The sequence below is a fragment of the Balearica regulorum genome, chromosome 18 (assembly GCF_011004875.1).
Source record: "Balearica regulorum gibbericeps isolate bBalReg1 chromosome 18, bBalReg1.pri, whole genome shotgun sequence".
In the NCBI taxonomy this organism is placed as follows: Eukaryota; Metazoa; Chordata; class Aves; order Gruiformes; family Gruidae; genus Balearica; species Balearica regulorum.
Window position 1 is genome coordinate 10692337 of NC_046201.1, and position 60377 is coordinate 10752713.

The 60377-nt window shown below is 49.1% G+C and overlaps 1 long non-coding RNA gene across 1 annotated transcript; it reads left to right on the forward strand.

Annotated features, from left to right (window-relative positions):
* The first annotated feature begins 492 nt into the window (after positions 1–492).
* On the forward strand, positions 493–49660 carry LOC142604397 (uncharacterized). Its single transcript, XR_012838261.1, has 3 exons — positions 493–767; positions 47169–47271; positions 47903–49660. It is a non-coding gene; the product is annotated as an uncharacterized LOC142604397 (long non-coding RNA).
* Positions 49661–60377: the final 10717 nt, after the last annotated feature.

The window sequence follows — 60377 nt, forward strand, 5'->3', positions numbered from 1 at the left end:
CGTCCAGCTAGAAAACATTGCAGCAGTCACCCAGAATCCCCAGGACGTTTTCTGCTGTTTGTAAAAGTCAGCATTTGCCTCCCAAGGCAAACAACTGCTCTTCAATGAGATGCTTTGTTTTAACCCAAGTCCACGAGGTGGGGGGATTCTGCCTTCTCCCTGCCTCTCGTGTTAAAATAGATCCAGGAGGGATTTACAGCCAGGTCAGGAGAAGAGGAGCCAGAAGTAAAGCCCACCTGAGCAAACGCTGCTGTTGCTGCTTTCACTCACTTAGTTGGTATCTAATGGCTCTGGCTGAGCACTGGTGCAATTGGGGTGAGACATGGAAAACACATAGAAGGCAGCAGCTCTGTCCTCTTGTGAAGCTGAAAATCTGCACTAAAGCAAGGTGAAGACCAGAGTTGACCAGTTTCCCAAAGGTGTGTGACACATGAGGCCAGCTGTGCACCCTCGCCACCACCCCTTTCCCCTTCCTTTCCGTGTGACGTGTTGTTCTGGGTATTTTCTTACACCATTTCTGCTGTCAGCAGTGAGTAGACACATCCCAACGTGGGGAGATTTCCAGGTGAGGAGGCACAGGAAGCACGAGGCAAACGGGCTTGGAGAGATCTCTGGGAGCTGAGAGAGGTGTAAATTAACATCATTGCTAATTTGCCTTTCTCTCAACAGAGACAGCAAAATCCATGGGTGTCAGTCACTGGTACGACGGAAGACAGATCCAGTCAGAAACATGTCCATGTGGTCTGGTTGGCCAAGACACTTACAGGGTAATTTTTTTAATTCATTAGTGCCTAATCTCTTGATTAAAACATTTACATGGTTTGTTACAAAAAAAGGTCCTAAAGGATCAGATCAAAAACCTGTTGAAGTGTACCTAAGTCTTGAATTGACTGCAGTAGGCTTTGAATCAAGCCTTGAAGTAGCTGTTAATTTGGAGGGATGGTGTAAGTGCTGTGCTGGTGAAATACAGGTTGGACAAGGGTGACGGGGTGGTAAATCCCCAAGGAGAAGAGGCTAGGTTGCAGTGATCTGCTTTGCCTAGTTAAATGGATTCAAGACAGCAAAATTGTCTTAATCCAGACAACTGCTTTTGTGTAATCCTGTAAGTGGGTTAAACTTGTAGGATGGCAAAGATTCATCCCATTAAACTTGGGGACTTAACTGTGGCGTCTGAGGTAGAGTGTCATCGCCCTCAGCAGTGGAGAGAGAGAGAGGAATGACCAGAGGATGGTCTGGATTTTGGTGGTCTCACTGCTTTGGTAGCTCCCTTTCCTCTCTCTGGATGAAGAAAGAGCTGAGGCAAGTGCCTGCTGTTTGGAGGGGACAATCTGGATCTCAGCTTGGAGGCATGGAAATGGGAAAGAAGCTGAGAAATACTGTGGACGTCCTTGTCAGCAGGAATTCTAGTGAATTGCTGTGATTAAAAGGGCCGAGGTACCCTTGGGTTTGTTTGGGGGATTGTTTTAAGATGAAGTCTGATAAATTTATGGAAGGAATTGTGTGACAAAGCAGCAGAATTCCTAGGGCTTGAAAAGCGAACCTTATCTGTTGGTATCTCCAATGGGTTTGAAAAGAGATCAGATCACTCTTTATTTGTACCATATTTATATAAGTTCATTGTTCCCTGGCTGCTTCCGTTCACTTTTAAGATCAGGAAGGAATGGTTTTCTCCTTTGATGTGTAATTTGGTTTCTGGTGGGTTGGGGGAGCTCTTCCAGGTCTCTGTAGCCCTGCAGCCTGCAGCATGGTAGGGGGTAAGCAGCTCACTGCAGACCTTCTGGTGGCATCACGTTCTCTTCGGTGGCCGACTGTTGCACTCAGTCTCCAAACCTGGGATCAAGGGGAAATTTTCCATTCCAGTTCATTTGTTCAGGGCTGCAGGGAATTGCTTGATAGCTATGGCTTTCTTTTTTTTTTCCCTTTTTTCTGCTCATGTTTGTTTTGCCCACCTAAACAACAAGACCTGCTTCCCACGTTCCCCTAGGAGTTATATTTAACAAATTCCCTGCTAATGCCCGCCGTGTGTTTCCTCGGTCTGAGGAGGAGCCCTCAGGGGAGAGAGCCTCTGCCACACCGTTTCTGCCAGACTTCACGTGAAAGATAGGAAAAGAGACGTAAGGGGGTGATGGTAACTAAGGCCTATTTTGAAGGGGAAATGGAGTGCAGGCCTGGGAGAGACAGACACAACTCATACTACTGGAATGCAATTGCTGATGGACCAGTTAAATTTAAAAGGCAACGGCCTGGGCCCAGATGTTTAAGAACTTCAGCATGGCTTGAAACTGGCATAGCAATAAAAGGGCTCTTGTTTGGAATTAGTTTCTTTGAGGTTAAGAGAGAGCCCTTTAAAATGAGCTGCACCATCTGGCACTGAAATCTACGGTCCTGGGCATGGAGATCCGGTGATGTGGCTGTGGAGTGCCACCATCCTTCATGCGTGACGGATCTCCTTCACTCTGCCACTGTCCCCATCCAGTGCCAAGGGGGATGCAAATCCTCCGTGACTGGTTGAGCATAGCCGTGCTGCTATGGCTGTAGCACAGCGTCTCCGATGGTGCAGAAGGTGATGAAGGGAGAGCAGGAGAAGGGATGTAGTTAATGGAGAGGATGAAGCCACTACGTGTGTCAAAAGGTCTGGTACCCCCTAACTCCAGGCAACCTGTACGTTAAGTACAGGAGAGCCTGTAGCCATCCCATTTATGTCCCTTGCCCATCGCTAGGTCCAAACCAGACCCAGGACCACCTGACAAAGTGGAACTATTAATACAGAAGACTCAAAACATGAAAAATTACAGTCAGCTGCCAGCTGAGAGCTGGGGCTTCTTTTTGGTGCCTCCAGATGAAAATGTCCTAATGGTCCTGGGAACTTGGTAACACCTGCTGCTGTTCCATATTTTTTGAGGTAAGCAAGCTGAAGCAGTTGCAGTAACAAACTGAAAGCTACAAGTACAAAGGAACAGACAAATATCGTTATTTACTATGGAGTAATTCTTCATAAATGGTCTCCTAGATGCCAGGGGAGCAGCTCTTTTGATGATACTGCAGTAGAATTGCAAGGTCAGGCTCAGGAATTCGGTTGCAGATAAATGAGACCACAGCAGAAGAGACCGAGCATGTCAGACCCACCTACTGCCGTTGATCTACTGACTTAGCATGGCAGAGCTGCTTCTGCAGCCAGCAGGCTCCATGTTGAAATCGCAGCCTCGCCGATGTGAGTGGCAATATCCCCATCGTCTTTCGGGGACAGCACATTGCCCCCACGCTTTCTAATGTGTAGCTGGATCTTTCCCAGTGATCCCATTAAGGCTCTTCAGGGAACTGCAGGGAAATTATGTTAAGAAGATAATTACAGGGTAGCCCAGATGAAAAGGCAGGTCAAGAACAATTTGAAGAGTTGGGGAATGAGTTCAGCCAGCTGAAGAGGTGTCATAAGGTCCCCATTCTCTCCAAGATGTTTTCTCATTGCCTCGGATGAAACTTTAGCTGCAGTTTTGTATATGCTCTTCTGGTTTTCAGTATTTCCCTGGCACAGAAAACTCTCCTTGCTGTATGTACACCAGGTACTGGCAGAGCTGGAGTTAGCTGAGAACAGTTGGATTATAGGATTTAGAGACAGATGGGACCTTTTTCATTATAGTTTTTTATGATTAGCTCACAACATAACATGTGAGGCAGTCACGTATTTCATATTCACACAACAAATTATGCATCTAGTATGAAATAGCTCTCGTTTCCTTCTCTGAAAAAGAGTATGAATTTCCATCTGGAATATATAATGTGGTTTCCATATGTACAAACAGAGACTTGTTACAAGTATCAAAGCAGAAAGAACGTTTTGGATGATAACGTGCTGTGGAAGCGTCTGTCCAGTGAATGCACGAGAGCTGTCAGTTGATTCACAGATCCTGAAACGGAGACCCGGCTCAAGGGTGGGGTTTAAGCCCAGCAGGATCTATGAGCCCTGAATTTAGGACATCCAGTGCTGGAGCGGGCTGTAATGCCTAAGTCCGGTCTACCTAGACCGCATGAACAAAAGGTCAAACCCACGTTTAGGTCTGGAAAATACTTGGTTCCTCAGTTTCCAGAGCTCAGCTTAGGTGGGTGCCGAGTGCCTGCTTGTGAGTAGATGGTTAAGCGTGTCCTGGAGAGTGGGCTCAGGTTCACGCTCTCACCGTTAACCTCCTGCGTGGTGCATCATTCCTGGGGCCAGTCCGCCACGACTGCCTGGAACTAGCTGCTGCGAATTGTTGCTGTAGGCCTGTTTTGGGCACTTCTTCTGATGGTGGGCTCACAGTCCTGAGATTTGGTGTCTTTCAGTGTAACCGGTGTCTTTCGGTGCTATGCTGAGGCTGTGGAGGATTTCTACTCTCGTTACCTCCAAGTCAGACAGACAGTCTGGCCCCGCTACAAGCCAAAGGTGCCCCACTACCAATTTAATGTCTTAGTTTCTGCTTAGTTTCCATTACACATAGAACATGTCACAGTTTTCACTTTTTTAAAAAAAACCCCTTATCGTATCCTCAAAGCCTGTTTCTGAAGGGTGAATGGATTATTTATTGCACAGCGCAGTTTTGTGAGTATCTATGGAAATGGCATCTGGTCTCCAAATGGAGACCTTCTCCCCACTCCAGGTCCTTAAGAGAACATGACAGTAATTGAGCAATAATGAAATGTTTCAGGAGGAGTGTCGGAAAGTTCAGAGTGGTATGGGGGAGTTATAAATCTGGGCTGAATTTGGCTTGAGGAAGAAACCCCGTTATAAACTTATTAGCTGCTGACACTATGCTTCTCTCACCTTGCACAAGATGTAAAGCTCACCTCAACACCGTCACGCTGCCTTTCACTTGCACCTGACTCAAGGTGCTGCCGTCTCAGGCACCACTCCTTGCCTCCCAGGAGATCAGTAGCAGAGAGCTCAAGCGCACGCTCCGATGCATGCGATATGCTCTGGCCAGACCTCTGTGTACTGCTCTACAAACCTCCTTCCCATCGAGCCGGAGTTTGGGATGCTAATTCCTGCAGTAAGAACCCGGGCCAAACCTTTATAAGCACAATCAGTACATCTCCCTTTTGAAGTCATTTTCCAACAAAATATTGATGCATTGGCTTCAGTTTTGTTCTAATTAGCTTTTGGGTACCTAAATGGAGACTTTTATCCAGCTCCATAGTCCTCTGTTAATTATTCGTATTGTTTCTAATTTGCGTATCTCAAAAAAGATCGCTCTTTTCCTTCCCGTGTCAGAACGATTGATGATTTTAGAAATAAATCTGGAGTTTCAAATTCCAAGCTGGGAATCTTTTAGCACTGGAAAGTTATTTCTGACATGTCAAATTCTACTTTTAGCTTAGGAAGAAGTTGCCTCCAGCTTTCAATCTAAAATTTGCTAACGTACCTAAGGAAATCCTATAGGCTGTTGGTACTTCCAAGTGGTGCTTCATCGCACCTATTTTACATCCCTCTCTTAGGACTGGATGAAGGTCCGTGTTTCCATGGTCGACAGAGGTGTCTAGGGGTGGGTTTGTGTTAGACACCCAGTTGGAGACTGTGAGGACAGACTTCACCCGAACAGTTACCGTGATTTTCAGTGTAGACATCCATATCTGAGAAGATATCAAGGTCTCTATCACCCATGCAGATAAATAGGTGTGATTTATCTGGGCTGTCTGGCTCAGATGGAGAGGGGCATGCAAATATTGAATACTGTTGTTTAAAAATTATTTCTGCCATTGTCTAGGAACATCATTAGCCAAGGTTTGTGTCTTGATTAATTTTTGACATGTATTGTGCAGTCATTTCTTGATCCATATCATGTACAGTGTGCAGCTAGTGGCAGACCCGTATCAGAGTATTTTTGTTAGTACATAACACGGCTGATAAAAGCCTACGTACTTGACAGCTTTGCAGTTGATCAAACCCGGGGTCCTATCAAGGAATGAAATCAGGTCTTCTTGACAACCGAAGGAAAATATTATGGTGCATCGCTTCCAAACTGGTACTTAGGTATCCTGCCTTCAGCCAAAATAACTCAGAAACATGTAAGGAGACTAAAAATATTGGTCTGACTGGAAAATATTTTCTTCATCTGGCTTTGTGAATCTTGTGAACTCTTGTTTCTACAACCAGTGGTTACAAAATACTGCTAAGCGTCTTTTGGAGAGTTGTGAAGGGACCTCACATTTAATTAATGGTGGTTGCATATGTCTAAATAAATTCCTGCAAAAAGTGACATTTTTAAGGAGATCTCATGATAAAATTGCTCTGGAGGCAAAGTTAGGGTTTCCCAGTTTCACATTTAATTAACTTAGGCTGACTTTTATAGGGCTTTGTGTTATGCATTTCGTTCTTTGGTAAACAAATGGCGGAAAATTAAAGCAGAGCAACTGCCAATGAACAGTAAATTTAATTGAAAAATAATGAGTTGCCATGGGGTGCCGTAGGGTTCTGTAAAGATAACGTTATTTATCTTGGAAAAGTTCCACTTGCATTTGTCAAAATGTGATATATAAAAGAAACAAAAGGGAAAAAATACGACGTTAGATAGGAGAGGGCTAAGGCCTTATTCCTCATCCTGGATTTGGGACTGGAGTTTGGTGGAGTGAAAAACTGATTTCCTGCGCTCGGTGGCAGCTCAGTGCAATTTCCATCTGATGCATCGCTAAGTGAAATGTTGTGTCAGGAAGAGAAGTGACTGGAATTTGTAAGGTCCAGATGAGCAGGAAGGAAGATGAGCATCGATATCACAGGAGGGGAGAAACATGTGAAATGATCTCGGTTCTTTCATGGTGAAACAAAAGGCTAGATCTGAATGCGCTCTCTGCTTTTCACATCTATTTCAAGGGAAATTAAGTGTCTGGAAAACAGAAGAGTGAGCCCTTGAATAAAGGTGCTGAATAAAGACAGCAACAAGATGTCTTAATCTTGGGTTAAAAAGATACGTTTGTATCACCAGGTTTGGTCCTCTTTGTGAAATACTTGAAATTCAATCTGATTGAATAACTCCCTGGGCAGCGAGCAGCAAGAGCAAATTAAAGTTGTTGACTGACACTGAACTGTTCATCCAGTTGACAGAATAAGCAGAGTTACTCTGGATTTTCAACCGAGCGATAGATCCAAAGCCCAAGGTGCCTGCCTGTGGGTGAAGACGATGTCCTGGGCATCCCGAACCCGTCCTGCTGAGCTGTGGTCCGCGGGTGAGTTCTCTCTCACCCTGCACACGTTTCTTTGATTGCAAATGTATGAAATGCGATGTGTGGCAGCTCCTTTTTGCAACATCTGTTTTCCAAGCCCATCGTTTCCCAGCAGCTCCCACTATGCAGCAAAACCCACCTTATTTACAGCCTTCACATTTGGAGGGCTCACCAGCGCCCAAATTTGGCTGACATTTGCAAGGTTCCTGCTTTTCATTTTGACCCATTCTTGCTTTATTTTTAGCTGTTTTAAAATGACACATGTTTCCGTCTTTTAGGTAATGAGATGCTTTCCACTTAATTCAATCACTAGTTAATTTGATCTTCTATTTAATTTGTTCCAAACGTCTGGAAGCAAAGTTCTGTATCTTAAGTATATATATACATTACATATATAGCTTCCACCCTTTGCTCTGATCATTCTGCTTGCTCTAAACAAGCCTTATAATTCAATCTTAGGCTATTGAAACTTGCCATTTAATTAATAAGAAAAGCCAAAATCGAAGCAAGATAGAAGGAAAAGAAAATGCTTAAGGAATGAGTCCTGGTCATAAAAGATGACTATGACTGAAAGTTGCATCATGGAGTACCTGCTGTTGGCTAATAACTCTGATATGGGCTATCAAATCTGTGAGGGTGGGGGTGAATTGATGGGTAGGAAAATCTTTTAGGAAAAGGTTAAGAATCAATGTGAACAGCCCCACGCGTGGAACATGAGTCGAGGCTCGTTGTGATATAACGGAACATAAAACCAAAACCATTGTGTAGCAAAGTTTCATCAGTCACCCAAAGGCCTTTGGAGCTTGGAAATCTGATGGCGAGGGAAGAACGCTGCTGCAGCCCGTGCCAAATCCGTGTCGTCTCCAGCGCTGTCAGGAGCACCCGCCAGCACTCCATAAAGCTTTCACTTCCATCCCCAACAGATCCCTGAAAAAACCCTCGCCAACCCCCTTTAATCACTCACCTCAGCGCTCAACCTCTCTGCTGACCTTTCTGGCTTCAGTATCAACAGATCGGCCCATCCGAGCGTCACGGCCAGCTGGCGTTTGGGGCGTGGATCCGCTTTCGGCTTGCAGAGCCGTGCGCGTGTGCAGGAGGAGCGTGCACAGCCAGGCCCGTCGGCTGCGGTGGCCGTAAGACGAGCAGTTTTGCGTAACGCTTCCCAGTACGTTGCACTTGTGATCATCCGATGGGGTCTGCAAAGACAAGGGAGAGCAGATGTGAGGGAACGTGGGGCTTTTCAGCCTTCGGGCCATGTGGACTGTTGGCATGGGGTGGATTTTTGCACGTCTTGGTGGGAGCAGCATGGCTGTGGGGCAGCAGAAGTCCTCCTCAATGAATCTCTGCGTTATTCTGCCAGGAAGCTGCCAAAAATCTCACCGTGCAACTTGCTTATTGTCATGGTGCTTTGCTTGCTGGAGACACCGAGCGTGTGCCTGGGTGTGAGCTCGGCTTGCGTTTCCCATGTCTGAGCCAGCGTGGGGACGGCCCTGCAAGGTGCCAGCTAGCAGAACGCCAGGGAAAGGAGGTGGCGATGCCTGTGGGAGACACTTTATGCCTCGAAACCCAGCTTTCACTTATTTTCTATTGAGAGGGGAAGGCAAACGAAAGCCAAGTCAGCCGGCAGCTCCACGAGCACCAGGAGCCGTGCTGCTTCCCCTGCACACGTGCCCTGTCCCTGCTGTAAAAGCGCTGAGCGTGCTCCTCGCCGAAGAGGTGCAGAGGTTGTGTGAGGTCTGTTGGGGGTTTTCAGGGCTGGCAGAGAGCCGTGAGTACAGCTGTAGTAGGGCTCCGTGTGCGGATGCTGCTGTGGAAGCTTTGGGTGGCTTCCCCCTGCCCGCGGTCTTGCCCTGCCGCGGGTGGCCGTCCCCGCAGCAGAGGAGCAGGAAGGTGTGGGATGATTGCAGGGATGATTGCAACGCCAGGGCAGGAGGAAATTGGACGTCGCAAGCCACTGAGACACAAACCACCCAGAAGCCAAGGGAAGAAGTGGGGAGGTAGCGAAACCGCAGATCAGCGTAGCGAGCAGTGACGCAGTGTTGGCTGGGTTTCAGTTCCCCCACGAGATGGAGACAGCGCTGCTGGTTTCGGTTACTTTCCAACTGTGGTGCAGGAACAATTTGTCTTAATAAATTGCGAGGAATAATGCAATAGGGCAGAGCTCTTGAGAGGGCATGAGGGCTTTTATGGTGTGTTGGTTTTGCGTGGCAAGGTTTTGGTAGCGGGGGGGCTACAGGGGTGGCTTCTGTGAGAAGCTGCTAGAAGCTTCCCCTGTGTCTGATAGAGCCAATGCCAGCCGGCTCCAAGACGGACCCACCGCTGGCCAAGGCCAAGCCAATCAGCGCCTCTGTGATAACATATTTAAGAAAGACAAAAACAGTTAGAGAGAGCTTTTGCAGCCAGAGAGAGGAGTGAGAAGATGTAAGAACATCTGCAGACACCAAGGTCAGTGAAGAAGGAGGGGGAGGAGGTGCTCCAGGCGCCGGAGCAAGATTCCCCTGCAGCCCGTGGTGAAGACCCTGGTGAAGCAGGCTGTCCCCCTGCAGCCCATGGAGGGAGGATGAGGGGGTGTAGCGATTCCACCTGCAGCCCGTGGAGGACCCCACGCCGGAGCAGGTGGAGGCACCTGAAGGAGGCTGTGGCCCCGTGGGAAGCCCGCGCTGGAGCAAGCTCCTGGCAGGACCTGTGGATCCGTGGAGAGAGGAGCCCATGCTGGAGCAGGTTTGCTGACAGGACTTGTGACCCCGTGGGGGACCCACGCTGGAGCAGTTTGCTCCTGAAGGTCTGCACCCCGTGGAGGAGACTCACGTTGGAGAAGGCCGTGAAGGACTGTCTCCCGTGAGAGGGACCCCACGCTGGAGCGGGGGAACAATGAGTCCTCCCCCTGAGGATGAAGAAGCGGCAGAAACACCGCGTGATGAACTGACCGTAACCCCCACTCCCCGTCCCCCTGTGCCGCTGGGGGGGGCGGAGGTTGAAGCCGGGAGTGAAGTTGAGCCCGGGAAGATGGGAGGGGTGGGGGGAGGTGTTTTAAGAGTTGATTTTATTTCTCATTCCTCTGCTCTGTTTTGCTTAGTAATAAATAAGATGAATTCCCTCTCTAAGTTCGGTCTGGTTTGCTCGTGATGATAATTAGAGAATGATCTCTCCCTGTCCTTATCTCGACCCGTAAGTTTTACCTTTTCTCCCCTGTCTAATGAAAGAGGGGAGTGATAGAGCAGCTCTGGTGGGCACCTGGCCCTCAGCCAGGGTCAACCCACCACATATGGGAACCATGGAATGAATATTAACAGACAGACCGCGTCGTTATTCCTTACTCTTGGTCCGTGACCTGGGCTCCACAGCCCTTCATGGCCGCTGTGCCCCAAGCTCTAAGTTGATGCCTTCTGACCTCCACGGATGAGTTTCTTTTATGGTGTCTGGTTTACGTGACAGGGATCCATTGCTGTGCCGCAGCGTGGAGGTGAACTGTTCCCTCCATCTCACCAAGCAGCCACCCAGGGAAGCATGTCGTTAGTGTGAGCATCCGTGTAACGAAACTCCTAACAGAGGGAAGAGGCTTTTTTTTCTCCTTCACAGAAATAAAAGCATCATCTATTCTGCTTTCAGCTCTGTTGCTGCTTTTCTGAAGCAAAACGCTTCAGCCTTCCTCCTGTGCCACCGTCCCTACGGACTGGGACGATAGCTTCAGGACATCCCAGGGAGTGCGGTCTCAAGAGCTCGGACATGGTTCCTGCCACTGCTTTCCTCTGCGGTCTTGGTCACGTCACGTCACTGATGCAGGGCTGTGTTTTGGTGTGCCATGCACAGACAAGCCCAGGAAAGTTGTTTCTGGTAATTGTAATGCAACTGGCAGGAGAGTGGGTTTTGCTGGATGCTTTGCCTGCACTTCAGTATTCCTAGTAACTGGAGAAGCGTAAGAGGCAGAGGATCAATGTCAAAGATTGCCAACAGCAAAGGGAGATGTGCCGAGAAATGCATGTGAACGCCAGCACTGGGCGGCCTTTATTTACAGCAGTGGCCGGTCGCAGTAACAGCCCAGCTTGCTCTCGTTCCGGCTTGCTTTTATCTCAATTTCAGTACTTTTTTTTTTTTTTTTTTTTAAGCATATTCTGTATTTCCAAGTAGCACAAATGAGCTGCCACTTTTCTGAGCTGCTCTTGCTTCTGCTGCTGTTGTGGTGGTGTGTACCTCAGGAGGCTGGACACCCCACCTGGTCCTGGGACGACTCCTGCGTCCACCATCACTCTGCGGGGCTCTCCGCTGTCGACACCATAGGTTCCATATTTATGAAGAGACCCTTCGTAAACATAGAGAGCCTCCTTCTGCCTGTCTCTCCTGGCTTCCAGACCTGTCTCATCTGCTTTCACCTGCATCTCAATCTCCCTCCTCTTCCCACCCCGATGGAAAGCAAACCGAATAGAAAAAGCGGTGCTAATGATCGTGACCCCACTACTATTTTATTTCCAATTGGCAGCTCGTGCAAGCAGCCCTATTTTCTGTTCTAATAGGAACCTTTATGATGTACCAAATTACCCTGTAATAGCCTGCACTCAGTTGCCTCCTGAAAGGTAAACTATTCTGATTTTTTATGATCAGTTATTATTACTTTTTTTGCCTATTCCATAAAAAAGAGGCGGATTGCGTTAAAGAGACCCTGAGGTTGCAAACCGGAGCTGCTGGGAGCCAGGTGGTGCCTTAGGACGGCTGCAGGTGTAGGGCAGCGCTGCCATACAGCTGCCCGCCAGCGGCTGGTGGCCGCGTCCCCTTTTCGTTGCTGGACATCACCTCCTCGGGGGCCTGGTACAACCGCGCTACGGCCGATGACTCACGTAGACGCTGGTGGTGGAAGGAATTGCTTGCCAGGCACAAAAGAGAGGGTTTGGGGGCATGTAAAGTCCAGGCGTTATTCTGCGTGTTGTGGAGTGCCATCTCCTGGCTTGATATGAATTAACTGGGAGTCCCGCAGCTCCGTGCCGTCTGTAGGGAGCCCGGGACGGCTGTTCCTGCTCCCTTGAGGCTGGTGTCCCGGTCAGGACGTTAGCCAGAGAGGTTGGCGGCAGGAGCAGAAGATGGGAGCACTTAATCCAGAGCTGCTCTCCTGTGCTGGTTGGGGAAAGCTTATTTCCTGGTAATGGCTTTGTTTTAATTGGAGTGGCTGAGCCCTTGTGCAACCCGAGTTGGAAGCGATATGACTCTGGGAAGTCCCGTTACCATTTTGCATTTGCAGTGGAGAAGCAGCAGGGAGGTGTGGGATGGGATCCAGGGAGGGATTAGGCAGGAAACTTCCCACAGGCATCAGGGCATACGCTTAATTTTAGCTGAAATTAGGTGCCTAAATATCTTTCTGGCTCAGCATGAAGGTGATTGCAGAGACCACGTATAAATCATCTCAATATCTGCTTGTATTTGTAAAAATACATGATTTGGGGTTTTTGTAGCTGGACCTGGCTGGTGAACTGGAGACTTAGAAGTGGAGCAGGAAAGGTGAAGTCCTACTTGGTAGCGATTTGTCCTGTCCCCCGGTACGGTAAGAGCTGATGTTCTTCACCGGGGGATTGCTGTCCCGTGGTCTGTATCACAGCCTGTAGCCATCACATTTCCATCAGTTGCTATCAATTCTGATAAATCTGACTGCAAAATAGAGAACAGCTTATGTGAAAAAGATTTAAACTCAATCCAGTGAATGCACTTTTCATTTTTTTTCATTATGCGTATTTTTCCAGTAATTAAAGATTGTTTGAAAAATCTGCTGGATCTATCCCTAGTTAGTTCAATAGAAAAGGGAGTGCTTGGTGAAACCTGTGATTAAAAATACTGTATAGAATTTTGCAATAATGTTTTATCTTGGGTTGAAGAAATGACATTTAAATATGTCTATCTTTAATATCAAAAGCCGTACTTAGAAGGTTGACCATCATTGCCGATTACTGTAGCTGTGTGGATAATAATGTGATTTTGATGATGATGTTTGTTTTGCCTGGTAACACACTCCAGCGCAGGGCAGCCCCACTGGTGCCTGCGGCTCCGCTCACTCCCCTTCTCGTATGCACATCCATGGGAGCGAGCGAACGAGCTCAAAGACGGCTCTCCAATCGTTTGAATAAAGGGGGATTTAACGGAGCTATATGTGTATTTATAGTAACTTCTGTTGCTTGCCTGTCTCGATAGACTGTCACTGCAATCTAGCAGCAAAGCAGATTCCAGGTGCATTTTTTGGCACAGATGCCAAATGGGTTGGGTGCCTGTTTGTGTACTGGGCACGCACTCCGGTGGCCCTGGGTGCTGGGACGGTCCCTGGGCTGAGCTACATCTGGGTGGTGGTGGCTGGTGGCCGGTGCATGGGTGCAGGGTGGGTTGGAAATTGGACCCTGGGGGTTATCCAGAGGGTCTCTGAGAGGTGACTGAGAACAGCCAGCGTTGGTTCACCTCTGCTCAGAAGGCTTTGGGGGTGGCCAGTTGGAAGATGACAAGCTCCTCCTGCCCATCCATCTATCTGACTAATCCAAAAATAGCCCGTGGAAACCAGTTCCCCTTGGAGAAGCTGAAGATCCATTTCAGCACATCTGGTTTGAAAAACCCTGCCCTGGCCTGAGCCATCAGCCCGCATCGGCCTGACTCACCTCGGGGCTTCTGGGAGGCTCCTGCCTGTGTGGGCGTCCTCCTTCGCCTCCTTCAGGGAGAGCTTTCCACGGCACCGAGCAAGCAGAGAGCTTTCCACGACACCGGGGAGACCAGAGGCACCTCACAGCAGAAAGAAATAGCAGATCCTTGGGCTGTTAAAATTTAGTGCTGAGGGTGATGAAAGAAAGGGCAATAATTCTCTTGGATTCACTTGCTGTCCAACTTTTGGAGACAAGATTCCTCGCTCTTTCCTGTAGGGAGGGCAGAAATGAAGATCAGGTGCTCTGACGCGGTTTAGGCGGTTCCCCACCCGCAGTGTGGCTGTGTGACACCAGCGAGCATCGTTCTGCAGCTATAGCCATGCAGTTCCTAAGACAGATCTCCTCCTGGTAGGGGGACGGAGCGGGCTGGGAGCCGAGCCCTCTGCGTTCAGCAATGACTTTGCCCACTTGTAACTCATCCCTTTCCTTAGTCCTTTACACCTACCAACACCCTGCTTTGGTTTCTCTAAAAGCTGTCTGTTTATTATATGCGGGTGAAATCTGGTCATGCTGTACTGTTTATTAGTCCAAAACTGAGGTCAGGCAGGTTGGATTTCTTTCCCGAGTGCTTTTATAATATTTGTGTTAGCTGGGCAGCTAAGTGCTGTCAGATGTAGCGGCAATGGAGCTTGCTGCTGTTGAAATTTTTATGGTTTCATGCATTTTACAGCATCACCTGTCAGACTCCAGCAATCATGATGTCACCTGTAGTGGAATATATAAATTTGAACAGAGGAGACTGGAGCTAGGGGAGTTCTTTAGTAAGCTGGGCTCCTTTCTCCCCTCCTCCTCCGGTGGGGAGGCCGGGAGGTCTTAAGGCACGGCGAAAGAAAAGGAGCAGACCTCTCTTCTCCCCCGGGCTTTGCCCCAGCCGTTCTGCGTGATCTGGGCAAAATCGCTGCCTTCACTCCGGCTGCAGTTTCCATACTGCCTCTTTGTTTTGCTGGCTGTCTCTCTGGGGATGCGGTCTCCTGTATTCATCCCGAGACGTGGGAAAGGCTTGGTCGGCGCTGGGGAGTCTCCAGGGGCCATGCCGTAGTCTGGAACCCCGTGTGTGTGTGGGGGGGGGGTGGAGGTGCCCGATCTGCAGCAGAAGCAGGTGCCGTGGGGGCTGGCAGGGAGGGCCGGGAGGGAGGGTGGCTTTACCGGGCAAGTCTCTAAGCGTTTTAGAAGGGAGCAATGGGAGGATTTGTTCTCTGCGAATACACGAGGACTGCACCTCTGGGGTACCCTCTGCCTCGTGCGCTCGTGGGCTGTGGCCAGCGCCGGTCTCGCCGTGCTGCCGGGTGGTATTTGGCCTCTGCCCGATGTTAATGTTCTGCGGTTTTGGTTACTGCCAATTTACAGCAGCAGTACCGGCACAGAGACTCGGCGAAGGCCCTCAGGGTGCACGAGGGCTTGTTGAGCGCAAGGTGGTCAAAGCCTGGCGAAGGTTTGAGCTGCGCGGGTGAGGGCAGGAGGACACGCTCTGCTCATGGTGTCGGGCACCGGGATGGGTGCGACTCTGCGTGTCGCACGGTTGTATCCTCAGATCACTCCTGGTCCACACGCTCCACCAGAAGAGATGCTCAAAGATTAAGGAAAAGATTTGACAGCAGGTAAAAAAGAGGCTCTGATCTGTGTTTTTGGAAGCAGGAAAATGTGTGTTTTTCCCGGTTCTCGTTGGTTGGTGTAGTCTTTGCCCCGCAAACACTACCTTAATTAAATATCAAATGAGCATCAAGATGATATTCCATGTGGCTTAACAACCCTGAACGAAGACATGTAGCCTTACTGCTGAGCTATAAACCCTCAGTAAAAATGGCTTAAGAACATACTGATCGGGTTTTAAGAGCTCTGTAACTGATATGCATCTTATGGTATCGTTAGGCCTCAGTAAATCTGTTTCTAATAATCGCTATTTACTGAGGTTTCGCAGCTATGCCAGAGGTACGTATCTGTTACCTTGTGGTCCAGCCTCAATAAATGTGTTTTTAATAATCAATTGGTACTTCAATAATAAACAATAATTGCTTTATTAAATATGAATTTGAACATGTTCTGCATTTCAGTTGTACTGAAATTACTGTTTTTTTTATTTTACTCTGAAGGAGCTTTTACTGACCAGCTATGGGTACTAGTGTGCTCCAAACATTACTGTTCCTTACAGAGCATCGCTGACTTTGCCTGATTTATACCTCATGATGGTATTTCAGTGCTTCGTTTCTATCCTAGCCTAAGCAGTCTATCAGTTGCTTCCAGACAATCTTCCTAGGTGAAATGCTGCAGTCCCTCTTATGGATCATTAACTGGAAATGAACTTGGGACCGCCTGCTGCCATACAACCTAGCAGACCAACACTTGTAGTTGACAGTACAAGTAATAGTGGTATGGGACTCTAATCTTTTAAAGAAAAACCAATAATTGATAGAGGAAAGTTGATTTCTTGCAGTGCCATTGAGAAAGCTTTATTGTTTTTCAGGGCCTGCATCTCAACCCAGGTCTTCAGAGCGAGGTGCACCCATGGCACAGACATCCCAACTCATCTGCACCGACTGCCCTCCCGTGCGGCTTCCAGCGCTGCGGTGGGAGTGCTTGGCTGCAAGGACAGCCCTGCGCCTCGCTGGCCAGGCTGCGCTGCTGCCTACGCTGCGGTGCTTGTGGAGAAGGGGCTGCTGAGCATGGTCGAGTGCGGCGACGTATCCCTTGATGTCAAGAGGCCAGTCCTGGACAGGAGGTGAGGAACACAAGCAATATCCATGATTCATGTCACTCTACCCAAATACCCGGTTTGTTCATCTTGCATCTTAAATCTTCTCTAATTTGAGATCTTTACAATCTTGCGTACCAGCATGCTTGGAAATATTCTGCACTCCCAAGGCACAGCAACTGGTTGCTCCTGTATCTGTATGGAAGAGAAACGAGCACTGCTCGTTCAGCACCTTCCACTTCCATTTCACTTGAGGAAAGCTTGGAATCCCAGTCCCATCCCCACCTTCTCAAATGACCTTTCAGTGTTGGGTCAGACCACACTCCTCTCCCCTAAACGGGACCTTCTGCAGTGTCTTTAGCCCCCCAGGGCTGTTAGTGGCTCTGAGGTGGGATGAGGAATTCTCCCCCCTTTGCCACCCCACACAGCTCACCCCAGCGGGGCGAGCGGAGGAAGCGCGCTGCAGCTGGTACACCCCCGTGGATGCCAAACCCCTTTAAGCAATGAGAACCGTATGTGTGCGTCTGCGTTCCTCGTGTATGTCAAATGTCACATCGGATTAAGGCACATCAAGCCATAACGGGTGCAGAGTTTGATGCCTTTAATTAGTCCAGTCAAAGGCAGGAATTCCCTTCTGCCGGGTGAGGCCGCTCCCATGACAAGAAGATTAGCGGCCTCAGCTTCTGATCGTCGAACTCGGAGTTTTCCATCCCACTTTAAGTCATTTGCAATTTTCTGTTCCTCACGCTGGTAGTTTTGAGGGGTTGGTTTCATTCCAGGAGGGCGAGGGTCAAAGCATTTTGGTGAGTGGCAGGGAGCCCCGGCGTGTGTTTGGACAAGCCTGCTCCCTCCTGGACTACCCCTGGGCTAGACATTCGTGTGCCTGTCTGGACCTAACAGAGAACCTAGGAGTGCACCAGACCTCTCTGGGGAACGCTTGCACTGATGGCGGCGTCTGGTGGACATCGGCTGGCCCAGGGTACTGAGAGGTGCAGTAATGAATGCGCCGAGGAATAGAAATCTTCCTGTCTGGCAGCATGTGCTGACCGCGAAGCTGCTTGGGAGGAGCCGTGTGGCACCAGCCTTCAGGTGTCTGCAGGATGCCAGTAAAGCAGCTGGTCGCTGCTTGTGTTTGAGCAGTCCCGTGTTGCTGTTTGTCCCTGCTCCTGACCCTATTCAACCACCTCTCTGTCCTCAGGGTTGTAAATACCTGCGGGCAGCACTAAGCTCCAGCGCGGTGAGGCCAGAGACCCCCTGAGAGCTACTCTGGGCTCCTGGTGTCCGCTGCTGTTGGCTGACAGCTAGTATTGGCTGTGATGAATGCAGGTAAAGACTTGGGGACCTGTGACGTGGTCTAAATGGTCTGAAATGTCCATTTCTAGGACGTTATTGAAAATCCCGGACCTGTGTGTCTTTCTAGTTTATTTTTTCTTATGAACATTAAGATTTCTTACGCCGTTATATGTTACCGCATTACTGTAGTTAATATCAATAGAGGGAAAATATCTTAATTCCGTATTTTGTCTCCTTTTTCTATCCTGTTGATTTAAGCTAAGCTCTACAGAAGCTTGAGTTTGTAGTTTCTTTGTCAGAGCTGTAGAAAGGCTTTTATGTCTGTCTGCTGCTCCATTTTCTCAGCTGAGTACAGTATTCCTCCCTTGACTCTTTGATATCCTGAGATTTTTTCTCGCCACAGCAAAACTATTAAACTTTTGACTCAAATGGATCTTTACCTTGGTAACTTAATGCTGCCCTCCCTGAAAAAGGAGTCCTCTGCTTGCCAGCAGCTCTGCAGTATCTCACGGGTCTACATGGAAGCAGGTCAGAGGTCTGGTTAGCAAAGCGTATTCCTGACATCTGTAAATAAGAGTAAGTTGTTCGGGACTATACTAAATACTGTGGAAATGTGTGAGAACTAGAGATGCTTGGGTTATTGTTGGATTAATTGCGGCAAACTGAGATGTCTGGGTAGGATTCTGTATCAGAGATAAAAAGATTACTTGACAGACCAGAAGTCTTAAAATTAAGAAATTCTTGGAGTTTTGGGATCAGGATCTCAGCTGACAGATGTGTTAATTACTGAGACCAGTAAGATCTTTCTCAAACCATGCAGGTGAGATAAACATGGGCTGCAGCTTTTAGTGGCAGTCGCAGAAAGCAAAACGCGAGGGTTGGCGCTCTGCAGTGCTAACTGACGCTTCGGGTTGGTGTTTCTGGAGACCCTCGTTTTGCTTATTTTGGGGTAGTTCATAACCCAATCCCCAGGTTCTCGAGCTGGGGGTTCTCACGCGCCCCCGGGGCCCTGTAGCCACGGGCAGGGAGGGGATATGAACGCGGCCGTGACTGATGCTTCCTGCCTGCGAAGGCGGCTCCATCTGCAATACTCAGGATCCAAGATTTAAGGTCAGGCAGGATGAATCATTTTCAGAGGCTGGCAGGTTTCCAGATCACCCCTATCCTGGATATTACCCCTCATAAAGACCACTGTGGTATGCTGGGTCCTTCAGTTGGAACAGTATTTTCCTAGCAAATTACTCCGTGGTGCACCTGGGATGCAGTGATTTATGAGACAGATTTGCACGAAGGATATACGCTGCATATATAAGGGGAAATCATACGCGGGCTGTTTCGCTGTGAGCTGGAAGGGACTGCGCTGGCCGCGGAGGAGAGGAGAGCGAGGCGGTGAAATCCTGCTCGAGCCATCCGGCCATCGCCGATGGGCCCAGTGTTTAGTCAGGTGCAGCCCAGCTCGTGCGCGTAACCCTCATGTTATCTTACCTTAAATAAAACTTTACTGGGACGTGTCAGAAAGAAAGGCCTTGGCTCAGACACCATGAAAGGGAAGTTTATTTAAGTAATTACCAATGAGGCGGTGGGGGCTTCCTGAGAATTAATGACTGGTGGGGTTGATGGCCTTTGCACGATCCTCCGGAAACGTCCCAAGCCGACGGCCTGATGGCACGTAGGAAAGTGCAAATGCGCGTAGGGGTGTGATGGGTGGGTGACACTTGTTTTGGTCACTCTCGGGAGAGTGGCTCAGCAGAAGAGAGCAGAGACTCTTGCACAGCCTCGGGGGAATTCCTTGGCTCATTTAATTGCAGTGACTTTGAGCTGACTTCCCAAAAGGTCTTTGGAAAGCTCAGCTTTAATATCCTCTGCCCTGGTCAGAGGGAGGTAGCTTTGGTTCTCCCGCAGCCCCTGAACTCCAGGAGACCTGCGTTGGTTTACTCAAGCAGAGGATTTGGCTTGGTTGTTCTGAGACCGATCTTGTTTGGTTTCCACAGCTCGTTACTGCTTCTCTTGCATTCTCGTAGAGGTTGCTTGGTTTGATCCCTCTTCCTTTCTCAGTTCTGTATGGAAAACCACTGAGCTTTCTAGTACTGTAATTGCCATCATTAATAATAGTGCCTTTAAATTATTCTATTCAGCCTTTCTAAAATGTTTTCCTGACTATCTTCTGCGCTAATTGCCTTCCTTCAGTGTCCTGCATTTTCCAGAAGTTGTGTCAAGGAAGGACAGGGTGGTCGACTCTGATATTTATACATTTTACCTAAGCAGCCTTTACCAGCCGGTGGAGAAGAGATACAATTTTTATGGCCCTTCTTGTGCCCAGAATGGGGAGATAAAGGCCCCAGAACACCAGTAACTGACCAAGTCAGGAAATTTCTAGCCTGAGATGGGAGATTGGAGCCGGATCCTGCAAAGAGGGTGTAGGTCAGCCCCTGCCTCACGTTTTTGCTGATGGAGAAAGGAGCCAAGTGGAGTAGAAACTAATGGAGGATTCCCACGTAATTGCACTTAGCTGTGCTCCCGTCGTGCAGAAGGATCTTGGAGCCCAAAGTGACAAGGCTAGGGTATTGCACGGGCACGTGAGAGGGAAGAGACCTGTTTCAGGCTTGGGATGGGTGACCCCATGGAGAAACACTGGTGGATGCAGGGCAGGGGAGTGGGAGCACGGGAACACCGAGGGGTGCTGTGGGCTTCATCTCTTAGCCAAGATGGAGTGGGAGAATTTGGAGAAATCCTTTCCTGTAGGCCCCAGAGCTGTATGAATCCCTATTCATCTCTCCACACGTGCAATGGCTGTTCCAGCTGCTCATCCAATGTCTTTGTAACGCCAGACGTCAACTGGCCTTAGGAACCCCTTGCTCCTGTGTCCCTCTAATCTGTCCCAGTCACAAGAAATGGCAAATTATTCTGGACTTTTTGGACCATCAAAAAGGCGTCTGCTGTTCCTCCCCTCTACCATGCCGCTTGATGCTACGTGGCATGCCACCAGCTGGGTTAATGGTGGTGGTGTCAAGAAGTGGCTGAGATGGGCTGTCAGTAGGGGTGAGCTTGGGTGGAGGGAGAGTTGTGCTTGGTTTAAGGTCCGTCTCAGCCTCATGTCCTCTGTAGTGTTGCTCAAGGACACCAGCACTATTCAGAAGTCAATTCTAGAGCAGTTTGTCAAAACCCCTGGTTTCTAGAAAGTCCAGTGCACCAGACTTGGACACCTGAGGTGAGGTGGCACATAGAGAGGCAGGTGGGACACGTTGTGGGCAGGCAGAGCTGGGAAAGGTTTGCTGGTGGAGCCCACTTATGTTTCACTAGCAGGTGGTTGAAACCCAGGCATTTCTGTGACACCTGAAGGTTTTGAAAAATGATCATTTTCTGATAAATTGTAATGAAAATTTCCAACTAACTCTAAACCCAGGCTTTGCTTTCACCCAGACCCTTTCTTCTCAGTCTGTTGCTGCCCTTGGTTTTGCCCAGCCAGCAGCCTGCAGGATGCCAAGCGTTAGAGCTCAGGAATTGTTAGCGATCAGGGTGCCCTAAATGCCAACAGCAGATGCAATAAAGGACTGTTCCTTTCCACTTGAAATGCCTGTTGTGTTTGCCAGGCAGCCAACACTGTAAATTCATTCTGACCATTTAAAAAGACCTTTTAAAGCTTTTGAATGGTTTCTGGCTCGTTCTGTAGCAATAAAACCATAGTGCCTGAGAGCCAGACATTCAGGACCTTACCAAGTGACTAAATACAAGATACTTGGAAGCATTATCGAGTGCTTAGGAACAAGGTAATTATACTGGCCCTTACACCATTGTTTGCACGCTCATAATCACTGTCCTGGGTTCTGTCTAGTGACATTTGGGGTTACTAGGAAACAAAGAAATAGGGTAAGGATTTGCAAAATGGGAATGCCACCTGCTGTGGGGTGGTGGAACAATTGTGTGAAGAAAACAGGCAAAGGCAGCAAGCGAGGTGGTGAGTTTTGCTTCTTATCCTGCTGCACCGGGCTAGGAGATCAAACATTGCTTGTCTTGTCTGATTTTGTAAGGATAGATTTCGTCTTGTCCCTTCAGGTGACTCTTCTGAAGGAGACAACACACCACTACCTGTTTCCTCTCCTGCTGTGGTTAGGGTGGGACCAGGGCTTGCTTCCTGCTCTTCCTGCAACGGTTATTCAGGTCTGAAGGTGCCAAGCTCCTCTGTTAGAGGAATCCATCTCTTTGGAGGGGGAACTACTATATGTGTACTATGCTGTTTTCTCTAGGCATCTGATCCTCTTTGGATCCTGGAGGCAGGATAATGAGCCAGGTGGACCTTTGGTGTGACAGTTTGGTCATCTTTCTGATCTTAGGTTGAGTGGAAATTGTGGACGTTGGCTCTCCTCCTGGAACAGGATGAGGTACTGAGCACTCATGTTATTTTGACCGGAAGCTGTGGCTACCCAGCACGGTTGCGCCATCAGGGTGAGTTGCTGCAGGTCCCACGAGATCCATAGGCTTGGTCTGGTGCTGCTTGGAACCAGCGCCCTGTGCATGGGAGGGATTATGAGCCCAGGCCACCACAATAATACTTCTTGATGCTTGTTTTGCTGCCTTGGTGATAACACCTGGCCTCCACATCTTCCTTGTATGCAGGAACTCATGACAGTTTGGACTGCCTCCATCTTGGTTCTCTTGACCTGGGAATGGTGCTTACTCCCTGAGGAGTCCAACCATGAGACCCTGAAGAAAGGGGAGCTCAGCAGCTTTAGTTAGAGACTGCAAGACTGCAATGTAGGCTCCCTGTCCACAGCACGGTTCTGCCTTCTCTGGCCATGATTATGGGCGCCCTGGGGACGGGCTGGTGGCACAGAGGTCATCAAAGTGACTTGCTGGAAGGTGATTTTCCTCCGAGTGACTGAGTGCACAGTGTGCATGCGTGCCACGGTACCCGGTTTGCCAGATGGCTCCCTGGCATCTGATCAGGGTTTTTCCATGCAGCAGGGAAGAATGTGGTGGAGACGGCTGATAAATGGTCTGTGAAGATTTGTCTGGTACCGTTTTGGTCTTCTGGGAATGAGGACCTCATTGCAGATCAAATGTCTGATCTTTTGCTGGCATAAATCAGCATAACTCTACCAAAGTTAATGGAGTTGTACTGATTTACACCAGCTGAATTTATACCATCAAAATCATTCATTTGCTCAGTCTCTTCTCCATTTTTCCCCTCTTCTTGGATTAGAAATGAAGTCTATAAAGCTAATATGGTCCCTGCAGCAGCATAACTTCCACGGAGTGTTTGCTTGAAGAGGTTAAAAGCCCTATAAACTGCTTTACATTCTCTAATAATAGAATGCAGATGCAAAGGGGAAGAATTTGATGGTCAATTAATGCAGAAACTATCCAGTGCTTTGCATAGATCCTAGTCCCTGGCTTTGAAATACAATGCCCAATTAAAACCTTACCCAGAACTATACCAAGATTAAACAAGTAATAATAGTCTGCAGCACTCTAGGTAGCATGCTGCAGTTTTCAGGGTGCCTCTGAGCTGTTCCTTATAAACTCTTGGATAAGATTTGTCTGGGTGTTTCCAATTGCAACTGCTCCTGGAGAAAAGCCGTGAAGTAGCATTCGGCAAAGCTGGAGAGAGGATTATTTTACGGAGGAAAAGAGAAGGGGAGGGGGGAAAGGAAAGTGTTGACAATCCCTTGTGTATTCTTCTGAAAGGAAAAGAAAATTATAGTTACTGTAAATGTTCTGCCCTTCAGCTGGGTTATCCTGAGGCCTCGCTGCTGAGCTGGGCCAGGCACTGCCCGCAGAGTGGCTCTGGGAATGGGATGGGCTGACACAGCTTCAGCGTATTCCAGTAACTTACTCTGCAGTTGGGTCGACTATCACTTGCTCCAGCTCTTAGGGGCGGATGGTATTGATGACCTGTCAGGATGTCTCTGCGTGCGATGGTGGCTCCAAAGGAACGGTGCAGACCTTATTCGGTGAAGCGAGAGAGGTTGGGGCTGCAGCAGTGTGGATGGGATCTGGATTTAATAGTCCAGAAGGTGGAATGAAAGCCCTTCTCTTTCAGTAGTTCAGACCACAAGTAGGAGCTGAAAGGGGAGAAGGCACTTTGGGCAGTGAGGAGCACCGGCAGTAATTAACCAGGGTAACAGCCAGCCCCTTCTTGCCTCTAGAGCTTACTCACTGGCAACAGACACCAATGTGGAAATACATCACCTTCTTTCAAGAGCTCTAGTAATTTACTTGCCGTACAGAGTGACAGAAAGGTGGAAAAGCAGGGCTCTGCGTCCCCGAGGTACCTGGAGACACTTTCTTCAGGACTGAGCCTAAGGGCACGGCTGCCTTAATCAGTGAGACCTTCCCTTGGGCTGCCAGCTTGTCTGGACTGAGCCTGCTCCTTGGTCAGCTCTTCCTGGCTAATGGATCTCCTCTGTGTTAATCAGACAGAAGGGATGGGGATCATGCCACCGACCTTAACCACCAAAAACTTGGGTAGCTCATACAGCCGTTTGTTCATCTGCTTGGTCAGCGCTCAGTGACTGTCTCTTCCAGGACGTTAACGTATTCAGTAGTAGAGATCCAAGGAAGGTCGGTTCCTTTCTCGTCAGGGTCTCCTTCGATGCGCACAGAGCAAACTGGTAACTGAGCAAAACCAGTGGCTTGGGCAGGGATACGTGGTGGTGGCTGCCCTGGGCCTGAACAGGAGGCATGGCAAGTCCATCTGTGAGGCATCAAAACCCTGATGGCAGCCCAGCATGTCTTGTTATTCTCTTTCTGCCTCTCTTTTCTCCCTTTCATGGTTCTGTAAAGAGGACTGAAATATGCAAAGTTTTTTCAAAAAATCTTCAACTAATAGAAAGAATAAATCTATCACAGATGGCCTAGAGCCCATCGGGGATGGGGAATCTTCCAGGTGGGTCTTCAAGTCCAGTGTAGATCGAAGGTTTCGATGTGTTTCTGTCTGAGTTCGCACACTTTCTTCAGCTCCTGGTTTTAGTCCCAGCTGCGTAAAATCTCAGCACAGATTCCCAAGGTCGAGGGGAATTGCCCGAGTTTGGGAAACTAATACTAAATGAATGGAGCATGATATGAAAGCATAATGGGGCTGATTTTTTTTATTGCGGGAAGGCCTCTCGACACCCTTCTGACAGCATAAAGGGTCATTTACATCTATTTTAAGCAATGTAAAAGCTTGATCCTCATTTACACATGTTGAAAAGAAAATATAACATGTACCAAGACTAAGCCCCTTCCTACTGCCAAAGTGATGGAAAGAGACTTTAGTGTAAATAAGGTTCAGGCCTGTTTTCAGTTTCAGCGCCACAAACGTGCCGGTGCAGACGCAGGAAAGATGCCAAATGTATTTATTTTGGCCCGGCAGCGTGTTTCTTCGGTTTTCTGTCTGCGGAAGAAAGTGAACGCACACGTTTTGGCTCTGCCTTCCTCGAGAGCCACTGGAAGTGTCACTTCCCCCCTCTCAGGCGGGGACCGAGGACGCCGTCCCGGAGGCCACCGCACAGAGGATGCTCTTGTTGGGCAGGACCTGGGGGACCGGCGGCTGCTGAGTGGGCACCTTTGTGGCGAGGGTTGCAAGTTCTCCGTTTCCAGCTGCTAAGCTGCTCCCAAGGACTCTACAAAGACTTTAAACCAAGCAGAAACCAAGGATGCACAAGCTGACAAACTCTGTTTGTGTCAACTAAAGAAAAGCAGCTCTCTGCCGGCTGCCGGAAATGGGCTCCAGACCTTCTCCTGGGGTGGAGGAGACACGGAGTAACTGCTCAAAGATGTGAGTAGTTTCCTAAACAGGATGATGATGACAATTACAGGCTGATAGGGGCTCAGTATTTACATCTCCTTAACTAGTCAGGCTTTCAACCCAATCAGAGTCCGGGAGAGCGTTGCTCTTCCCCTGGAACATTGAAGGAGACTGTGATTTATCATGGGGCACAGGGGTAAGTGGCTGATACTCCGCAGAGGTTCAATAATACGGACCATCTGCATGTAGATTGCGATGCAGCCTCTCCCCGTCCTTTTTTCTCTCCACGTAGGACAAGGGGCAGCCTAGATCTGAAGGGAGGTGCAATTTTAAGCAGGGCTGACGTGCCTCAGTGCCAGCATGGGACGGATTAGAATTAGTTTCTGCTAATTTGCTCCACATGGAGCTTTCAGTTTGAATTCTGTCTCCTGAATTAACAGGCGGACCACCCTCTCGGTATCCTGACTGCCGTATTTCCCATTGTGAAGGAAGAATTTCTCATCCGTCCTGCTTTTCCTGTGGTTCAGGCAGTGTCGTACTCGCTGCTCGAAGAGAAGGGGTATCTGTAGCTGTGTGTATTCAGCCTCCTGGGGTCCCTGAGCTGATCCAAACCTGGGCAATCATTTCGGAAAACAGCCAGCCTGGAAGTTTGGGAACAGGAAGGATGCACAGACCAGTGATTATTACCTCCCGATGTTTTTTTTGTTCCTGTCTGAATCCCAGATTGTTGCTGTTCAGGTGGCATTTCCCAGTAGTCTTGCTGCTCTTCCTAGCCCAGAAGCCAAATTAAGACTTGCCAGAAAAGATCCAGGGGCTCTGACTTCTTGCAAGTACTCATAAAACCAACTGTTTTTTGCAGAGTGGCATAAAAAAAAGCACAGAAGGTCCTGTGGCAGTCCTTCTCCTGCTCTAATGAAGACTTTTCCAGCTGGGCCAGGCCCACAGGGCTGAAAAAGCTCAAGCCTACAGTTTAGGCTTAGTCAATTTAGCTGAGGGTGATGCGTTTGCACTGCAGAAACACCAAAGCATCGTCGTGAGACATGGAAAATACCTGCTCAGCCCATGAACTGATGGGGCCCATCTGCCACCCCATGCAAAGGGTGTCAGTTGGGCCAAGGAAAATGCCCTGAGATGGTTCCTCCAGGAGCCTGTTCAACCACACTTGCACAGGGGAGGTTCTCCCTAAAGTTCAACCTCTGTTCCACTTCTCAGGTTCATCCAACCAAATTTTTCTTCTCTCTGTCATCTGCTGAGATTTTCCGTTGACCGTCACAAGGAAGGGCAAGCCACTGGGCTGGCCTTGGCCAAATCTGATTTGATTTTTTTCTCTTTCTCAGGATGTATTGACATCCTGTGTGCCTTTGCATGGGTTGTTCCAGTCTCTCTGCCATTAGATTGCTACTTGAAAAATAGTATTACTGCAGTAACAGTCCTTCTCTTATGTCCACAACAACTCGGGTAATTCTTAGCCATGTAATTTCTCAACAAAGGTCTGGACATTTCCAGTAGCTTCTGAGTCATTAAGAAGCTGTTTACGTGGGAGCCATAATTATTCCTGATAACTTATACTGAGACCATGGAGCACTTCTAGGAGCCCTGTAGATGTTCAGGTGCCCCATACAGACCCCAGGTAACACAGATCTTGAACCAGAGCCTTGCTGCCCGTAATGCGAGGCGGAAAGCGGCTGAATGTTGAGCAGCGATGGCCACTTTGAGCGCAGGCGGTTGGGTACACAGTGGGGGTGTGAACCCAAGGCATTGCCACTAAAGGGCATTCAGCCCTGAGCCACCCTACCGTGTGTAAATCTGGAGCACCTTCACTGGATGTAAATTAATAAACTGAAATGAATAAAGCTAAAGATACTTTTATAATATTTTCACATTTGCCTCAGAAACAGTAACATTTCTTTCTGTTTGAACTTTCAGAGGGCTCAATATTTCATCCTTGCTTTTTAAGATTTTTGTTACGTTTTCATCCCAGCCTCAGTGTAAGAGCTAACTTTGTGCTCCTGGGTTCTGACTATAATGAATGGTGTTTTGTGTGTTAACTGTAGCGATGTGTTTGCAGGCAAAGGCTGGGGAAAGGAGGAGGAACAGAGTTTCTCTGTTCGGGCTGCTCCAAGTTGGTGCGTTGCAGAGTCCTTCCTGGTTATGGTCTACGTGAAATCTTACCGGTGCATCTGCAGGGGGTTTATAAAAACTGTCCGCAAATTTATTACATCTTTTCAGCCAAGAAAGGCTATCTCTAATGGTTCTAACTCAAAAGGTTTCATTTTGTCATTTCCAAGCTGGCATACTTCTCTTGGTTATTTCAAAACAGGTGTCTTAGACATTTACCTATGTTGAATTTCTCAAAAGTCTTTTTCACAGCCCCTAAATGAAACTAGACAAAGTTGGTGAAATATTTTATTTGATATCTAAGCATCTTTAAAACTTGTTTTTATTTTGAATGAGGTGAATTAATCTCTGTGCTTTTTTGTTCAGAGCAACCAAAAATTATTTATCAGAGCAGCAAAGAAATCATTTATTCACCTAATTCCGGGGGTTACCTCTTTCCTAGGGCCCAACAGTGAGTCAGTCCAGCCTTCAGTGCTTTTACCTCTGTTTGCCCTTCCTGCTAATTTTTATTACATACTCTTGAAATCAGCAAAATACACTTTCTCAGTGAGGGAGTATCTGAGCCTGGGTGTTTATTGCTCTTCCATGATGACTGGCAGCAGCGTTCCTGTACGATGGGTCCAGCACAGAGGTGTCTTGGCAGATGACCGTTTCCCCTGTGGTTTTCTCTTTTTCCTGCCTGCTGGAAATATGATGAAAATATACCTCTCACATGTACTTTGTCCTGTATTGTATGCAAGAGATGGGAATGCTCCTTGGGAAAAGAAGGAAAGAGAGCAGGTCATCTGCAGAGCACCCACCCACCCATAGCACACGGGTGGATGGTTGAGGGCTCTGTGAGCATGTCGTGTCGGACAAGGGCATGGAGAGAGCTGAGTGCTGGCACACCGGCGCTGAGGAGGGCTCTCACTGGAAATGCAGAAAACTCAGCGAAACCGTGCTTCACCTGGATGTCCTGTTCTTCTCAGACTTCTTGTAAGGGGCTGCTTTGGAGGTGTTGCTGGAGGTGTTCCCAGCAGGAGTGCTTGGCTAATTATGATCCCTTCCTTGTCTCTCATCTGGACCTGGCCTTGTGACTCTTGAGTTTCCTTGCTGAGCCTGGTGTCACCTAGCTGAGGGTGCTGCCAGGACAGTGCAGGCTGCTTTGGGGTAGTGAGCTGCTCTTGGAGAGTGGCTGGGCAATGACAGTGTTTAAGTGACCTGAGTCCTGTTCCTAGTAGTGTCACAGGCTGTCTGCTTGAACTCACTCTACCTCCCTTCTCCATCTTTAACTGAGCAGCATAATACTTCTTTTGTTTGTTTTTTAGAGCACAAACAACTCATGCAAGCTGGAAAGCCTTTACCAATAATTCTCAAACACAGAAATATGGGCCTGCAATGTGGCGCTTTTTAGAACAGCATCCACTCAGATGGTGGAGAATCCATCACAGCCCGGGGTGAGTAATTCCAATGGCTCATTACTCTTTCAATTACAAACTGGCACCTTCTTTGCAGTTTGAATTTGTCTAATTTTGGCTTCCAGCCATTGGATGTTGATATGGCTTTGTCTGTTAGATTAGAGTTCTGCTATAAGAGATGTCCTCTTTAGTAAGTGCTCCTTATTGTTAATAAGATACTTCTTCCTCTTCTTTTTGATAAGCTAAATTATTAAGCACCTTAAGTATCTCAGTGTGAGCAGCTCCCCTCTGCCCCACAGCCCTCAAACTGTAATTGCAGTTCCCTCCTGAGTTCCTACTTGGGTACCATTCAGTTCCCCGATAAGCCCATCGTGCCGTTTGAGACATCTGCATGGAACTGGCAGATCTGCCCCATCTGCAGTGGCACTAGATGCAAGTATCTGTGTTTAGGCACCTGAATCAAGCCTTCAAATTCCAGAAGAAGGACGTAAGATCCATCTCCCCTAACTTGAACCACCTACAGATTTAGTAGTAGACCAAACCTATCACCTAGTCTCCTGAGTACATCTTGCTTAGTCAAAGTGCTTATATGGTTTTCCGGTAACTAAGTCAACACTCACTAAGCTGCAGTTGCCCAGGAGGTGACTCTGGCATAGCACGCCTGTTCTGCTGCCCATTGCAGCAGCTGTGGAGCCCCTGGTAAGGCTGTGAGGTCCTACGGGAGGCCAGCTTGGCAGGCTTATGTCTCCAAAGGAGACTATCAAGGCTACTGTCAGTTTTAGTTCTACGGGTTTGGGGGAGGATGCCATGCTTATGATGTAGACCTATGCCCTGCTTTGCCAGTAAAATCTAGCAGGGCTAGGTTGTTGATTCTGATTATCGTGGCCTCAAGGACAGAGTGTTATGTCATCTTCTGTTGTTTTGTCCTGGGTATCTTAGAAATTCCCCCAGTCTTTGTGTTGTGATGCAAACATTGGTAGGGAACTTACAAGGAGAACCATCAGCCATGTTCTCCACCCACGTCTATCTGAAGGGAACCTGAAGAACACTGTCAGTTTTGTCATGGCTTTTCAGAATGTGTTGACTGGGGATGGTCTCTGTTTTAATGATGTTTTAGAGCTGTTTGACAATATCCTGGCTTTTCTTAGTGTAATTTGGGTTCATATACAATGACTGATCATGTGCCAGGAGTTTTATTATGGACGACAAACCTCATTCAATCAACAGCAGAGACCAAACAGCCATTGTTTAACCTCACTACTTAGAACAGCGTTGGATGACTCCAGGCATACCAGATGGGACCTACCAACCTCACTCTGCTCTGTGTGAGTAATCAGCAAGCGGATGGGCTGCAGATTTCCTTGTGAACTGTGCTGTGTAGGAGCTTGTTTCAGGCCCAGCTAGAGCGCTCTGCTCTTTAATACCGGATGTAGCATGGGAGGTCTTTGGTGCAGTCTCAGCTGAGTTGGTCAAGGTGGGACTTCACATCAAGTCTTTGCCACCACGCACCCGTTAGACTGCAGTAGCTGAGCAGAGTAACTTGCTGTTTCACGAGACCATATTTTTCTCTGTTTTCGATTGATCCAACTGTAGAGAGGTAGTTAGTCCTCTGGGGCCTGTGAATCAAAGGCTCCAGGAGATCTCTCCCTTGTGCACTGTTGATAAACTAGTCTGTCTTCACCACCTTAGCCCAAGGCTCGGAGAGATGTTTTGGAGATACTGTGCTTGCAAACTCTCATTTCCTGAGCAGCCAGGCTCTGCGGAGCATATTTAGTGAACGCACAACTAAATGAGACATGAACAGCCTGATCGCGGCAGGGTAAAACACACAGATTCATTGCTCAGGTGAGGAGGAAGTGCGGCAGAGCACTGAGAGAGCCTGAAAGAACAAGCATGAGTGTGTATAATCCATGGTGTGAAACCAACGCTATAAATAACGGGCTGATGGAAACCAGATCTGTTCTGCGTATGCTTCCCATTTCTACTCCAAAGCAAGAAGCTTGTTTGCAGTGAAACGCTCATACATGGCCACGCTTTGGCCTCTGTTCCTTCCCCCAAGGCATGTGCTGGTCCTCCTGAGACCTTTAAAAGGAGGTTCTGGGCGTGACCTGGGAAAGGAATGTGCAGATCTCGCGAAAGATTTCCTATCGGCCATGCTTGTGAGGGTAGGTCAGCATCGTTCATTTTATAATAGAAATTATCTTTCTCACTTGTTCCTCCCTGGTCCCATTTTACAAAAGAAAAACGTTGGGAGCCAAACTAACTTGTCTGAGGGCAGAAGATGGTTGTAAAAATAAGTTCTGCTGATACCAACATCCAGGGCTCCACTATTAATATTTGATATTTTGGTCTCTTCAAGCTGCCAGTCAAGTGAAGTAGAGAAGGCAGAAATTGCCATATATAAACGTCCTCAGTGCTAAATCCTCCTGTGAGCCATCAGAGTAAATAAGTTTGTTTCTCTCTTACCTTGTATTCATGTAAATCACCACAGCCGGTGGAATTAAGCCCGCGTAAGGCCAGCGTGAGCGGGAAGCAGCGGTACCGCTGGCTGGGGCGGGGGCTAAGGAGAGCTGAACTTTGGCTACCAGTTTTCAGGGAGTTAAAGAGAAGGAAGCGTATTCCCCAAGGCAAACAGCAGAGACCCATTTGGAAAAAATCTGCTTGCTGGCTGCACTCCTCATTCTGGCAGTCAGCTCATTTATGATGCAGGCCAAGTTTTGCACTATGGTCAGCTTTAACTAATAAAGATCTAGCATGGTACCTTGCTAATCTCATTAGATGGAGAGGTATGTTTTGGTAGCGGTTTCTGGGGGAGGACAAAGAGGGAAATACATTTAGCAATTCCAGCTTGAGCCATTTCTGTCAGATTTTTTAAAAGTATATATGTTCCATAGCATATATATATATGTACATTTCTGCTGTTTTTACTTAAATCTCCCACTAAAAATAGTGGTACCAGAGGCCTCACTTACCAGTCCCCAGGGATAACTGCATTCCAGGCTGCAGGGAGTTAGAAACTCCAGCAGTGTCATTGCTTGGGGCTGGGTGCTAATCCTCAGAGATCTTGGGGTCCTTCTTGTCCCTTGCTTGGCGTTAGACGTACTGACCCCCCCCATCGCAGTCCAGGAGAGGCTGTGAAGTTAAACTCTGCTGATGTCAGGGCCTCAGCCTGGGCCTCGTTGTCAGGATTACGTTCAGTGACGCCAACAGAGTCCCCCCCCGCCACCTAACTAGGCTTTTAAAATCCCAGGAATTGGGCCAGTATTAACAAATGGCAGGTCTCTCACTTGGACAACGAGGCATCGTCCCACCCCGCTGAGCCGGGCTCCTCGCGGAAGGGGAGAAAGGGGAAAACCTGGTTCTCTCTCCTTTTCTTTTTCTGTTCCCAGACCGCTGCGGCTCTGTGCTGGTTTGTGCTAGCTTTGAAGTGCTGTACGGATCGATCGGCTTTCGACGCTGCTCCTTGGGATGTATCGGCAGGCTCTGCTCTACCCTCTGTCCTGATGGTAGAATTTGTCAGAGGAGCCTCAGCCGCAGTTTCAAAACGCGTCCTGAACTGGACGCGCCATTGCTGTCCTCCACATTTAGATGCTGTAACTAATGCAGAGAGGGAAACATATTGACGTCGTGGGATATGCTTGATTAATCAATTGGTCAGGGCGGTAGCAGGGAGGCTTTGTTGCCCCTTAGAAGGTTGTTCCTTCCCCTTCCTCATGTCACAACAAGGACGTTGTTGTGTTTTGCTGAATCCTTCCTTGCTTGGGGCCAGTCATTTATCAAAAGAGATTTCCATCTTGGACTAATAATTCATCTCTTATTGCAGCCCTCACTGCTCCGAGGGCCCATTTGTTTCGTCTTATCACAGTCTAATTATTTAGTAAAGGAAAATTTCTGACTATCTCGGGGCCAGTGGCCGAGAGTTCAGGAGAACCTGGCTCCCAGGTAGGGACGTGCTTGTGAGCGTGGGAGAGGGGTTCCCAGGGGGTCAGAGCCCGTCCGTGGGACGGCTCCTGCGGAAGGGAGGACGGTGTGGGAGTCCGGTGGGTTTGACATGAAACGCAAAGTCTCTTTCTTTGGCTTAACTCTCCCTTTGTGCATTTTTCACAGACGAATGCTCCCACACGCGTCACACCCACTCATCTCCCACCGCCCACTCGCTCGCTTTCTCACACACAGACACACTCACACTCTCACACGTACTAATAAGAAACCCTGTAAATTGAGTTCTTTGGTCTTTTTTTTTTTTTTTTTTAAATTATTTCCTCTCCCCTGGAAAATGTGGAACAAAAAGAGGGTAAGAATTTGTATTCATACATACTTGGCCAGTGCTGGGATTATAGAAGGGAGGATGGGTGGATGGATGAACAGATAGTAATCACAGCAGCATAATTAATAATAATGACAGAAAGGCATCCTGCTCCTATTAATAGTGCACGCACAGCTTTAATCAGCTCTATCCACCATCCGATGGGAGACTTTAACTAAATCAATTGCTAGTTTCTGTCAAGGTTGTTCGGACCAGACGGAGGGATCCTCTTGGTTCTTTATTTCAAAAAAAAGGAGAAATTATTAATTTATTATTAATTTCAGCATCTTTGTCTGACCCAGGATAATTTCTTTGGTTTATTCAATGACCTCAGCGCAGCTCTAAGGCCATGGAGGAGTTCCTCAGTTCCCTCTCCCCTGGCTGAGCATCCTCTGCTCCTCCATCTCCTGCCTCTGGAGCTCAGCACAAGACTCTGAGGTGGCCCCGGACAGCCAAGCCGGGGAGAGAACCATTAATAAGGGCAGCAGGGCCGTCTGCAGTCACTGTGCCGCCGCCGCCGTCTTCCTACCACCCTCATTGCTTTATAGAGCATTTTGGAATCACCTGGAGCATGCGAGGTGCTCTATAAAATCAAACTCCATCTCAGCCTGTCTTGCAGCCATTCCCCTGCTCTGAAAGCAGCAATAAATTCAGCTGGGCTAGTAATGGCCAGTTGTACCACTTCAGAAATTTTCTTTAAAGAGAAGTTCTAAAATCTTGTTGGTTTATTAAGCATATCATATGTATGAATTATCAATTGATGTATCGCATGCAAAAGATACAGCGAATATGATAACCTTTCCCAACATTTCATTTGGAAGCCCCATTTATCCGAACCGAGCTGCTTCCAATAAATATTTCACAAGATGTTTCTCCTCCACAAGTGCGCTTACAACTTATGAAGCAAACACAAATGTTTTAATTCTGACAAAATGAGCGTCTTTCGTGCACCACCCTCTATTCAGCGCATAGTTTTGTGGCTAAATGGCTTTCTGATTATCATGTCCCAGGATATTACTTCAACTGAAGTGATATGAAATGTCATTAAAAAGTAATGTTCCTCTGCTTTGACAATCGTATTAGTAAACATTGGAGGCTCTGCAGGTTATATGTCAGGCGGGCCGACACTAATGGGGTTTATTAACATATACAGTAGCACTTTGTCAAACCTCCTTGTTAATCTAAATTTGCAGGTGACAAAAGGAAAGGGAAGAGCGAGCAAGAAGATGATACTTAAATACTGTTTAGGTTGGGCCACAAGTGAAAGAAGCCAGGAAAGCCGAGCAAGGTCGTCTGCTCTCTGGGCTGCTGCCCTGGGCTCCCGGGCAGAGGTCTTCTCCGAGCTGATGGGGAACAGCGACGCTCGTCCTGCAGAAGAACGAGCGCAGGGCACGAGTGGGTTTGTTTAGGGTTGGGGGTGAATAGCTGCATCGCCACCCGAGCCGTCGGGTGTACGGTACAGGAGCAGCCAGGGCTGGGGTCTGCTGGGCACTGTGGGAAAGTCAGGGTAGCGGAGGAGCAAATCTAAAAGGGGAAATGGGGTCACAGGGACAAACGGGTTATCACAGGGATGTCAGGGTTCCCAGGGACACCTGCTCTGAAGTGCATGAAGATATTTGCGCCACCTATAAACTAATTCTTGGGGAGGATCTGGGCAACGTTGCTGTGTAGCCTGGACATGGCACTGAAATAACAGGGCTGTGTGGCTTTTTAGCGGCGATGGAGGGCTGAGACCAGATTTCCACCAGGATTCAGGCAGAGGAAGGATGGACGTCTGAGCTTGCGGAGGTGACGTGCTCTCTTGATGTCCCCAAAGGATGGGACAGGAATAGGGGGTGGAATTTCAATTGCTGCTGCTGGGTGAGCAGCCCCGGCTGGCCTGCCGTGGGCAGAGGGGCCACACGCCGCCAAGGAGGCTCTGGGCATCTCTGCAGAAGCCCCTGCGGTGGTGGTGATGCCAGCCGGTGGGTTTGGCTCCCAGGTGAGCAGCAGCGAGGCACGGGCTGTGCCCTCGCTGCTCCCTGCAGCAGTGCTGGAGTCACTCACCCAGCAGCTCCAAATGCTGCCCCTTGGGATGCTGCCTGAAGACCTCTTTCCAGTTTTGGTCAAACAGCTCCATCTGCTCGATGGGCCAGAAGCTCTTCCAGCACGTACCAGGCAGAGATGGCTGGAGGAGCAGAGCAAGGGAAACGGGGCCGTGGGGAGCTGCCCTGAGGGGGTCTTCAAGGAAAGCCTGTTTCTACGTGGGAAATTAATTACTATCCCGGCACCCGCTGCCTCCTCCTCCTGGCTGGCAAGACTTTGGAAGGGCTGAGTAACAGTGGGAAAACGTTGGGTGGTAAAGCAGATTTCAGGGCTGCACAAACACCTGGTTTGCTCTGGTGCTGCGGAGGTGGCACTGCATCGTGTCCTGGGCCCTGGTAGGGTGCTGGAGGCGGTCCAGGCTTCCCACGCGTGTAGGGAATAGCACTGTGCCCTTGGGCAACCCTACAATAACAAAGCAGCGTGCGCAGGGCTGGCTGAACCGCGCGGCCGTCCCCAGACTTTGCAGCGAGGCGGGAGCCTTACGGACCCCACGGGCTTTGGGGAGCAAGAGGCATCTGAGGTTTCAAGTTGTAGAGGACAAAGCCACCTTTCTCCACTCAGATATTCTGGCTTAGAGAACCACGAGCTGTTGAAAAATCATCTCTTGAGCTAGCTGAGAAGAAGGGTAGTCGGATGGTGAAATTTGGGCTTGTGGCCAGACGTCAGTCCCCAGGGACAGGTAGAGCCTGGAGGGACCTGCTGGCACCCCAACGCACACAGTGACTCTTGGCCATGGGGATCCACCATGTGTTTTTTCCCCGCAGAGCGGGACGATACGGGTCTGTATTGCAGAGTTGTCAGGCACGTTTGTAAGGATGCTCTGAAACAACAAATCCCCTTCCCCCTCTGCAAAAATAACCGCACTTGATAAGGCTGCTCGAAGGGAGCGTTGAGCGGGGGGGTCCCAGGGCTGTGTTCGTCTTTTGGTTTTGCGTTAGGAGGAGGTAACAGCTGAGTCGGGTGTTTCCTCGCACCAGCTCTGTGCTTGCTATGGGGTAAGTGAAGTCAATGACTTGCCGTGGTTTTTATTTTGGGCGCTGGGAAGTGTAAGTACAGTGGGACCTATTCTTGTCCGAATGACTAAGCCTCCGCCAGCCCGGAGCTCTTCATCTTGGCAAACAGATGGTGCGTGGAGGAAAAGCGATGCTATTCACTGCGCTGAAAGGCCTTTTCTTTCTGGAGCGGCTCCTTAAAGGTACAATGGTGTGGTTTATCAGGCTGAGCAGTACTGGGCATTCAGGTGTCTTCTGGGGAGAGACACAAAATAAGGCAGAGTCACAACCGCGGCCTCGGATGAGTCCTGCCTCAAGGGGCCGGGAGGAACCCATCCTCCCCTGGTGTGAGTTGGCCTCACGTGGCTGCGAAGAGCTCGGCTGTGGGGCAGACAGCGGGGCTCGGGGGTCCTTTGGGGCACGCCAAGGAGCATCATGTCTCGGTCCAAGAGGGAGCCTCCATTCCTGGAGCTGCTCAAAGCCCCACGTGCCCCAGAACTCGGCAAGACGCGTGTTCCTGGTACGCAGACGTGCCAGCTGCAGTTGCTGTCTCTCACCAACTCTCATCATTTTGGGAGCTGGAAGCCTGAGGCTGAATTGCCAAGCTGAGACCGCAGCTGGGCCCGCGGCACGAGCGCCCTTTGCAGACAGGCACAGGGCTGCTAACGCCTGCACAACCACACACGGCAGTTTCCACCCAGGCTGGCAAACCTACCTATTCCTTTCCCTGCCTGGCAGCAGCGCTTCCGGATCTGCAGCTGCTGTCTTCACCCTTTGAGCCGCTTGAGCAGCAGGAGAAGCGGCGGCTCTGGGCAAGCCGATGCCTCTGCTGCTGGGCGTAGCACAGAGAAATTCAGGAGCGGAGTGGGGAGCGTCACCCCAGAGAGCATCTCCTTCCCTGCAACCTCGCCCTGCACTCACCTTCCCTCTGCGCCGCCTCTTACGACTCCAAAAATAGGCTGGTTTTGCCGCCGTGACACGTGTACCTGCAACAGAGGGTAGAAGTTAGAAGCCCTGGGAGTGGGTCCCGTCAATCTGGTGGTTTCTGCTTCGTTGGCAGATAATTACAGTGTGGAAAGAAAAAGTGTTTGCTGAAAGCAGGAACTTAATGGAGTTTATAAAGGATGCTTTGTCCAGGCAGCTAGTGGAGCTAATAAAACTCAGCTTGGGCTCCGCAAAGGTCTGTAGAGCTTAAAGTCCAAGTTTTGCTGAGTGTTGCCAGGCTGGGAGTTGGGGGCTGGCACTCATGATTACTGTCCAGTGCTCCATGGAGAGCTGTGGGGGTGCAAAGGGTAACGAGGACTCGGGGTTGTGGGGGAACAGCTCCTGAGCGTCCTGGTTCATGTGAAAGTTGGAGCTGAAAAGGCACGACCTTGCTCGTGTGCCAGCCAAGGAGTTTGGTTGCTGGCAAGCAGGAGGATTTCACCCGGGTCGGATCCGTGTTTTGTGACAGCACTGCAGACTCCCAGAGGTTTTCTGGTTTGGGGGCTCATTGTTATTAAGTGCTCGGTGCATTCGTCTTCATTTGATCTCTTCTAGCTTAAAAGGTCAGCAAGACTCGGTATCAAAGCGCTCCGGAGATGGAGAAGAGATACGGATTTTTAATGCTGCGCTTGCATCCCTGCTTGTGCGGTCCCGTCCCCGGTGCCCAGGTGGGACATGAGCGCAGGGTGTGGGTGCTGACCTGCACCCACCCAGCCCGAAATAGCCGTGGCCCCAGAGGTGCTCACTTGGTGCAGCAGGAACTGCTGCCTGCCCTCGCAGCTGGAGCTCGTATCTGATGCTTAGGAGCATTGAATTTCTCAATATGAGATAAAGGCAGTGGGAACCGAGGAGCTGCTGAATCAGGAGTTCATTTGGGGGAGGGATTTCCTCCTCTTTTCTTGTCTTTTCCTTCTTTCCTCCAGTAGCTGCAGTAAAAAAAAAAAAAAAAAAAAAAAAAAAAAGTCTAAAAAAAGAGAGGAAGGGCCTGCAGGCAACAGGTTAGAAAACAAATACCGGAAGAATGAGAAATGGAGTTATTTGGAGAGCAGTTATTTGCTTTGAGATCCAACTTCTTTTTTTTCTCTGATTTTTTTTTTTTTAAGAAAATGGAAAAGAAATAATTTTCTCAAAATATCCCCCCTTCTTTGTTTGTTTGTTTGAAAACTTTAGACAAACTTTTGGTGTTGCCTCTGCTCAGGGTAGAGTTCACAATTTAATAACCTTGTTATGTTACAAATCCTGAGACTTTGCGACTCCTGCACTAGTCCATCTGCCAAGCAGAGAGCGTTTCTTGACCTTTTAAAGAAAGCCAGAGATAATGAACCATTTGGACTGCAGGATGCCCTGGCTGCTTGGAATAAAATCAGCGTGGCTGTGAATTTTGGAGAGGAACAAACGTGCAGCTCCGAGCCAGCAGTGCGGGCTGAGAGTTTGTAGTGATCTCCAACTGCAGTGACAGCCATAAACTCCTTTAAAACAGTTAATAAATCAGAGGACATGGGCAGAGTGTGATCTGGGCTTCACAGGGGCTTTAGAAAGTATCTGGAAAGGTCCAGAGAGGGACGATTCGACTGCCTGCCATTGAGTTGGAACTCGTAACTAGGGATTTTTCTCCTTCAAAAATCTCATCGGTTCTTGAGAAATGCAGATCCTGAGGCGGCTGATGTTTGTTGGGGGGGAGCTGGATGTCAGAAGTTACTTTTCCTGTTATTGACGGCGTTGGAAATGTGCGGCGTGTGCCACACGTTTTGCACTGTAGATGTTGGAGGTCCAATGGTGAAAGGTGTTGCTTTCACCAGTATTTTCTGTGGCGAGTTATAGTTCTCTGCAAATGGAAACCTGAAATACCGCAGCTTCACGAGTGTTGTCCCAGGTCAGGAATGTCCCCTGGGCCGCACCACCGACCCCTGTTAGTGAAAGGGCCCTTGTGCATCCCACACAACGTGGCTGGGGAGTGGGGACCACACACCCAAACCCATGGCCCACCGCAGCAGCCCTTCAGGTGGGCACCTGAAACCTCTGGGTCCTGCTCCCGCGGGCTCAGCGCCGAGCAGCGGCTGGGGCTCTGCCGGTCTCTGAGGGCTCCCATGGAGCAGGAGAGGACCATGGTTCTCTGGTCCTTTCTGACCATCAGATGTTCACGGATGATCCTGTCTGCGTTTGTCTCATGCTCCAATCATGGGGGATTGCACCAGGGCTGTGATTTTCCTGTCTCCTGTGTGTGGTCACTCGTGCCAGCGTGCTCTGCTTAGCCCAAGCAGTTATGCTCTTTTCAGCTGCTGGCTGAGATACTCTGTCCCTTTTCCTGCATTTTCCATGGTCTTTCCATCTTTGCAGCAAGCCTAGCAGAGGAGCACCAAGCTCCTGCCCGGCTCTTCTCTTGCTCTGCCTGCTGGGGCTGGGTGATGTTCCCAGGTCCAAGGTGCAGACCCGACTGGCCACGCAGGGACGTGAACAGGGACACGCGGACACATGCATGTGCACACATGTGCAAACCTGGCACAGGATGAGGCTGGCGTGGACTTTGCTTCCACAACCTCCTTTCCATCGCATCCAGCTCGCTCTGCAGTTCCAGCAGAAAGGATGTAGAAGCTTTTTGGGTGGAGCAGGAGAAGCGATGGCTAACACGCTCCAGCCCTCGCCTCGCTGGTGCCATGGAGAAACGCATGATTAATTTGTTTAAAACGTCACTGAGGGTACGTGTGTTCTTCCTGTGCTGCGAAACCAGAGCCAGAGCCTCGGTCTGTAATTCTTTTAGGGAAAGATGACAGAGTTGGTCTTGATTAAACCATTGGATTAATCTTGATTAAACCATGGTTAAATTATAATGTGTCTAGCTATTCATATGATACATAAGGAATTTATTGTTATGGCATGGGTTGCCGTGCCCGATATTAAAAACTTGCTCTTGTGCTCACTAGCAACTCACATGGCAAAAATAAACAAATAGGATGGTAGGGGAAGGACTTTCTACATTACCACTGTAGTATAAATGGAGCTCTCATTTCAATAGCATTAGCTTTATGGTGATTTTTAGCCACAGATCTCATGTCATAGCCTGTTTTCCTGCCAAGGAAACATAGGCAGGCTTGCCATCCTCTAATGGGGGTTCCCAAAGCATGTGGCCACCGCTGTGGTGGTGGCGAAGAGCCAGGTAGAATGGTCGCGTAGTGCCATAATAAGCAATCATTTAGCTAAGGGTAACCTCCAAAGCCAACGCTCATAAGGAAAATCCCGGGACTGTTTTGGTGTCTGGCAGAACAGATGAAACACCAGCCTGAAGGGATTTCTCCGATAGATCTTCCACTCTCCATACAGTGTTTGCTTTTTTCCTTCAAAGCTGAAAAGTTTGGCAAATGTATCATGCACCCGCCTGTTTATACTGGTCGCTGAAGGGTCTTCTTGTTGCTGTCATCTCCAGGACACGGACATTAGAAATGGATGTGCATGAGTCTGCCCTGATGCCCAGGCTGGTTTCAGACCCAAAGTCAAGGGTGGTTGGGTCAGAGCAACATCCTTGGCAACCGGTGACCTGCGGAGCAGCTCGTCGATGGAGCGCTGCCTTTGCATTCACCCGCAGCTCCCTCCTTTGCCACGCAAAAGCTGAGGGCAGGGAAGGAAGGAACAGATTTCCTGCTGGGGATGGCCTCAGCCCTGCCACGGAGGAGCTGGCACGGAGGAGGAACAGGCAGATGGAGAGGGACCGCTCTGCTTCTGCTCTGCTAACAAGCAGTTGAGGTGAAAGCTGGTCACAACTGGAGGGGTCCAGGCACATTTTAGAGAAAAATTAAATTACTGTTATGGAGCACGATGAGTTACGAGAAGGGATGATGTGATGTGTTGGAGGAAATGATGAACTCCTGAGATGGTCCTTCCTCTCTGTTGCTCTGGTAGCCTCCAGGGAAATCCTCAGAATTTTGACAGAGCCTCAAATCTGGAAATTTTTAAATGTCACAGAGCCCTGTGCGTCGCCTTCCTCGCTCAGATGGGCTCCCACTGGCGTTATGCTCCTGGGCTGCACTGGGGTGGTGCTGCTGGCGGAGGGGAGGCAATGACCCCTGAGGGGCTGGGGCATGTCGGGGGGCCCCTCACCCCAGCATGGCTCTGCCTCCATTCCTTCCCAGGCCCCCGGTTTCTAACACTCTTCTTCAGGGCTCCGAGGCAGGTTGGGCACTGTTATGCTGGTTTTATTATCGATCTATTGACTGATAGATCCCGCTGGCCAGGTGAAGATCTACATCTGGAGATACGTATGGGCCATGGCTTGATTTCACCCAGCCTGGGTGGACTTTTTGGGTAGCAGAAGGTGTTTCTTAAAGTCTGTGATACGAAAAGAGTTTGGAGGGCCTGGTGGGGCCCCAGGGAGTGAAACACATCTGCCCATGCCCAGTGCTCATCTGGCAAGCTCAATGTACTCCTCAAGGACATTTTTTAGGCCAGCCTTTCTTGGGGGGCAGAATCCAGCTGAGGATCCCTACAGCCCCCTCGAGACTTTGGAGAGCCTCCTCCCCGGGAGCTGGAGGTGCTGGGAGGAGGACTGGACCAGCTGGGGAGCCTGCGCCTCTTGCAGCTCATACCCGCCAGCTCCCAGGCTCAGGTTTAACTAGTCTCCCACCAGCCTTGCTTTCCCAGACCCTGATCCCAGGCTGAACACCAGTCGGGATCTCTCCCATCCCCTTATTTCACACAGCGTTTCTCGCCCTCTACCAGGGCTGAGTTTCCTTGCTTGCATCCCACCGGGATACAGCTCCTGACCCCAGATCTCATACCCAAGTGCAGACAGCAAAAGCCATAATCCCCCGGGGAGCTGATAGCGGGGTTTATAAAGCCCCGTGTCTTCCTTCGGCCATCGCTGGCGGGTGGGAGGACGTTAGCTCCTGTGCGGATGCCTGTAATGGGAACGGTGCCTGGGGAGGCATTTGGTCCTCATTAGTGGACGCTCGGTAGCTGTTTTGTCATTTTTCTTGTTTGTCATAAAAAATAAATACAGTTTAATAGATGATCTTACAGAGCAGGTTTTGGCAACAAAATAGACCGTGTCCCATTATAAACTTGATGTGTATAATTTACTGCAAGATGGAATATAAAACCATTTCCAGCTCAGATGAGGGAGAGGGAGACACAGATTTAGGTCTTGATTGTGCTGAAATGAAAAACAGCGCATTCTTGGATCGTGTATTAAATCAAGCATCCTGTTTTATGGAGTCCAAACTATAAACAGCCTTTTTCAGAATAATTAATCACGTCATTTATTTTTTGGTTTGAAAACTTTGGGGAGGGAATTTCTTTCATTTCTTTGTGTATTTTTAGAGATATCGTGGGCAAAAGAGTAGCCCTAAACACCACAGACTATTGGGAGACCAGGGAGGACTTTGAGGGGAGGTTCCTGTCAAAATCCCATCCGTTAGCAGAGATTTGAGGAATGCCCTGAGGAGCTCTCGGGAACGCCATGCCTGATGGGGAAAGCTTGGCTCTGGAGCCAAGGACAGGGATGTGGAGCGGAGGTGGGAAGGTGAGTGGAGGAGGCATCGATGCAGCTGGTGATGTGCTAACCATCTCTGCTTTCCCAGCCCCGCGTTAAGAGCGGGTCAGCGGGGGCTGGGGGCCGGTGGGGGTGTCTGTCAGCAGAGGATGCTCCTTGTCTGACCCGCTGGCCTGCGGCGTGCTCACCTTCCATCCAGTGTGGGAAAACATGCCCCCTGCTTTTGCTTAAACTGGGCAATTAATTCTTACTGGGATTAGAAACGGGACAGGTCCCTGCTATCAGCGCTGTCTCCATCGTCCCGCAGAGCTACAAGCAGAGGACCCGATCCCCCACCGCCGTAAATCAGCACAGCTCTGCTGGAGCTGGAAGAGGGATGCGGATTTCTGCCAAGGAAAGAGAGAGATCCAAAGCGCATTTCCTCCATCCTCCCGTTGCATAAAGCAACGCGGCTCCTCTGGTTTCGGAGCGGCAGGACTGGCTCGCCTTAATTCTGATTTCAGCAGAGCCAGAGTAAATCCAAAACAGCTCTGGGGAAGTCAGTCAAGTTACTGGAGACTCAAGGCTAGAGGAGATAGGAAACTATTCACAGCTCGTATGTAGCTGTCGACATTATATATAAAAAGGTGGCTGCATACAGCAACAATGTGCTATAGGCAGGGCACTAATCTCTGGTGTTATTAAGTTTCCTGACATTTCCCATTATCGGAGCTTCTTTACAGTTCTGTATAGGACTGTAAAACTTTAATCTTTCAGGTTGAAATGCATCACCTATGTGCCATCCCCGACACAGGTAGTGCCACCGGGTGAAATCTTGCTTTTTCTTGATTTTCTGAAGAGCTGGGAAGCTGCACAAACCCCAGCTGAGTTGACAAAAGCAATTGATAAAGCTGCGAAGTCTCGCACCCCGGAGGGGTTCATCCCAGCATTCCTCCTGCCTGAGCAACCCTCGCTTGTGCCGTGCTGCCCGTGCGGGTGCGGGTTTTAATACGTGCTTACAGCTGCTTTCCCCACGGGACCCCCCGGCCCCTGCGGTCAGCAGGAGCTGTGCCGAGGTACGCCGGGGTGAAGGAGGCAGGACCCCATCCCCTAGGACCAGCAGCATCTTGTCTTAACCACGCTATATGGAATTATCTACTCATCCCCGACAATAAATAACCCACCAAGTCCTATAGAAAACCTACCCTGCTTCTGTGGCAAGAGGCTATAGGCTAATGTGCATGTACAAGAAGGTAAACCAACCTTTTTTTGAGCTGGAAAGCGGCATGTTTTACTGGAAAACCAAACCAGTTTGCTTTGGCTGTGCTGCCACCTGTCCTCATGGCAGCTGTACTCCTGCTGCTCCGTTCCCTGGTTGGGGTACTTAATGCTGGAGGTGTTGTGGCAATATGTTGGAGCTGAAACCTATCGGCTTCATGCCAAAATAATTCATGTAGGGTTGTTTGGCTTTTTTTTTATTTTTTCCCAATGAAAAATCAAAATTTCCTCTGCAAGACGAGACCTGATTTCAGTGAGGTGGAGCGGGGGGGACTGAGTGGTGGTGGTGCGGGAAGAGGAAATAACTTTCTTTAAAAAAAAAAAAATCCTAAAAATGACTTTCCCTTTGCAAAATAAATTTTATGACACATTTTTCTAACAGCCCTAATTTTGAACAGTATTAGCAGTTTGGTGCCAGCCCGATGAGTGCTGGAGCAGCTCACATTCCAGTAGGAATGAGGTATGAATCCTAGCACCAAATCTGAGACTGGCAATGGGTCTTTCTCGCTGGGACCCTGCGGGTGAAGGTACCCCCATGCAGAGGCAGGAGAAGAGACCATCTCGGTGGGTTCAGTGCACAAAGCCGTGGGCTTCTCGCAGCTATAGTAGAAATACAAATCCTGCAATGAGCCGTTCAAGCATAGAAATGCGTTTTGGCTATCAGATGGCTGATAAAATAGTTGTGTGAATATACAGCTGAGGTAGTGATGGGATTAGATAACAATCTAATTTGGAGAGAAATTGTTCCTAAAGGGTCTGGTTTGGGCTTCCACATGATGTTGTATTGCATCTGCTCAGGACCGGCTGCCTCTTGTCACCAAAGACGCACGTGGAGTTGCCGGACGGTGACTTACGGCGAAGGGTGACCTCGCGTTTTGGATGCAAGGCTTGAATTCAGTTCCTGGCTCTACACCACGGTTTCTCTTGCCCACGCGTTGGCCTCCTTGTGCCACCAGCAAGGTGTGGAGTTCAGGGGCTCCGGATGCCGCTGCAGCGGATGGCGGGGATCAGAGTGCTCTGAGCCTCCGTGAGCTCTGGCCGTTTGTCATCCCCTCACCCAAAGAGGAAAAACAGCAATTTTCAGGACATAAAGAGCAGAAAAGGTTTCACTGCTTGCTGGTTTGCTGGAAGCAAACAGATCAATAACACTTGATACATAACTAAATAAAACCAAGGCAGACCCCAGCTTGCTGGATTGCCAGGGATATATTTTGTGGCTGAAACGGTGGCTTTTCTCCTTGGAAATGGCACTAACTGTTTTCCCTGTTTTGTGGGTATTAAGGGAAAGAAATGGGAACTTTTCTGTTCTTCTTTGTGGTTTGAGCCTGAGTGCTGGATATCAGCACTTGCCCCCGTTGCAGGGCTGATGCAGTTTCACCGTAGTTGCTTGTCCAAGAGCAGATTTGGTCCCGAGGAATGATGGTGGATAGAGGATTTGCTCTTGGCCTCACAGAAAGAACAGCTGGTGGTTCACTGCATTCCCAAATGAAATTTGTGGGGAGAAAGGAGATATTGAGCAGGTGTCTTCTGTGGAAAGCATCTCGAGAAACTGAAAATTTCCAGTTTGATATTTTTTGCTAGAGTTTTTCTATTTCTTGAAACTTAGCGTGGAGTTTTGGGCCACTGACTGGCCTTTCTCCATCACTGTGGGACTATTTTTCTTGATTAAAACCCCCTAATTTTCCTTTGAGCTGCTCTTTCTCAAAGTGCTGCCCAGAGCATGGCCTTCTCCTCAAGCTATGCAATGGTTTCCTGATGCAAACGATGTCCTCCAGATTCAGTAGCGAGAAGGACCTACATGTTTCTTGTGCAACTATTCCTGTGAAGCCATTAGAGAGGATGGTTTACAACCAGGGGAGATCTCTCTAATTTTGACAAACATAGCAGTCTTTTGGTGGATCTAGAGACCTTCCTGGTGTGATGGAGCCTCCAACCTCCACCTCCCTGGCTAGAAGGGCTGTGGCAGCTCAGCCACGTCCCTGGGCACTGGCTCAGTGTCCTCCCCACCTTGCCAGCGAAGAGAGGTCAGCAGGGAGCCAAGCGCTCCATGATGATGGAGACCTCATGCTTGTTTTCCCTTCTCACCGGCGAGCTGTGCATCGCCCGAGGAGCCGCACAGGGGCAACCAGCTGATGGGAACCGGGTGGTTGTGCTGAAGTAATGATAATCTCTGGTGTAGGAGCTCTGAGGAGCTCCTCTGTTACGTGCTCTGCCCTGAGAATGAGTAAATAAAAGCCTCCTCATTTATTTATGATGCAAATAGCAACTGTGCATTCAGCTCTAGGATTTGTTGATTATTTATTTAGAGCCTCTTGTCTCAGAGGCACTGGCCATTTGCATGCAGGAGGCATCTGTCTAGGTTTATTACCCACAAACAGACATTTTGCTTCTTGGGCTGTGGCTGCTAATGTTTTTGAAAGTCTGCTGTGGAAACAGAAATCCTTCCAGGGAGACACAGATCCCCTGGCCCTTCCTCTTCAGAGTCAATAGCAGCAGCTCATGGTCCCACCAGCCCCTCAGAAAATCCCAGCTGCGCCGTATCCCGCTCCCATGGAGCAGTTGAACACTGGGCCCCTCTGGGCATGAAGGTTTCTCCTGTGATAGCACCAAAGAGTGATGGCTAAAATCCAGTTGCTGTAGGTCCTCAGCCTCAAAAAGCTAAAGGGAAAATGGGTAGGAGATAGATACAGGCAGGCATGGAAACAGTGAGACAGTAGTGATGGTTGCTTGGGACCTCCTTCCTCTCCCCCCGTGATGGGAGACAGAGCGTTACTGTGTGCCAGAAGTGTTAAATCTTTCCTGTTCCACAAGCAGACATAAAAAGATGCTTTGTTGGGTTCCTGGAAACCTGGGGAGTGAATCGGTGTTCTCTTGTGACAAGGTGTTTTTCAGTACTCCTGGTTCTTCTCAGGTTGGTGGCTGATAAAGTTTTGGCACTTGGCTTTAGGAAGCTAATGACACTCATTTGATACCTCCTTCTCAGGTCATCTCCTTGGCTTTGACAGTTGATGGAGCACAAGTCCTTCTGCAGAGCGTGCCTCCTCAGTGATCCATGGTGTGGACCAGACCTCGACTCCAAAGCTTTGGTGAGTACAATCCTGGACAGCATTTTCGAAGAGTACAAAGGCGAGGAGGGAAGGGCTTGTCCCAGCAGATGGACGAGCCCAGAAGGGTTAGGTTATAACAAAGAAATTCTGTCCATCCCCGCTGGTCACAGTTGTGTCACAGGACTCCAGGAGGAAAGGCACCAGTGGCTGGCCCTGGCCTGCTGCCACTATCTCATTATCCATAAAGTTATCACGGCTGAAATGTCTGTCTTTAATTGTCCTGCCTAGGAATCCCTTCTTGGTAAAATGATGCCACAGTCAGAGTTTTAGAGGTGAGAGTTGATTTTTTGAGATTTCTTTTCAAAAAAGCTGTATATACCCTTTTATTTGACTGCCTGTCTTGCAGTCTTAGGGCCCGTGGGTAGGAATTATTTTCCTGGTACCCCCATGGTGTGTTTTTGCAGGGTAAAATCATTTATATCCACTAAGTCTCAGAACTGTGAGGCAGAAATAGAAGAATTAGTTCATACTGCATAGCACAGCTGACCAACCTGCAACAGAGGACAATTAAATCCAGACTTAGATGATCAAACTTAGGCACCTCAATGAGTGACTAAAGGCTCTAGTCCAAGCTCAGATCATTGTAGGTCTTGGATCTCTTCTCTTACAGACTGAAAAAAGGTCGCTGTTAAGCCAGATATAGCTTTTGCTTGGCTCCTTGACTCCTGGCAGGATTTCCAGGGCTTTCCAGGACTTCAGCTATTCTCATGGGTCTTCTCTGAATCCTCCTCCAGCTTTTCAGCCTACATCTCAAGGTGTGGAGCTGCCTGGGAACTTACGGGCAGGATCCAGCTAAATTCTGGATCCATTGTGCAGGAAGTCACCCCAGTGGTTAGTGGTGAAAGCCCCTGCTAGCTAGTGATGAAAAGTCTTTTAGAGCTGGCAAAGTTGAGAAATGGGGGAATGTCCAGGAGCCCCTGGGCTTGGAGGAGGCGTTGAAGGTTTGAAGTGGTATGGCACTCCTGTAGCAAATAATCGGCGTGTGGCCTGGAGGGACAAAAGGGGCCAGATACAGATAAACAGCAGAGTGGTAAATGTGCCTGCTCTGTGTGTGTCCCCAGATGTGTAAGCATCTGGAGCGATTTTGGGAAGTACTCAAATAGCAAAGAAACCTGCAGAGATGCACGAGCGGGACCTTGGTGACTATCCGTGTTTCACCTGAAACCGACTATCGGCTAAAGGGAAGGAGAGCTGGGGCTGGGCTGGGCTCTGCAGCGGGGCAGGACGCAGCCTGGGGCTGTGTTCCGCGGGCGGCTGCGGTGCACGGCCAGAAACCCCGGTACAGCACCGGCCCCCGGGGCTGGCGTGGGTTCTGCGGCTGCTTCGGTCTCTGGGCTTGGACTCAAGCCAGAGTGAATCTCATCGAGGGGCTGGGATGAGGAGGGGGGTAACGAACTGTTTAGAGGGCCGTGAATAGCAGCTTTCATCAGCTGTCATTTCCCATTACTACTGGCTCAACATGGAAACGCAGCGCGGGGCCCTGGGAGGAGAGGTTGCCCCTGCCTTCCCAGCCCCAGCCAGCTCCATCCACCATCTCCTCGGGCTCTTCGGAGACTGAACCTGGCACAGGAAGGGCTGGCTGGACCCACCAGCTGCAGGACACTAGCTCACCCCTTGCTTGACGGCATGGAGAGGGGGTCAGAAGTGACCAGGACCTTGCTGTGCTTGATGTGAGTTGATGTGGATGATGCACAAATACGAACCCTTGCAGACTTGAAGGAGTTCTGCAGCACCTAACCTGACTGCAAGGGTGCCACGTGCATAAATCTTCAAACAAGACTGAATAGAGAGCTTTCTGCCAAAAGGTAGCAGAGAATTTGATGTAATAACAGAAATATGCTTCAGTTGCCTTGGAATACAATATCCTCCTGAGCTGGCTTGCGTATCGCTTCACAAAGATCAGCTGTCCACCAAACTACCCATACCTCCCAAACTTGGCTGCATTTCAGTGCTCCTGGGATGCAGTACAAGAAGAAAAGGAGGATGATGGAGTGTATCTGCTTCCAGTCGGTCATGGTGCAAAGTGCCTAAATCTAAGCCTGAGGATGGAGCTACACCCTGCGTGTATGGACGGTTGCGGGAGCTCTTGGTGCCATTTCTGGTTGGAGATGGGTGTGGTGGAGCTGGAAAGGAATGTGAGTTTGGAAAAGGGAGTTTCCAGCAGGGAGTAGCCAAAGGAAACTGGTAGGTTTTATGCCAATGAATTGGAACTGGGATTACAAAGGCAGAGAATAATTCTTATGCTCTGAAGCTCATTCATTTGCTTAATTCTGGGTTGGGGTGGTTGGTACAGGAAAGGATGGTGGCCAAGGGCTGAGTGCAGAAATCTCCAAACCCCGTATCTGACAGAATTACTCGCTTTTCTTAACTTAGCTGTGTGCGGGCAGCTCTGGGCAAGCAATATGCCAAGCGCGATGGCTGGTGCTTGCCAGTGCCCAGAGATGCTGTGGGGGTGGGTGGGGGGAGAAGGGCTGGGAGGAAGCCGGGGGTGGAAAAGCTGTGTTGCTCCAAGGCCAAGGTGGGCATGGAGCAGAGAAGGGTGTGAAGGACAAGGAACACCTCTGCAAGAGCGAGCCTTACGGAGACAGCTGCTCCACTCCAGTTCCTTGGTGTCTCCCCACCTGCAGCTCCCTTGAACCTTCCCTTTCATCCCTTCAATCTTTATTTCATTCGATTAATAAAAACCTTCTTTCCTTCTCTCGGCAGAGATACTGGCGCACAGCCCACGGGCTGGGAGTGGAGGGAGGGAATAGCTGCAGCTTGGCTTCTCCTGCCTGACCACCAGCCAGCTGCCTATCTCGGGATGGATCCAGCAGGAGCACGGGAGCTCGCATCCAAGAAACCTCGGTGCTCTGCCAGGGCCACACAGGTAGCAAAGAGCCTGATAGAAAGTCAAGTGCAACATCTGGGAGTCTTTTTTTTTTTTTTCCTGTTGCCTCCGCTGTACTTCAGAGCAGTAACTCTCTGATGTGCATGGAGGGCTTGCCAAAGCTCCAAATGCTCCAGTCTCCCGCACGAACACCCCTGCGTGTGCACAAACACACGCCTGTGTCTGTCTAGGAAATCTGCAGCAGAGGACAACAGCTATATTCTGGAGTAATATGTTGCCTGTGAGACCCTGAGATCCTTTGTAGGAGAACAAATTGGGCTGGGGACTACCTATTTGAGGAACTTCTCCTTCTCCCTTCTCCTGCATCCTCCCGTAGGAGTCTAGAACTGCAGCTAGTCGATAAAGGAAGATGAGCCAAAATACTCCTGTGAGAAGGAAACGGATCCAGGCAAGGGGGAGTTGGCCTCCTTTGCTGTCCACCAGTGATGCCCCACAGACTGCCAGGTCATTTGCTTTCCCATCTGCATCCCGGAAGGTCTCAGGCAGTGGACAGCTTTGCAAGGGGTGGGAATGTGCAGTCCTGCTCTCCCCGTGAGCACCATGGCTCTGGTCTGGAAACGGCATCGCTAAAGGGCTGTGCAGTCTAAGAGCTTGTTCGCGGTGGTTTTTCCTGGTGTGTGTACAAGCTACTGAGGGGCTCGTAGCGATGGAGACAAGCAGAAACCTTCCTGATAGCCAGTGCTCAGGCAGAGAAGCAGGATGCTGCTGGGAAGCAAATGGGAAAACAGAGCCTGCGGGAGAGGAAGGAAAAAGCGAAGGCAGGCTCAAGATCTGGAGCATCTTTAAGGCGACAGAGTTGGCCATCAGAGTCAAGGACAGACGGGTTGGCTTCCTGAGCCCACGGAGCCCCATTCCCATTCCTGGGCATTTTGGGCCATGTTTACCCCTTACATAGCAGCAAAAAATGATTTAGTTCCCACTTGGTCTGTGTTGGGAAATCAAGTACCTTAATAGGAGCCACAAGCTTGGAGAAGGGGTTTAACTCTTATTTTCTTGTCCAAAGGCTGGTCTGGTGATAGAAGTGTGATTGAGCCTTCCTTAGTCTGGCAGGGACGGGGCTGCCTCACGCAGGGCTCCCTTGCTGCCCGCCGAGCGGTTTGCAGCACTGCGGGTGCCCAATTTTGGTTTTTGGGACGTTCAGGAAGAAGAGTGCAGAATTCCTTCTTTGTGCATTCAGAGGGCAAGGATTTGATGCCAAGGACGGGCTCACACAAAACTTGGCTTCAGTTTTGCTCATGGTCTCTGAACCACGAGTGGTAAGAGCAAGCCTCTGCCACCAGGCAAACACAGCCGTGGATTTCAGGAGTGGATTTGAGGCTAGCATCTGGATGCTGCACAGTTTAATGTTTGCATTTCTTACTGGCGCTCTTCCTCTTCCTGGTCTTACTTGACGCTATTTATCCCAGCCTTTGGTGGCTGTACTTCGGAATAGTTACAGAGGTGACTTCAAAAATTTTAACCAGATCTCCAAATATTTTCATGAACGCAATCACAAAGTAGAATTTGGTGACTGCAAACTGTTAACTAGTATTTATTACTGGTTCAAGAAACCATCAGATCTGATGCAGTTTAGGAGGGGCAGTGAAGCATCCAGAATGCACCCAGTAAAGTTTGTTAGTAACTATTTTCTCCTTCTTTCTTCCCAAGAGATGTCTTATCCGGCCTGGGAATGGGAGTACTGCCATGTAACTTGACTGAGTAATCACTAATACCACCAAATAGCTTAAACAGATAATTTCCTAACAACAGGACGAGCAAATTATGTGAGCCATCCAGCTGAGAGAGAGTTGACAGAAATGAAATAATTATTTCAGGAATTAATTTTGAACAGAGAAGGAGTCCAGTGTCAGTGGTGCAGGAAAGACACAAGAAAAGGGGAAAAAAAAAAAACCCCAAACAACGCCTAGAGGAAAATATAATTTAAACAGCCACAGAAGACATGCAAATTCAGACATTTGCTCGATGAGGGGCCTCTGGATTTTCCCTGATGAACTCTAATGCAAAGAGGAAATTAAAGAACTCTGTTTTCCACCCTGCCCAGTTGCAAAGCGTCTGCGCGGGGAGCGGGGCCGGAGCCAGGGAGGAACGCTGCAGTGCGTGCCGGCGGGGAGGGACTGGCCCAGGAGGGACGTTTCTGCTCTCAGACTGACATTGGTACGCGTCAGGAGAATTTTTATTATTTTTTTTTTTAGAGAGTATTCTTGTTTGTTAAGCAAAGCAAACAACTAATGCGACAAAACTGAAACTTTAAGCAGGCAAAGATCAGCCTGGATATACTTCTTGATCGAGTGTGTTTGTTTTTTCTTTTTCTGGAAGGGTCTTCCAAGATCCTCCAATATCTGAGACCGTTTCTTTTTTGAAATAGAAACATCCGGTTTTCTAGTCAATAATACTTTTAATTTTGAATTGTAAGCTAAGTATAGCATGAATGGGGCTTCTTTGCTGAAGGTTTTGGAGAATTGAAACCAAATGTTTAAAAATTATCTATCCAAAATACTTGGCTTGACTGAACTCAAATGACTGTTGTGTTTTTTAAACTATAAACAATATTGAAATTCTGTTTATCCCAGTACGACTTGAGAATTGTTTACAATTTTTAGACATTTTGCAGGAACTAAAAACCTGTTCCTCGTGTATATTTATGCTGGCAGCCGCTATCTAAAGGACAGCTCAGCTCCTCAAAAAGTAGAAGCATATGACAATTTTCTCTTTAGTAACGCTGTTAAAATCTGGGGTGTCAAATCAGGATTAATTCCCCGGCCGGTTTGGCCGGCTGGGCAGCGGTTGTGGCTGGGCAGAGGTTGCGCCCGGGCAGCATTTCCCTCCGGAGCAGCGGTGCCGAGGGTCCAACATGCAGCATGAGCCCCGTGAGCTCCCCGGCTCCGGGGTGTGCAATGTCTGAGAGGGGTTTAGGTGGTCGAAACGTGAGACTCTGACTTCAGACGGACATTCCCGCGCTGCCGGGAAAACGAGCCGCAGCTTCTGTTTGACTGAGGCAGGACCCGCACCCGGGATCTGGCTGTGCAGGGGTGCGGGGTGCTGCGGCTGGAGACCGCCCAGCTCTTCCATTAATAAGCTTTTTTGAGGCAGTGGAAGCCCAGATTGGATCCGATGGCAGGAGTGATGATGTATACGGGCAGTCCATCACTACACCAGCAGCGTCGTCCAGACGCCTCTTACACGAGTGTCTGCTCCGGATGGCACGGCTCGTGGCACCCGGGGGCACTGCGGACCAGGGAGAGCTCATATGGCCCCTCCTGCTCACCAAGGCATACGGGGCAATATCCAGTTTATAGGGGCAGAGCTGGCCATGTCCTGAGCCCCAGCCCTGCCAGCAATGCACATGGGTAAGCCGTACAAATAATCTCTTTCTTTAACCTTCAATCTTCTAGTTGTGGAAAGTGGAGGAGTTTGGTCTCGGGCCAATACTGGTTTTGAGTTACAGGGAACCACAGTGAGGTTTGGTTTTTTTTTTTAATTCGAGGTGTAGTGATGGTGGTGGTTATATCTTTATAATTCCCGTGGCCGGGGGCTAGAGACATGTCTGTGGGGTAGGATGTGCCCTGGAATTGGGGTCCTTGGATTCTGGCTTAGCCTTGGACTGCAGACCCAGCCTGGGCTTAGCAGACATGCTCTTTTGGTCGGAAGAGCTGATTCAAAAAACAAGTAGGAAATGGCTCCGGGCAATCCAGCAAACCCTGTGATGCTGCTGAAGCGATGATGTGTTTGGAGGGCAGGGCTGGATGCTCTGCTCTGCCCCCACCAGCCCTGCCCAGCCCTGCGCCTCGCTGGAGCCTGCCCCCGTTGCACGGGGAGCCTGCGGTAAAAGCACAAACCCTTCTGCACGCCCCGAAGCCGTGGGTCCCGGGCAGCCGCTGAGGCTGTTCTGCACCAGCAGAGCCCCGGTGAGGTGCAGACGAGGCAGCGTGCGGCTGCAGGCGTGGGGAGAGGCGGGTAATTAGATTGGTGACTCCGTTTGCCCTGTCGATATGACGCATTCGGCCGCTTTCTTCTGCGCTCTTAAACTGGTCCTTCTCAGGAGGATTTTTTTCACTCCGTTGCCATCTCTTCTGTGTCCAGCCGTGGCAGGTCTCCTGCAGTGAGCAGTATAGAAAATCTATTGATTCTGTTCCATAAGCCCAGTACAAGGAAAGGTAAGTGCTCCCCAGCCAATACCTCTCAGTCATTTCCTTTAGATGTTGCTCACATGCCCTAAATCACAGCTGTTGGTGAAAAAACAAAAGAAATGAGCTGAAGAAACCATGGCTGAGCAGGTCTAATCCTGTCTACAACATCACCGTTCGTTGCCCCGACGTTAATGGAGGAGCTCACAGAGGCCAGATGCTGTGCATCTATGAAGAAGGACTCTCCGTTACCAGGACTGTTCTGAGTCGCAGGAGAGGAAATCACACAGAGGTTTGGCAAGGGAGCACATTCTTGTGGCCGATAAAACTGTGTTTGAAGTTCCTCTGCTGCACTGAGGACCTCGGGTAACACTCACACCAGCAAATTTGGCCTCCAGAAGTTACACAGTTGTCTTTAAGAAGCATGAGATTATTATTACCATTATTATTCCTATTTAACAATGCTGAAATGCAGGTGCTGAGTCTTTCCTGAAGAGCTCTCCTTGACTCCCAGCAGCTTTCACCGTCAGCCGGGCTGTCCGTAGGGCGTTTCTCGGTCATCAGATTTGGAAGATCCCGGGCCAAGCGGTGTGCACGAGGCTCAGCGCAGCGTTGGCCATCGCTAGCAACTTCACACCCGGACGGACGACGCATCCAACGCTGCCTTCACACGGCGCCGTACTGAGCCTGAGGGCAGCGTCGGACCTGAATTAATGAGAGCTTTCCCTGCGGAGCAACGAGCTGCGCTGCCTCCGGGACGGAGCGAGCCTGAGCAGCGCGCCAGCCCCCGTGCAGCCCTGTGGACAGGTCTAAGATGAAGGAGGTATAATTTCTTTCAAAAGCCAGGGCTGGCCAATGTCTTAGGTAATAAATGCTGTGAATTGAGGAATGCAGCCTTGTTATTGCCTGGCGGAGGGGAATTCATTCTGCACGTTGGCTTCTCCACAGTTTTCCACCCAGGCGTCGTTGACTCTTTACCACCACATAGATATTTCTGTATTTCAGCAAAATTCCCCACTTCTAATCTGGATAGTCCTCGCTGGGTGGAGTGCAAAACCCACATTGTTAACTCCGGATAACGGTAATTAAAAGAAAATAAAATCAAAGGTGCTCAGAAAAGAAATGGAACATTTTTCTGTGGAAGCCAAAAGATTATATTAAACTTCAGCAGTTTAATAAAATATTATGAAGTTTGGGAGCGTATTTTCCCTGGGACTTAATCTGTTTATACATCTAAAAAAGTAAATAGAATATCACTTTACTTGACCACACAGAAAACCTGATATATGGGGGCTGCTCCGCTGTATATATTTCTTGGTGAATTGCTTCCTCGGGTTTCACGCAATGATCGTGAGTTGGGTCCGTTCCTTTCCTACCAGGTCGGGGAACGCAGGAATTCATCAAACTCGACGGCAAAACGCTGTGGATGTGGCAGGGCCAGCGACGGCGAAGGGGTGAAGGGTGGGGGGAGCCACGAAAACCTGATTTTTCAGGGGGTTTTTTGCAATCTAAAGAAAGGAGCGTGACATTAAGCTCGCCGGAGAAAGGTGAAGTGGAAGAGGAGAGGTCGTGGAAATGATGCCAACGAGTCCGAGGGTCACTGGGGAGTTCAGAGCAGGCAGAGCCCCCCCAGGTGCCGTGGAGTGTGTTGGGTTTAGGCTAAAATCAGACACAAATGGGTAAATCTGTCTTTCCCCCTTTTTCATAAACCTGCCCACTCTTTCCAGGTTGCTGCCGCCAGCAAAAAGAGAGCACAGCCTCTCAGTACCCGTAAACTTTATTAAATGTGTGCTTTTTCATTCTTAAATTAAATTAAAATCAGTCTGTTTCATACTGAAATAGCACCAAAGGGAGAAGGATGACAGTATCACCAAGCAAAGGGGAGGGAGGAGAGAAAACCCAGAAACCGTTGGATACGAACAAGAAATTTTTTTAATGGTTAAGAAAATGGGCAATTTTTTTTCTTTTTCCCAATCTGGAGACCTAACATTGTGTATGCTAGTGTGTATGTGGGAGAACCGAGGAGGCTAAGGATCGGCGTTAGTCAAAATCACTCGGTGCAGGGTAGGCGCGGCCAAATCCTTGCTGGAAATTTAACTTCTTAGTGCTGCACCCCAAAGACCACCCCGAATATCACGTAGAGGAGTCTCATACACTGATCTTCGTGGTGTTTATATTCCTTTTAACTGTGTAAATTATTGGGTGGCAGCATTTCCTTAGGAGTTGATTAAATCCCCACGGCATAAAATCAGCGCCAACTACAACGTGGACGTAGCAGCCCGGTCCTTGCCCTTCCAGAAACTGCAGCGATGCGAATCATGGCAGCAGAGGGGCCAGCTTTTGTCTTGCCAAACTACACTGGTTAAGAAAAACCCATTTCTCTGAAATTTTCCAGGTGTGGCCGGTTGAAACAGTGCAAAGAGCCTTCCCACAGTTCAGGTTTGGCTGAAAGCTGCCGCTGCAGCGGGCTGAAGGGAGGTCTCACGTTCAACCGCCTTTCTGAACTGGGCTCTACAAGCCTGTGCCAAAGCATGTCACCATCAGCGGAAAAAAACAACCCCAAAACCTGATTTTTGAAGTCTTTGGGGGCAATACTTGTGCCAAACCTGGTGGTTTCTGTGCACCAGGGCGGCAGTGCCCTGTTCGTGGGGCTGGGACCCGCTGCCTGTTGGCCAAGGGCACCCGGGCAGTGCTGCGAACGGGGGTGAAGGGGATGTGTCTGCCCAAAGATCATAGGATCACAGGACGGTTTGGGTTGGAAGGACCTCTAAAGCTCATCTAGTCCAGCCCCCTGCCATGAGCAGGGACATCTTTGACTAGATCAGGTTGCTCAGAGCCCCATCCAGCATCTACCACCTCTCTGGGCAACCTGTGCCAGTGTCTCACCACCCTCAGCATAACAAATTCCTTCCTTAGAATGAACTTGCCACTTGATAGGATGCTTCGTAAAGGCTTTTTGGGTTTTTTAACTCTTAAAACTGTTCTAAAATCTAAACGTGGCATGGCATGTAAACCTAAGCTTCATCAGTGCCTAATGGTACATTTGATTATTGGAACCAGAAGAATTTTAATACACCTAATTAATTTCTCGTTGTTACTCTATTGATTTTTCTGCTTTAAAAAGAAATAATCAACCTTTATAGGTCACTTTCTTTTTTATTTATAGCTACTTTTGCTTTCCCCTCCTAATACCCATGCTCAACACCGCAGGTCTAGGAGGGGGCGAGGTTTTCAATAGTTTACTTCCAATTCTTCTTAGGTTAAAATAATCTAAACTTCATGGCTGGATTTTAAAATAAGCCTAAAGAGTTTAGAGGCTTAAATGTTATTAGGGTTCAAAGCAATTTGATTGCATGACCTCTTTTTTTAAAAGCCATTGTTCATACGTGGAGGGATTTTCAAAAATATTTATGGCCCAGATCAAAAAAAATCAATTACAGGCTCAGATCCCTAAATTGTTTTACTAGGTGTGCAGCAAGGGATTCGAGCCCTCAGAAATTAGTGGAAGTGAAACATTCAAGCGTTTGGGGGAAATTATGGCTATGTAGCCGAGTTCAATGTGCTGGGAAGCGTTTTTTAAAGGCACGTCTGATAGTTAGGCTTGTGTAGTTAGGCTTGTGTACGCACCGAAGCTACACTGACTTACTGACAGTGATTTGGTGGCAGTTGTAGAAACTCATTTGTATGGAGGCGCTTGATACCGCTATAGCTAGTTCAGTGCGGGAAGAACAATCTGTAGCGCTATAAAGCTGCTTTAGACTTATCTAAATGTGACCGTATGAGAGACAATAGCAATATAATTATATTGATTTTTTTAAATCATACTCTTAAGTGATATTTATACTTGTCAAAAGGCATGTACAGATTAGCCCAACCTTAAGTCTCCTTGAAATACCAAAGAAAGGACACGCTTAAATCTTCTTATCGGCTTGGAAAAACCTCAGATTTTGTGCCTCGGTTGTGCCTGTGAGCGAGTGACGCCTTGTCCGGGCCGCAGCTTGGCTTTTGCACTTGGGTGGAAGAGCACAGCTCGGGAGGGATGGTGGCCACCTCCCACTCCTGCCCCAACAAGCCTTGCTCTCAGAAGGGCTTTCCCAATAATTAACCCCCATCCTTTGGCTACACCTCAAGCCCATTCCCCCGTGATCTGGCCGGCATAGGCAGAGAGCAGATTCCTTCCCCCATCTCCAGTCCCACTTTGGGGAGACCAGTACCCAATGCTCTTCCAGCTCCTCCTGATACGGGAGCTTTGAGCTCCAGCAATGAGCTGCGGAGATGCTGGGAGGAACCATGACCCCATGAAGCTGAAGCTGCTTGGCCTTCTCTGATTTTCTCATGTCATCTCTTCCGTGAACATTGAGGGGCTGAAGGCAGGCAGGAAAGAGAAAGGGCTGTGAGGGGTCTGTGTGATCCCTCATCTGCCGCTCTGCTGTAAGGTGTTTCCAGAAGGCAATTGCTGTAAAATGTTTACCCAGATGTGACACAGAACATCATTGCCAAAAAGGGGCTTAAAATGGGACGCACACTGGAACAAGAATGGTGGGAAGGGGGTGAAGGTGTCAGTGGAGGTAGCGAGGGTGGCACTGAGCCGTGCCGTGCCAGGACGGACTGCTGAGCACAGCCGGCTTTGGTGCCACCAGCCCATCACCGCTGCTGCACCAGCCGGGGCACGGAAACCTGAGCTCAGGTAAGGCTTTGGGATGGCAACGGGGGAAGAAGGTCCTGGGGCCTTGCAACACTAACGAAGTTATTTTAATTACCTCGGGAAATGCGCCTTGCACACAAAACCCTGTGGGTTTGTGTCTCCAGGGGCTAGGAAGGTCCCAGGATGCTGCATCCTTGGGAACGGAGGGAGGCAGGTAGGGATGGGAGGACGGCGGAGGCTTGGGGCAGCCCGGAGGGGATGTGGCTCAACACCTGGTGCCATGAAGTCGAGCAGGTACCAAGCTGTTTTCCTAACCTGTCGAGCAGGACAGCCCAAGGTGGAAATGAGTCCCTGTTGCGTTAAATTGTAACTTCACACACAATGCTCATGGGACTCCTTGAAATCTCTGCTCTGCTGTGATTTTATCAAGATCTTGGCTGGTGTGCAGGCAGCCGGTGAGCGTGGTCCCCAGGCTTCTTCCTAACCAGATTAGCACGCGATCCCCCACTAGTTTGTTTTACCCTGTCAGGTAAAGTTTTTAAAGTTAGATTCAGGAGAGAGAGAGAGAGAGCATCGTCGTGTTGTGTTTATACAGCACCAAGCGATAACTAGGTGCTCCTATGGTCCAGAAAAGGCTGAAATAAAGAGCCAGCAGATAAATGAGCCCACAGTAATACAAGATCCTGCTTCGCTAATAGATTCCTGTTGCTGAGACACTCTACTGCCAAAAAAGGTGATAAGGATCAAAGCAAAGAATTTAAAGCTCCTGGTTATTGCAAACAGGAGATTTGTTTTGCCTGACAATTTTTAAAGCCCTGCACAACCAATGCTCTTGTTCCCACTTCCCCCTCGGTTCTCCTCTAGGAAAGGACAAGAAAACTTCCATCGTCTTCTCCACATTCTCTCCCCTTTCTGGATGTGATTTTTTGCCCACTTTTTCCCAAACAACCCTTTCTTCATTGTTTTTATGACCGACCCAACCTAAAACATTCTTCATTATGGCTTAAATACCATCCGCCAGACACTGTGAACTTGTTTCCTGCATACGAGTGGTGGGATGGTGGGTCCCCCATCACCTTCAAGACAGGTGTATCACGAGCATCATGATGGACCATCAGTGATGGACCACACCATCAGTGTGGACCTCGCCCATCACCCACATCCCTTCATATAGGTCCCTCTGGGCAAAGCGCTCTGCTGCCGGCGTCGCAAAGGGGTGCACGTTGCTGGTAATGGGGAACACTGGTTTAGAGCCGGCTCCCGTGAATGAGGCCTTTTGACTACCTAGCGATTTTCATCGTAGTCAAAAGAATCATTTGTTTTCTTTCACTTTTGGCTACCAAAATTGTTTTGTCTCAAAACGAAACAAAGGATTATTGGTTTTGGCTTCTATAAGATGAAAACTTAAGTTGGGTTGATGAAAAGA